The following is a 72089-nucleotide window of genomic DNA, read 5'->3' as shown; positions in this document are numbered from 1 at the left end:
TCTGATTTCGTATCCATCCAACCCAAAAATCTCCGGGTGAAGAGTGTGAGAATGAAAGTTAGGAAACCCACCAAACGTCACATAATACTTTTTCAGAATTTTCACAAAGAGTACAGGGAATGCATATTAAATTCGTTGTCTGTGATAAGGAAATTTACGAGCAGGTCATTGCTTCCTGCAGTGGGAGAGGAAGTGTGTGTTATGTTTCCAGCAACTATTTCGACCAATAACGGACGATTCTTTCTATTAATTTAGAGTGTTTTCTCGTTGGTATTTGGCCGTCATTAGATAGTGGTTGGTAGGTGTCGTCGACATCTGTTTACCATTGTTGGTCATATTTTTGTACTATGTCTGGAGAGTTTTCGTTTGTTTTGCTGTGGCCTTACTGTTAGATATTGTAAGTGAAGGTTTACGTAACGGGTTTTTACGATTTCAGTGTGTTTTTGTCATTATGGGCTTTTTTTCTGCCATAATGACCAAGTGAAATATGCGCTATCAGTTTTCAGAGATGTGTGTGGGTATCTGGTATCGAGGGTTTCGTTCGAGCAATACTGGTCAAGCGAAGTTACAATGCCACTGGTTTTTGTTTTGCGTATTTGGGTTGTGCTTACTGTGCAGAATTTCGTGTGCTAGATTTTTGGGTTAATATTGGTCTGGAAAGGTCATTATTCTTACAGTCTTTTGTCCCCACCGAGAATTTCTACTTCTCGTGGTTGGCCTGTTAATTTGAGCTTTTAGTAGTCATTATTGCGCATGTTACTCAGTTTGTTCGCGGATGCTATGAGTGGCACTCTGAGGGACATATTCTTTATGCTTGAAACCCAGATTGCCGGTATTTTCATATCATGAGTCAAAGCAGACAGGGGGGACCGCAACCTTTCGGTAATCCCGTGAACAGTGCTATGCATTTTGCCATCTACTGAACTCACTCTGTTGTAACTCGATGAATTGCATCCATTCTGATTCCGTTGTAATGAACAGTAGAACTATACTGGTACATGACAGAATGTGTGTATATCCTGTTACTTTAAGCACAAAGTTTGCAGTTGTAGTTCAGGGGTTATACGTTCTCGTGTTCTATAACTTGCAAGTAATACGTTGGAGTGAATGTAACGGTTACTGCTCTACTAGATTGAAGGTATGTTCTAGACGTTCAAGAAAACGGAGGAGGGATGGAAGCGACTGCCGATTTGCTTCGATACACAGCTCTCAAGGGACTTGTTTGGAGAGTTCATAATGAGTAGAAAGATAGTGCACATCAATTACTTTCCTTTCATTGGAACTTTGAAGGAAGGATCTGTCTTAGGAAAAACGTGAACCTAAAAGGGGAAAAATAAACACCTCACGGTACACCAAATAAAATTCTTAGAATCTTAGCAATATGCCAGAATGCCTCACATGAAGTGAAAGAATCCCAGTATTTTGTTCTGAAGTTGCAAGAGTCAAAAGGGTTTTTCGGAAACTGAGAAAATATGGTCATTCGGTACTATTTAGGTGCTAACTTATACGAAACGTTCCTAGTCTTCGAACCTGTAAAACTTTTGTCGCTTATTCTTCGTCGGCCTACATTAAGAAAAAAACTATCAACCCTAATTTAGTTTTCTGTTGCATAATCACATGATGGAGCTGCACCTACCAGTGATTTTCATGGACGTATTCAAGCTGTTTTAAGCAAAGAAATCCCACAAGCTACCTACACACACTATCATCCTTTAAAGGATGTGGTTGTTGCCTGTTACGACCTTTCAAACTAACTCATACCCATCTTTTCCCAGTCCTAATATCTCCCATTCTGCTTGTAGTTCACAATTGAATGAGGAATTCTGTGACCTGGAATTCCCTTGAGTTGTATGCTCCCAATCTTCACGATATTTTTTTTTTAACTTTTTCATTCATGCTGTGAATGTATCTGTTCTAATTCTTCGTTTTTAATCATATCTTCTTGTGCAGCCCTTGTCTTTCTTAGGAACCCCATCTCGTTTACCACAAAAAAGAAAAGAAAATTACAAATTTAGATTGTTTAGGATAACACCGGAACCGCCGTTACTTTATAGAATATCACGACTGTTTCTTTTTATGCTTTATAGGCCAGTATTCTGCTAGCGGCGCCACAGAGACCTTGAAATTTCTGTATTTTTTTTTTCAATATCAGTGTCCAAATCAAAACTTACAGCGCAGCCTAAATAAGAGTTGAGACACTTGTTCTAAAACTGAATTATCGGAAACAGTTTTTGACCTGACTGGTGATTTTCCTTAGAATGCCATTTTTGTTCTGTTACTAGTAATTCTGAAGATGTATTTCCTTTCAGCTGGTATATTGATCTTTGTTAGCTGATACACTGGTCTTTGGAGGTCAGTCTGAAATACATTCAGATATTGCTCATTCGTTTCGTCAATTCCTTTGTTTACTTTACATTTGCATTTGCGATAATGTCACTAGTGTTAAAAAGGATAGGTGGCAGTCCACATTCTTATCTAACGCCTTGGTTAATAATTATTTCTTCTAATCGATTCCTGTGTTTATTGCAATGTATGTGGTATTGTAAAGACTTTTCACTACCTCTGTTAGATGGTACGTATATCAATGTTTGGACATAATCTTCCATAGGCTATCACGGCTCACACGTCCAAAGGCCTTCTTAAGATCGATAACACGATATGGGTTTCTACATTAAATTTGTGTTTTTCCGATGTCTTATTACAACCACAATGACTGTGCATAAACGACCTATAACCATTATGTTCTTCAGAAATAATAGTTTCTGAAACATTCTGCATGCGGTTATTTATCTATCTGTTTAATTTGTAGCCAGTGTTTGGAAGACTTACGCCGCGATAGTTCCTACAATCACTGTGTTTCCCTTTCCTGGAAAGAGATCACTTCTGCTTTGTACCAATGGTCTGGGGATCTTGCATTTCGACCAACATTCCATTAATTGTTAAGTCTTATTTAGTGGTAACCCTCCATATTTAATTAGCTCTGCACGTATTCCATCTATGTTTTTTCCTGCATGTCATGCCTTTCAAAACGTGTTGCTCGTCCGTAGTAAATGCATCTACTGATTCATTGTACATACTTTCTCGAGTGTTATTTACAGCCTTCAGTGTACAACACAGATCTGTATAATAGACCCGTTGATTATTGAGTACAATGTTCAGTGAGGCAGCGTCTTTTTCTCCCTTATTGAGGGCTTTCACGACCTCGTATGCACATTGCTGTCTGCCATATTCATCGTGTTCTAAGACTTATGAATGGGTCCCGTGACGGTTGGTGTGCTTTGCACAGCAATTGTTGGGCAGCATTCTGCTTTATTTCGTACGTCTGCAAACTTTCTGACGTTTTAATCTGTAGAAACTTCAGACATGCAATGTGTTTCTTTAATCGCTTCTTTAATTTCTGTGTTCCAAATTGAGTAGTTTCCCCAACTGTTTTCTTCTTTCTACCAAGTGCTTCTTATGCTTCTTCAATGATCTGGTTTTGATAGTTCATTGTATATCGATGTGTTTATTGACTGGTAATAAAGCAAGCTTTCATTTTAGTCAGTACTGATTAAGTTTCCTAATACTGTATCCCGACAACTCGTGGTGTGGTTTCTTTAGGAGTTTGTCTCCTATTTTTGCAGTAGCCTTATCTTACTGAGTAGATGGAAGTGGTCACTACCTATGTCTCGTCCTCTATAAACATATGTATCTCTCATCAGATTCTTCATTGTATCATTAATCAGAGTGCAGTCAATCACAGACAATCTTCGTGCACTTCATGTAAACTTGTTACGGTGTCTGTAAAATGTCATAGTAATTTTTAAATTGTTGGAGACAACCGTGCGTAGTTCATTTCTATTATCATCAATCGTCTTTTCTCCAAATAAGCGTGATATTACTGGTGTAGGTACATTTCCAACGCTTGCATTAAAATCACCAGTGATGGTCTCTTGTTGATTTTTATTCACTTTGAGGATCATCTTTTCCTCCTCTGGGCTGTAGACAGCTTTTACTGTTAGGTGATCTCTTGGAATATGAAATCTGACTCATTTATGAGAAATTCACGAATCTTCCTTCTCCACTTATCGTTGACAAATTGCCACTCCAGCACTAGCTCGTTTTCTTTGTGGGACACCACTGTAAGATATCGTGTAGTCCGTCAGATCTTTTGTTTCTCTTAGTTTCTGTTGTTGCAGTGTATACCTCCTTCCTGCGTACTTGGTTTAACTCGTTTTCTGTGTTGGTCAGTCCTCTAACATTCCACATTGCGAAAGACACACCATCTGCGCACGTTAAGTCACGTGATGGGGCTTCCACCTCTTGCTTTATTTTCTGTCGGGGTTGTCTGGCTTGGGAAGCTGGGTGCACAGCGCCTCTAGAGCCCTCCCTGCCCTATGTATGAACCATAACAGTCTCGGTACGGTGAAATGTCGGCCACAGATATTTTGACACTGCAGTACTGTTTTTGCGAGTGATTCGGCAGCACATTTAATTTTTGATTCAAAAATGGGAATGAAGATTTCTGAAATAGAATTAAAAAAGCGACACTTAATATGTCTGTCAGTATGGTTCACGAATGGCTTTGAAGTAGACAATTTAACTCTGCTGAACATTCAGGCAGAAAATTCGGAACGAGCTGTAGAAGCATCAACGTTTAGTGCAGAAATTTTCATTTGTCTGTTCACAAGTTTCCTAGAAAAGTGTGCGTTACTACTAAATTCCCTTCAGCGACTCCACTGTTACATTGTTGCTATAATGTTATTTGGAGTAGTATATATTTTTAACCGAATGTGTGGATCAGACTCAGGTTTCACTTATGAATCGAAAGAAAATGGTGGGTAGATGTGGCAACAAAATAGGTGCTGATATTCCCACAGGTTCATGTTCTTTTGAATGGTTACGAAGTTGCCAAAACGTCTTGGGGAATATGTAGGTGAAATGGCGAATAAAAATGACCTTTCAAGATTTCTCCGTCAGTAGGGTGCGTGCATGGATACTAGACTGCACGGAAGGGATCACGAGGTGTGTCCACAGTAGCGAGCAGCACCGCCGGCGTCGAAGTGGACCCGGACAGCGCTCAGCAGCCCGGGATTGCCACTATGTTCTGTGTTGTAATTGCGTTTTCGAGCGAAAACTTAGTTCCTTGCGTCAATGTTAATTTTTATTAGTGACTGGTGACTGAATACAGAGTTACGGCGTAATTATCGGCGTGTTGAGGGATTTTTAGAGTTAGTTCTGAAGTGAAAAATAATGATTTGCTACGAGCCCTAGAAGCGGTGAGACAAAAAGGTAATAGACAAGTGCTTGAAACTTGTCGATTCGCTTCCAGTTCAAAATGCTCTTTGGGTTGCGATTACGGAAGAGATCCGAAAAGAACTGTTGACTACTCGTTCTAATTGCAGGTAGAGTGATGCTGTTCCAATTCTAAATCTATCCACTGCTGATTCAGGACGTAGTACTGATGCTAATGAGAGAAATATTCCGACACAAAAATGGAGCTACCACATGGAATTAGAAAATATTTTACAGGAAAACGGAAGTAAATTAACGACGAACGAAGAAATTGCTACTAGACAAAACGTTAACCACGAAAACCCACTGCTGTGTGACAATGCGTGCCTACGCTAGTAATTAGAAATTATGAAAATAGAAACAGGCTCTACGGACAAAAGAATACAGGATACAGCACTGAGTTACGGAAATTAAATCATGTTCAAAAAGTGATTCAGGGCTCTTTCTGTATAAACTGTTTATGGAAGCACAGCGTACTATCTGGTCACTTTAAGGTATTGCGTAGGATGCGGATTTACGTTGCCTATCTTATATAACGTTAGCTTTTCTCTGATCTTTCCCGGAATGTTTCACAAGGGCACGCATTTTCTACAGAATTAGAGCTATCAACAAGAAAAAATGCAATGATAGTAAGTGAACTGAGAGAAGACAAAACTGAAAAATAAAAGGTTGTTATAACCTTCCACAATAGCGATGAAGCTTAATACAGTTATGGTTTAAATGACAATATAGGGGTTTTCTCCGTACCACAGATTTGGGGTCTAAGGCTGTGTGAGCCTTTTTGAAATCTTTATTCATGAAAAAGATTAGTGGGTCCTGTCCGCGGGTTGTGCTCTTGCGGTAGCGTTCTCGCTTCCGCGCACAGCGTCCCGGGTTCGATTCCCAGCGGGGTCAGGGATGTTGTCTGCCTCGAAAAGACTGGGTGTTGTGTGTTTTTCATCATAATTTCATCCTCATTCACTCGCAAGTCGCCGTAGTGGCGTTAAGGAACTTGCGGCGGCCGAACCGCCCCGCGAGGGGTCTCCCGGCCACCAGTGCCGTACGCTCATAATTGGGTCCTAATTACATACAATGTACTGATTACCGAGCAGCATTTACTATTCTTTTATCTACTAAATATTAACTACAGGATGGAAAGCTAGCTACTCTCTGTTCAAGCCTACTGTTCAACCTACTATGCTAACTACTCTACCAAGCAACGTCCTGCAGCGTTAAAAATGTTCCAACAAAATACAAACCTCTCTCTTGGCCGTGTCCACTGAGCTAATCCCAGTGGGCGTGCCCTTTGCACTGGGCTGGCCTTAACTGGAAATCGCTGCAGGTCTTTCAAAATTATCCATAAAAACGATTTTCTACGAATGAATCCTAACTACTAGGCTCAAACAGTGTGCGGTGTCTAATTTGGCTAAGTTCACACCCACCCCCTAATCCAGGACGTGGCGGATTCCAAAGGTCACGGCGATCGTCCAGTCCGCGCCCCGGCGAAGTGGGATGGCTGTGGGATGTCGATTCATTGCTCGCCACTCACTCTCTCCCTCCCTTCGGTATTCATGCAGGACCTTGGTAGATACCTCGCTGCGAATGAGGACGAAGTGCCGGACGTGTGTGTCTTGTTACGTTGTATCAGGATAATCCCTGGGCAGCGTTTGGTATTCAAAGGACGTTTACATGGCCCATATTTCACGACAGTGTGTGCACAATTGTTGCAAGAGTTTCGTACCTAGTGTCATAATTTATCGTTGACCAGAGGTGTGCCAAACTTCTGTATGAATCGTCTGTAGCCAAGCCCCGATGGATGATCAGTAACCCAGTTGTAAACTTTTTTTTTTGGTAGGGTTTAAGGGTGCTCAACTGCTGAGGTCATTAGCGCCCAGTTACTGGTGTTAGAGAACGTGGAATCTGCTAAAACTCAAGGGGATGGGGGGACACCAGAAGGACCTGACAAAGATGCAGATTAAATAAGTAAAAAGGTTAAATGTCTTTGGTCAAGCCAGTTAAAGTTATAAAACGCAGAATACGAGCAGCTGCTCGAGCGTCATCAGCTAAAACATCCGGTAAGGTAGATGGCAGGGACAGGACAACACGAAATTGACTAAAACGGGGACACGACAATAAAACATGGCGCACCGTTAATGCCTGACCACAAGGGCACTGCGGGGCTGGGTCACCGGGGAGCAGGTAGCGGTGGCTAAACCGGCAGTGCCCAATCCGCAACCTGGTCAGAAGGACCTCCTCCCGCCGAGATGGTCGGGAGGAAGTTGTCCAAGCAGTTGGGAGCAGTTTTACTGCCCGGAGCTTGTTTCCTTGGAGGGATGACCAAGCATCCCACCACAACGACACAAGCCTCTTACATACATCCCCACGAACGTCAGATGACGGAACACAATGGGAGGCTGGCCGAGGCAGGAGAACTGCAGCCTTGGCTGCAGCATCCGCAGCCTCATTCCCAGGCACTCTTACATGTCCGGGAACCCACAGAAAGTTGGCAGAACCACCATTATCAGCGAAAGAATGGAGGGACTGCAGTACCCGTTGCATCAAGGGATGGACCGGATAAGGAGCCCCAAGGCTCTGATGCGCACTGAGTGAGTCAGAGCAGAGTACATACGATGAATGGCGGTGGCGGCGGGCATACTGAACGGCCTGATGGAGAGCAAAAAGCTCGGCCGTAAAGCTGGAACATTGGTCAAGGAGCCGGTATTTAAAGGTGGTGGCCCTGACTACAAAGGCACAGCCGACACCATCGTCAGTTTTGGAGCCATCGGTGTAAATAAAGGTGTGACCGGCAAGTCGAGCACGAAGTTCGACAAACCGTGAGCAATACACTGCAGCCGGAGTACCTCCTTCGGGAGTGAGCTGAGGTCGAGATAAATACGAACCGGAGCCTGGAGCCAAGGTGGTGTCGGGCTCTCACCCTCTCTGAAGGTGGTAGGGAGGGCAAAATCCAATTGTCGAAGCAGGCGACGGAAGCGGACTCCGGGGGGCAGCAGGGCAGACAGATGCAACCCGTACTGACGGTCGAGAGAATCGGCGAAGAAGGACTTGTAAGAGGGGTGGTCGGGCATAGGCAACAGCTGGCAGGCATACAGACACAGCAGTACGTCGCGCCGGTAGGTCAATGGTAACTCGGCAGCTTCAGCATAAAGACTCTCGACAGGACTAGCGTAGAAGGCTCCGGTCGCAAGACGTATCCCCCGATGGTGGATGGAGTTGAGCCGGCGTAAGAGGGATGGTCGAGCGGACGAATAGACGAAGCTCCCATAATCCAGCTTCGATCGGACTATGGACCGATACAAGCGAAGCAGGACAGTGCGATCCGCTCCCCAAGATGAACCACGAAGAACTCTGAGGACATTAAGGGAACGTGTACAACGGGCCGCCAAATAAGAGACATGTGGAGACCAACACAGTTTCCTATCCAACGTGAGCCCTAGAAACTTAGTTGTGTCTACGAATGGGAGAACAACGGGACCGAGATGTAAGGATGGCGGAAGGAACGCTTTATATCACCAAAAGTTGATATAAACCGTCTTCTCTTCAGAGAACCGGAAGCCATTTGCCACGCTCCATGAGTAGAGGCTGTCTAGACAACGCTGAAGGCAGCGCTCCTGGAGGCATGTTCGCTGGGCACTGCAGTAGATCGCGAAGCCATCAACAAAGAGAGAGCCTGAGACATTAGGTGGAATGCAATCCATAATTGGATTGATCGCGATGGCAAAAAGGGCTACACTCAAGACGGAGCCCTGAGGCACTCCGTTCTCCTGGAGGAAGACGTCGGACAATACGGAACCCATACGTACCCTAAACTTTCGATCCGTTAAAAAGGAATCAATAAAAAGGGGCCGACGACCGCGTAGGCCCCACCTCTCCAACAAGTATAAGCCTTCTCCAAGTCAAAGAACACGGCTTCCGTTTGGCGCCTTCGCAAGAAGTTCATGATGAATGTCGACAAGGTCACAAGGTGGTCAACAGCGGAGCAGCGGCGACGTAAGCCGCATTGGACATTAGTAAGAAGTAGTCGAGATTCAAGAATCCAAACTAACCGAGCATTAACCATGCGCTCCATCACCTTACAGACACAGCTTGTAAGAGAAACGGGGCGGTAACTAGAAGGAAGGTGTCTATCCTTCCCGGGCGTCACGCCAACGCATGGGGACTTGACCGTCGGTCCAGACGCGATTGTACGTACGAAGAAGGAAGCGTTTGCCCGCCGGAGAAAGGTGTGCCAGCATCTGAACGTGAATGGCATCTGGCCCTGGAGCAGAGGACCAGGACAGTGCAAGCGCACGTTCGAGTTCCCGCATAGTAAAGGGGGCATTATAAGTTTCCAGATTCAGCGAGTGGAAGGAAGGTCGCCGAGCCTCGTCTGCCTCTTTCCTGGGAAGGAAGGCAGGATGATAATGGGAGGAGCTTGAAACCTCCGCGAAAAAGCGGCCAAAGGCGTTGGAGACAGCCACAGGATCAACAAGGACCTCATTACCTGAGGTCAGGCCAGGTACCGAGGAGTGGGCCTTAATGCCCGACAGCCGGCGCAGCCTACCCCAAACGACGGAAGAGGGAGTAAAACTGTTAAAGGAGCTCGTGAAAGAGGCCCAACAAGCTTTTTTGCTGTCTTTGATGACTCTACGGCATTGCGCTCGGAGTCGTTTGTATTCAATACAATTCGCCAACGTAGGATGGCGGCGAAAGGTGCGTAAAGCACGTCGTCGAGCACGGATAGCGTCCCTACAAGCCTCGTTCCACCAGGGGACGGAAACGCGACGTGAAGGAGGAGTAGTACGAGGAATGGAACGTTCGGCAGCATTGATAATAACAGCCATGAGGTATTCGACCTGACTGTCACAACTGGGAAAATCGTGGTCCGGAAAGGTCGCCAGGGAGGAGTAAGGTCCCCAGTCAGCTTTCAGTATGTTCCAGCGCGAAGGACGTGGGGATGGGGTATGGTGCAGGAGATGAACGACACAGGGGAAGTGGTCGCTCGAATAGGTGTCAGAAAGGACATACCACTCGAACCGACGGGCAAGAGTGGTAGAACAGATCGAGAGGTCCAAGTGGGAGTAGGTATGAGTAGAGTCCGAGAGGAAAGTCGGGACGCCGGTATTGAGGCAGACAAGATTGAGATGGTTGAAGACATCCGCCAAGAGTGAGCCTCTTGGACAGGACGCAGGAGAGCCCCAAAGGGGATGATGGGCATTGAAGTCGCCGAACAATAAGAACGGCGGGGGAAGCTGAACGATCAGGTGCATCATGTCAGGCCGACTAACAGCAGATGACGGTGGAGTGTAGATGGTTCAAACTGAAAAAGTAAAAGCAGAAAGAGTAATGCGGATAGCTATTGCTTGGAGTGGGGTGGTCAATGAAATGGGATGGTAATAGACATCGTCCCGAACGAGCAACATGACCCCACCATGAGCTGGGACACCGTCCACAGGGGTGAGGTCATACCGCTCCGAGGTATAGTGGGTAAAGGCAATACGGTCAGTCGGGCGCAACTTGGTTTCCTGGAGACCAAGGACGAGCGGACAGTGCAGGCGGAGGAGTAGTTGTAATTCCTCCCGAATAGATCGAATACCTCTTATGTTCCAATGAAACAACGCCATCGCTAGTCAAAAGGTTGGGGGAACGAGACGGGGGAAGAGCTGGTCACCTCGACGGCCGCGGAGGGCCAGTTTGCGAGGGAACAACGCTACAACCGACAGGAGGCGGATCCAGTTCCATCGACTCGTCGCCAGCTGCGGCCGCTGTCCCTGATTGTGTAGGAGGGACCGCATCATTTGCCGACGAAAGGCCGGCGGAGCGCCTGGCAGCAGAGCATCCCGGCGAAACTGAGGACGGCCGGGAGCAGCGACTCACGGATGATGCGTTTCTTCACGCGCCGGGGTGGAGAGGGGGATAGAGACTTCTTCTTGGAGGCCTTCTTGGAAGGCCGAGGAGGCACAGGGATGGTGGGCTGGACACGAAGAAGGTCCTCACGCGCGGGTCCATTTTGGAACGCCGGACCTCGGAAGCTGGGGTCCGGAACGTTTCCCCGATGGACGCCTGCGAAGAGGATCGCTTCTCAGGTGGCGTGGGGGGGGGAGGAGGAGGAGGAGGAGGAGGAGGAGGAGGAGGAAGGGTGGCCCCTGGGGCAGAGGGGGTGGGGGCGATGGGGGAGGAGGATTTGGAAGGGAGGGATTTGGGAGGAGGAGGCAGAGCCCCCTGATGGGCGGAGGAGGCGGGGGGGGGGACAGGAGAGGGGTGAGGATACCGCGGAAGGAGTGGACACAACTGAGGCAAACGAAGTGGTCAGTGACACGGGATGAAGGCGGTCATACTTCATCCTGGCCTCAGAATAAGAGAGCCGATCCAAAGTTTTGATTTCTTGTATCATGATCTCCTTTTGATAGGCGGGGCAGTCTGAGGATCTAGGCGAGTGGACGCCAGGGCAATTAATGCACCGAGGTGGTGGGGTGCATGTATGTTCCTCACGAAGAGGACGTCCACAATCGCCACAAAGGGGCTCAGCCTCACACCGGGACGACATGTGCCCAAAGCGCAAACACCTAAAACAGCGCATAGGAGGCGGGACGTAAGGTCGCACGTCGCACCGGTAGCACATCACCTTTACCTTCTTCGGGAGAACGTCCCCCTCGAAGGCGAGGATAAAGGCCCCGGTGTCGATGCGACGGTCTTTGGGGCCGCGCTGGACTCGCCGGACGAAATGCACGCCGTGGCGCTCCAGGTTGGCCCTGAGCTCCTCATCAGATTGTAGCAGGAGGTCACGATGAAAGATAACCCCCTGCATCCTATTTAGTGCCAGATGTGGGACAATGGATACTGGGATGTCCCCTAGGCGGTCGCACGCCTGGAGTGCCGCCGACTGTGTGGCAGAGGTGGTCTTGATAAGAACGGACCCTGATTGCATCTTGCTGAGAGCCACGATTTCCCCGAAGACGTCCTCAATGTGCTGAACAAAGAACATGGGCTTGGAGGTGGCGAACGTCCCCCCATCGGTTCGAGAACAGACCAAATAGCGGGGGAAGTACTTCGCCCCAAGCCGGCGGGCCTGTCCCTCCTCCCATGGAGTGGCCAAGGGGGAAAGGGCAGGAGAACCAGAACTAGAAACGGTAACATTTCTTTTGAAAGACTCGGTCGCAGAGCGACCTGATATGTGTTGACGTTTCATCTGCGAAACGTCCGCCCCGATAGCACCCACTCCGACCAGGGGCTCTCCCCACGGGCGCCACCCAGCCGCAGCAAGGGCCACCTGGCAGGATGACCATTGCCGGGAGTCCTGATGCCCCAAGGAGATGGGCATCTACTCCTTGGCCAACGTGGGGAGGGTGCAGCTCAGGTATCGGCAGTACGATCCCTGTGTTGTCAGGGGGCTACAACCTAGAGGGTACATGACGACCCCACCACAACGGGCTGGCTACCGTGCTGGATTTCTGGTGCCATGGAAAGTCCATCATGATCGCTGGTGCAGATGGAGATGCACTATGGGCGTAACTTGGACAACCCATCAGGCGTTTAGGCCCAATTTGAGGAATAGTGGGTACGGTTACAACGCCGGTGCAATGCTGACTGCCAAGGTCTTAGTGCACTTAGGACCAGTGGTACACCATGTAAGGTGTCCTTCCCCAAAATGCTCGTACTTCTGTAGAATTTTGAAAAATGTAGGTCGAACCCCAAGGGGAACCATCACATAGAAGGCCCCCAGTTGTAAACTGGTACAGTCATGTCTTAGTACTGGTACTGGTACTGCCTGTCCTCGTACCAGCTGCTTTTACGACATATTCAAGTCTCTTAATTTGAAACTGCTTTTCTGTTCCTGAAGTACAATATTCGTGTTCCACAGTCTTTAATGTAAAAGGTGCCCTCTGTGACTTTTCCGAAAAATACAGTCTTCATTTAAAGGAATGTTTATCAGCCATCAGTGGGTGCGTTTGACAACTGGATAGAGATTGATAAGTGGGACTCAGCTGGTCGCTCTTTGGTTTCCAGACACGCTGTGGTCAGGCTACTCTCGCATTGTGTGCCACCCTTATACCTGCATTACACCATAAATTAGCCCAAGATCTTTTGTAAGGGTCATGTACGAAGCTGACACATGAAACCCTTTAAAGTCCAATAAAATTCCTTAACGTTGGATTTGGCATTTGGCGGGAGCTATCCATCGTTCAGGAATGACCAGTAGAGCAATAGAAGTGTTAGGGCTGTGAAAGTACATTGCACCATGATAGCACATTGGCTGATCCTTGAATGTCCCTGCAGCAAGTGTACGAATACAGCAGAAAGTATAAGAGGCGTAACTACTTTTTTTTAATTTCTTGGCTTTCGGAACGTGCACATACAGCCAACCAAACACAGGAAATGTTATTACAGTTGGTTTCGACAGTTCATGGAAGGCGTTATTTGAATTCGTGCCCTGGTACGATGTAACACAAGATTGGCAAGTATCGGATTCGACATGAAACAAGATTTACGATCAGTACACGAAAACGAGTGAACAGGACGAAAATCGAACACAACATACACAGTGCTAGTATGCTATAAAAATTCTTCAGCTAACAGAAGAAATAACACGCCATTGGTACAAATTTGGGATATTGCCAGTCAGTCCACAATAATGACTAACAATGAAATGTTTTTTGTATATTCTGACAATTGTTTCAAAAGCTTCGGAAAGACAATTGAATGTGTACAAGTCTGGAAGTTCTGTCTACACAGAACAGAACAGCAGAACAGTTAACAAGAACTAAAGTGTTATTACAGCCACACGCATTGATACACAAGTACACAGGCAAGTACACACAGAACGTACACAGTGACATGAATTTTGAGACTGAGCTTTCCATATCCTGCAGAGTAGCAGATACAGTCAATTGAGCTTAGGCCTTCTGGCATTCTAAGTACATTAAGCATTAATTAGCTCCTGGGAGCTATATTCTGATGCTGGCACTGTTATCTAATTCGTACGGCAGGTTGTATGTTGCTACAGCGTTCGATGTTAACGGACTTCGGAGGCTGGCTGGGAACACATGACAAACAGCCCGAAGATTACGTCTAAGGAGGTTAATGTGATACGTGCCCAGAGGACATCGTAGAAGTCAGTGGTTGGATGACACTTCTCGAGTCGATGCAAGTGTGTGTTTAACTTCCAATGTTTAATTTTCAGCCATACTGTAGTTGTGATACCCTGGAACACACTGAACTGTTGGATGAACTAACGTGTAGTGATCGCTATTTATTTTCGATGTCTGTGACCATTACTCTTACCAGTCCAAAGACAATCGATTCGTGAGCATGGGTATCATATCTTTAAGAGGGAGCTAATCATATATATAGTAGCTCCATTAGCTGCATGCCTCGGTACTTGCTTTGCACGGCCGTCTACTTATTTAATTCCAGGTATGGAAGAGTGGCATTTCATCTACACCCTCACGATGTTGCTTCCAAAATGCTGGTAAGGAAGCTCCGGTGGGTTCTGTAAGTTTTTCGCCTACGGTAGAAAATCAAGGCACTACCTACAGCTACCCAGTAACTATGTCTACATATGGTGAATGATGGTAAAGAAGCTTTCTGCAGTTTCTTCCATACGTTTTTCGACTAGCGTAGAAAATCAAGGTGGTATGTACAGCAACGTATGAATTACTGGGGCTGTAGTAAGTGACTGATGACCTTTTGCTAAGCTCTTTCATCCTATATGTACCTTGGTGCAGGGATTGGATGTGCTAACCTTGGATGAGTTGCCACACATTATTGGAGTACTTTGGTTGTTTGTGTAGTCTACAACTTACTGGAGTCCGGCAGTAATATCTCGTCGTTGCACTACATAATGAATATTCTTCCTCCTGAGACATTACTTTTATTTATAGACATAACCGATACCATGTATAATCTCAAATTTCTCATAGGCTAAAACTGTATCAGCTGTCTCATTACAAGAACTAATTTTATTTTGTATATGTTGTATGTCAGGGTAACATGTATAAAAAAGATTGTGTCACGATTGGTAGTAACAGTTAAAATGGCATTTTTTGGAAATTACTTGAAATTACAAAATTTGTTGCATACTTAAAATTCGCATTTATTGCACAATCTAATACTAATTATTGATGTCTGGATTAATTAATGAAATGATATATTAGTGGTGATTCTTCTTTTGTTTTGCCAACTCTTACTTTATGAAGTCTTTGGGATATTGTGGGTACCGCAGAGTATGTAAGGAGTGGTCGGCATGTCTGATGGAAACATGTATTTTGTTGACCTTGTAAGCGACAATGTATTTATTGGTTTAACATGGGAGTGTGTGTGATTTAGAAGAATGGTATCAAATAAAAGGATGTTCATAGCAAAAGGAAACTGTTCAGTTATTTTCTTTTAACGAACCTAAGAAATCGAAATTTTCAGCTGCAAGAAAGTTTTAGACAGGACAGCTATCTAAAACAACGAGATAATCAAGGTAAGTAAAAAATTGCTCTTCTGTAATCTCACTGTTTTCCAAAATTGTACAAAGAATGGAAGCTAATGGTGATGTGTGGGAGGGTGAGATTGCAACTACCGGTCGTATCGTAATCTTTCACGCACGTGTTCTGCTTGGAGCTCACTTTACAAGGACATCGTGCTGTCAACGGACAGGTGATATCCCTGATGGGTTACTGTAAAGTGATTTGTCTGTACAAGATTTTTCGTTGCTAGTTCAAGTATTAGTAACTAGATATCTTTCAGCCAGTTTGTTATTGGCTGCGTTTGGATCCAGCGAGCGGGCTTAGTTATAGATGAAGCTGATAAAGCATTTTTCTTTAGGTTTTGTACTGACAAACTCAGATCATGTTCATGTCAAGTTGTGACTGGATTTAAGAATGTAGATGTGGGGAGGTTCGGCGTGAGCCATTTATCCAGAGGGGAGTGAGTGCCTGTTTGAAGTTCTCACTCAGTTCCCCGACTTCTTGGTCAATAAATCGTCCGTCACCAATGGCATCCTTTACAAGAAACGACTGACCAATTATGTTCCAGTTAGGCAATCCCCGTATCTGCTTTCACTGTGCAAGGCAGGCCTTACGACACATAGTGGACGAAGTGTTTGAGGAATGAGTAATTAGGCCATCTGCATCTCTTCCTGCCTCGTCCTCGTCAATGTTTCTAGTCCTGAAAGAGTTGTCTGGGTACTGCCTGCTCGTTTATATGAAATTGAATGTGAAGGTTATTTTGCAACCTGTTCCGTTACCGACTTACCCCATTGTATCACCAGGTTTACGAAGACAAAGATTTTTACGGTCTTCAGTCTGAACCAGGCATTTTATCAGATTTTTCCCACTGTAAAGGTTTAACAGAGTTCTATTGGGACTGCACACAGGTGGAGCCGTCGTTTCCCGATTATTGGATAATATCTCGCGAGATCTGAAATTAAGTCTCTTTACGATTATCTGGACGATGGTGTCTACAGCGCTCTCTTCGAACACCAACATCTGGAGTAGGTTGGTCTTCGTTTACGTGCTGGTGGCCTCATAATTAAGCTGTCTAAAGTAAGTCTACCACATAAGGCAGCTGAAAGGTTCAAATTCGATCAAGGACAGTCTAGATATTTGTGTGTGTTTTCTCCATCTCAGAACAAGAAGATAATTGCTCGGTTTTATAGGCATGCTCAATTTTTCTTAAGGAAGTTCGTGCCCCATTTTGCTCAATTAGCCATTCCCTTGAATGACCTACGTAAGACAGGTGCGGAGTATCGCAACTGTCTGCCTATGATGCTGTGAAGACGGCTTTGGCTAACCCCATTTCTTACAGTGTGCTTTCCAGAAATCTTTCATTGTGCAGACCAACGCATCTTATTCAGGTGTGACTGCTGTGCTTCTACGAGAGGTGTTTGGATTGAGCGTAAATCTAAGAAAGACGAAGGTAATCACAAGTAATAGAAATGAGAACAGGGAGAAACTTAATATGAGGATCGATGGTCACGAAGTAGCTGAAGTTAAGGAATTATGCTACGTAGGCAGCACAGTAACGACTGACGGACTGAGCAAGGACATCAAAAGCAGACTAGCACTGGCAAAAAGGGCATTCATGGCCAAGATAAATCTACTAATATCAAATATCGGCGTTAATTTGAAGAAGAAATTTCTGAGAATGTACGTCTCGAGTACAGCATTGCATGGTAGTGAAACATGGACTGGGGGAAACCGGAACAGAAGACAATCGAAGCATTTGAGATGAACTACAGACGAATGATGAAAATTAGGTTGACTGACAAGGTAAGGAATGAGGTTCTGTGCAGAGTCGGAGAGGAAAGGAATATGTGGAAAACATTGGTAAGGAGAAGGGACAAGATGACAGGACATCTAGTAAGAGGGAATGACTTCCATGGTACTAGTGGTATTATAGAAAGCTGTAAAGGTCGGAAACTGTAGAGGAAGACAGAATGGAATACATCCAGCAAATAATAGAGGACGTGGGTTGCAAGTGCTACTCTAGATGAAATCGTGGCGGGCTGCGGCAAACCAGTCAGGACACTGATCAAACACCACAGCGAAAAAAACAAAAAAGCGACATCTGCTTGCCGTTTTCGCGGAGTAGCGAGGTGTGTCTCCGAGCTGTGGACAGGTAGGAACGGACAGCGGTTAGCAGCAGATGTGTCTTTCCTACTATACTACGAAGTCTGGACTGTCTTCGACCCAAGTTGGCACTGTGTAACGAGGGCCGGAGTGGTGTTCCTGCAGGGCCGTGTATCGCCGCAGCTGAGCTCTGGACGTGCAGTGCGGCCTGGCCGCGCCTTCCCTGGGCAGCGGCTACTGCGTTCTGCCGGACGGCGTTTTGTCACCTCGACGGTTGCTGAAGGCCTGTTCTTTCGCGAAGCGGTCGTTGACGTGTGCGACATGTTTCTGATACATTGTCCCACGTTTTAATCTCTGAGTTTCGCTTCTCTAGTGTGAACTCGTCCCACACCTGGCTCGGTCTGATTTTGAAGATCATCCAACTTAATTTCTTTTTGCGTTTATTTTACTTTGAGAAAATTTTCCTGTTCTCATCCAGCAAGTGCCAAAAGCATACAAACTGACTACTGTAAAACATGAGATCATTGATCTACTGAGAGTAACTGACATTCCATATTTAAAATAATTGTGCCTAGTCAGACACCTACAGTCACGCAAAATAATGTTAAATCTTTTATACCACATAACAATTAGGCCTAATTGTCCCTAGGACGAATAGAAATTGGAAGAAATTTGGCTTACATATTTTCAAAATGTGTCCATAAGCTATAGGACAAAAGTGACCTGACGAATGACTGGGTTTGAAAATCTTTAACCCTAAAATGCGCAGAGTAATCGCTTTCCAGCTACGTCACTGTACTTTCAAAGACCCCGTAACAGACCACGAATATCAAAGTTACACATCACAATGCCCAACAACTTTGTGCAGTAACCACATCCCTCCGAGCTCCATACAGCAGCTAGAATGGGACACCAGCACAGAAGCTCGATATTCAGTTAATCAGAAGCTGCGAGATGTGCAGGCAGAACTGAAGTTAACGACCAACCCTGAACTGGACTTCAAACCGATTACCAGTAATTTTGATGGAATGCTCACTACATTGCAGCAGCCTAATCGGCTGCTAAGAATGATACACCTTTATTATTTACTGAAAATGGTAACAGTTTCTTGCACTAAGGAAATTTCAGTTTGATCAATATTACAAACTTTGCACAAAAGCTCATTTATCATTTCCCTCGGGTAGCCTTCCACATATTTTAGGGATGATACACATCAGGGAAAGCAGAATTTGAAGGTTTGTACAGAATGATTTGAAAGCTAAATATGGACAATCACTGAAAGTAAGGAAATACTGGAAATCGCAAAACATCTGAGATGGGGTGCTCAGATGACGAACCCACAGCAGGAAGTGTAAGACCATTATTTGACGTGTGTTGATTACACACGATGGCACTGTGGTCCCAGTGACAGATACACCCCATTGTAGGAAGTGGCTTTACAACCTCCTCTAGCTACGAGAGGTTGCTGCTTAGCTACGTCAACAACATTTGTGCCCAACTACACAGCTGGAGTTTTTTTACTAGTGGTAAATGGGAGGATTATTTTAATCCAACTACTGACAGACTTTCCATTCAATATAAATATTACTACAGTCCGATGACCTGGTCGATTTTGCATTAAGAATCTAGCTGCTTCCAGGAGAAACAAATTTGAGTTGCATTACTTCACGTAATTGACTTAATATATACAATGCTATCATGATCTGCACATTACGATGCATAATATCATGTTAGAAGTTTAACAACAAAACTAAGTTTTACGGTTACAAACTGTTTGACAGGCAGCGTAACTGACAGCACGGAAGTATCTTGACAACTCATCGAGTATGTGAGGATGGGAACACCCAGTGATTTTCTCGCTTATGAACATGAAGTTCGTTTGGAAAGTTTATGAAAGGTTTGAAACTAAATTTGACATACAATTATTATAACAGTAACTAATTTATAAAGTAATCAGACGACTGAAGCTGTTTTGTACATGAGAGGTCGAGTCTTTAAGGCTCAGAGGTTTACTGGTACATTTAGAACCCTTCCACGTTCAGGCACAGCATTTTCTCAAATAAATTAGAGATATATGGAAACATAACGTCGATATTTCTAATAGTCATGTTACGGCATTGGTAACAACGCATGCATAATATTAATTTACAATTAACTTATTTGTTGTGAACAGAATTTTATGGAAATCACGTAACATCAGTGACTCAACTTTCAGTACAGACAGGAAAAAATCCTTATTTTCTACTATCCGCCCAATGTGTTTCGGAGCTACAGCTCCATCTCAACGACTATGGATACAACGGGCGTTTCATCTGCTTGGGTTTTTTAGACTACCGACACATTTATAGGTAAACAACACCCTCTAACAGGATACTTACAGTACACCACTTCTCTCCTCTTTCGACCATTCTAACTTATTACCTACGTCTTACGACAACTTTCGTCTTCTACAATGGTGAGATACATTTGCACTTATGAATTGAATCTATTTGACGTGTTAATGACAGAACTATATTAGTCACATTTTCACATTTAGCCATATTACAGTCATGTGATGTAATGACTTCACTGATTTTCATTTACATAATTAACAAACTTAAGGAAATAATCTATTACTAGGAGATCCGACACGTAATTTCAGTTTACATATATATTCAACACGAAAATTTAATTGCTATCTTATGTAACTGATTTAGGTACAGAAGCAGTAAACAACAGTATGAAGTACGTAAGATAGGGGAGGGGAGTGATTTGGGGGAGGGGGGGGATGTCCCTAACTTCGGAGCCACTGGCCTTTAAACTATCACTGTCCCTTCACAGCCAACTCTGGAATGTCTCGCTGAAAGGCTCGTAAGTCGTCGGGAACGGATTTCCACTTCTGAGGTGCTGGCCAACAACTTGCATCTTCCACTGTATATCTTATGAACTGGGTGCTTTCAGGTCAGGCAGTAGCGATAGTGAAGTGGCTGGAAGGACTGCATTCAGCGGACGCCACCATCATCATCGTCAAGTGAACGACAGCATGGGGAAGTTCTGGCTTTACCTCTTCTCTTATTCTTGCTCACTGATCTGCGGAACGATCTTCTTCAATGACAAATGAACACAACTCTTCCAGTTATAGCCACCAACATACAAATGATGAGAATCAGTGCAGACGTCCGTGAGGTCAGACACGGAACTTTGAATATGGTGCCATTTGGCGAGCTGTGTGCTGCAGACACTGTTTTGGGAGGAAGTACACCAGTATCTGATACAGCTATGCTCTACCACAGCGTTCTATCCCCGTCTTCACATTGTCTTCTCTTCGCAACTGGCAACCACAAAATTACTTTGCTTGTCAGCGGTCTACGGCATGGTACATAATATCACTGGAGTTTTTGAAACATCTGTCTTCTCTGTCTCACTTTCATTTGTTCACTAGCCATCAAGGTCACTTCAGCGCTGTGGACCTATCCAGGATTGTCCCTGTAGTAACTCCAGGAACTTTTGATTGTGTGATTCCAATATGCTCCAATATTTCTACTGGTGATCACACCTCCAAGATCAGCAACAGTTAACATTTGACATGGTTTACATCCTGAGAAGCAACCTTCTTTATGTTTAATGCTTCCTTTTCGATCCCATTTACTTCACTACTGATGCAGAGTAACTTCTCCATCTGCGATTCACATTTTATTCACGAACTAGGGATATTGTGAGTGATCATGCTGACACTACTGTTCTGTTTACACATCTAGTATGGCTTGTTCTGTCTCTTGCTTAGTATTCACATCCAAAAATTATTTTCAGGCGTTGGACTATGAAGACTTACATGGATCGTTTACCAACTTTATCGCATAACACCCAGCTTGGAGGGCCAGGCTTTCTCTGATGGGATCGCTCCCAGGAACGTTGGCTTCCTCTCTAACCATGTCCTGAGGCCGCCGCCGCCCCCCTCCCCTTCCCCAATTGAAGGCAATAGTGAAAATGAAAGACACCCTCTGGCCTCGCAACCTAATACCATTGGGGTCGAAAAGAACAAGAGTTGACCAAGAGAGGCCGACAGAAAAGGAAACAGAAGATCGTGAAGTAAGTGGAAGTAAAGTCAGACTTCGTGAACAGTGACTAGCAAGACCATTTGCATGAAAGGAACGTTGATGTCCTAAGGTTGTCAATTATTTTAAAGTAATATTTCTAGTCTGACTGCGCTTCTGTAATACTGCTTACAAAGTAATGGTGATTAACAGAAGGTAACTTGAAAGATGCATCTGCACACTGTATATTGTAGAAGTTACTTATTCAGTAATGCTGCTGATCTATTTGACATTGAAAGTTTGTGATCGTTACACAACGAGAGCTAAATTGAGTTTACACCTTACCCAAAAATAATTTCTTGAGTTACAATTCTCTTAATCTCAGTTATAGTTGAAATGGCTATGCAAGTTGTTTGATCTGGTCATACAAAGTAAAATATTCGTAACAGTTCAACTGTAAACCAGCTTCTGTATCTACCATTTACCATTTCTAGTAAGTGGAGGATTTTTGTAACAGGCTTTATTACAGTGCTTGTGAGAAATAACACTAATTTAAAAATCTCAGCAACTTTTCACGTAATATTACAGTTTACTTTCAGAGACAGGAATTTCAATTAACTACTTGTAATACAAATTTCAGTTACGATGAACTCTTTGATTGCAAATATTTCAGAGAGTTCTCTGCACTGATAATATGAACACACAAAAATTCATAAAAAGACAATGATAACATAACAGGTATCATTAACTACAATTAAGAAAACCATGGATTCTGTAACTAGCAGTTCGTTCCTCAAGTAGAAGAGGTAGGCTGGGAAAGGTTAAAAGGAAGAGGAAGTGAGAGACTGCAATGAGTAGGACCCTCATGTGGTATTGGTCAGGTTACATAAAGATCGAAGGTTAGAAGAAATTACTTTTACAGTTATCTCTAAGCAGTAACGTGTTTTATCTTCAAACACCGACATTTGCATATACTGGCGATCAGTACAAAATCAAGTATTGGCTTCGAAAAGTCCGTTACAATGCTGTCTTCTAATCACTTATTACTAGTTTTATTCACTGATCACACTCACAGTAGTATACAAACACCATAAGAGAAAGAAACCCAATATAACAGTAGAAGGAATTGAAGATCCAATGGGATTACGTTGTCATCTTCACATACTTATCAAAAAATATTTATCACATCAGATATCCTACATTTCTACATATACGAAGAAAAACTGTTACAATAAAAATTTATATAAAAGTGATCATAAGTTTGCAGTTCTGAAGTTATACATTGTCAGGACAAATGGAGAGTATACATGTGCATAGCAATATGGAACTATTTCTGCCAAGTATTATGACTTAAGATTGTATTAATGTATAAAATTAAATTGATTACGTTCAATAAAGGGATTATGAAATTAATCTTCACTCCACTCCCAAAGTGAACTGTATGTTCGAAGTGCACATTCTTCATGAACATAGGAGCCATGCACAAACCCAGAGGTAAGTGAAGGGCACAAAAATAAAATGTAATGCGCTTGATCATTAAATTGAACATACTAAAACACAGTACAATGAAGTCATGTTAAAGAATATAGTAATATTTTATGTATCCAATATTTCTGATGTATCTACTATTGCCAAGACATTTCATTTCAGTAAATGAGTATAAAAAACTTAAGAATCTTAAGCATATGTATGCCAACTAATTGCAAGACAACATGAGAGCTTCCAGATGTAGTCTCATACCTATGAGAGTAGTACTGCACTTTAGACAATAGGGGGGGGGGCAGGGGAGGTCAATAGCAGTAGTCAACCAGCACGCATAGTAATGCTGAGATTGCTTGTGATTATTCCTTATGCACAATGACTAAACGAACCTATCCGCAACTGAACCTAAACAGAACGAAATACACTGAAGGCCAAAGAAACTGGTACACTTTCCAACTATCGAATAGGGCCCCTGCGAGCACGACAGAGTGCCGCAACAGGACGTGGCGTGGACTCCACTAATGCCTAAAGTCGTGCTGGAGGAAAGTGACACCATGAATCCTGCAGGGCTGTCCATAAATCCGTGGTAGTACGAAAGGGCGGGGATCTCTTCTGAAAAGCACGTTGCAAGGCATCCCAGATATGCTCAATAAGGTTGATGTCTGGGAAGTCTTTTAGTCAGCGGCAGTATGAACTCTGAAGACCGTCCCTGGAGCCACTGTTACCATTCTGGACGTGTTGGTTGTTGTATTATCCTGGTAGAATTGCTGAAGTCCGTCAGAATGCAGAAAGGACATGAATGGATGCAGGCGATTTATCAGGAAGGCTACAAATGTGCCACTTTTCAATCGCATGTAGACGTATCAGAGGTCCCATGTCACTATAGCTGCACATGCCCCATACCATCACAGAACCTCCACCAGCTGTAACAGTCCCCTGCTGTTGTGCAGGGTCCATGGATTCATGAGGTTGTCTCCACACGTCCATTCGCTCGATGCAATTTGAAACGAGACTCATCCAACCAGACAACGTGTTTCTCGTCAACCGTCCAGTGTCCCTTGTTGCGTTGAATTGTTCACACGCTGACACTATGGCCCAGCATTGGTATCTGCAGCAGTTTGCTGAAGGGTTGCATTTCTGTCACGTTGAACCATTTTCTTGCCATTGGCACCGTTCTTGTAAGATCTGTTTCCGGCCGCATGATGTCAAAGATTTGATGTTTTACCGGACTGCTGATATTCTAGGTACACTCTTGAAATGGTCATACGTGAAAATCCGGACTTCATCGCTACCTTAGAGATGCTGTGTCCCATCGCTCGTGCGGCGACTGTAACACCAAGTTCAAACTCAAATCTTGATAACCGGCCATTGTAGCAGCACTGACCGATCCAACAGCCGCGCCAGGAACTTTTTGTTATACAAGCGTTGCCGACCGGAGCGCCGTATTCTGCCTGTTTACATCTCTGTATTTGAATAGGTACCACTTTCTTTAGCGCTTCAGCGTATACAAAGCCAATAAATTTCTGATTAAAATTCTGGAACAGAGTGAGAAATGGGGGAGTTCAAATGCACATGACTAGTAACATGCTAATTTATCTACATATACAGTTCAGATTACACCCAGAACACAATTATTATTATTAATAGCAAACTGCTCATACTCTAATGCACTTAACTAAAAACAATTACCTACTTTGACAGTCCTGAGATGAGAGGATTGCTTAAAAACGCAAGATTTATACAGTACATAATAAAATCGACAGATAATGAAAGGGCATAAAAAAGTATGATTATAGTAAATTTGTTGAATTTGCCCTTATAAATTTTTCTATCCGTATGGTATCACTGGAAGGTCAGCTATATCGTAGCAAGGAGTGCTGCCAATATCAATTTTATTGAGTCTGCACATTGCTGTATTGCTCACTGAAAATGTCACTGACTGAATGCAATGAGGCGTTCGTCATCAGACTTGTTTTAATTAAATCAATTACTCACGACATAAACATGAGTTACAGAACCAATATCGGCATACTATGAAAGCATTGCAAAGCTGAAGAGGACATGTGCCAGGAAACTGCATGCAACTAGTAGACATAGTTACAAGCACAACTGGACGTAATATTTACATGTTTTAATGGTAACGGACATAAAATTGCTGATCATTAGGTGAGGATACAAATGTTGCGCATGCAGAACCATAGTATGAAATCACGTACGACTTACAAAAAAGCATTAAACCAAGGGAAATACAACGCAATGTGCAAGTACAGTAATGTTTTTACAAATAAAATGTTAAAAATCAGCAAAACATAGCATTATTATTAATATTGCTGTTTGACGCCAGATGACGTTCACATGCAAGTATGACGCTACATAGCGACATTTTTAATTGGTGGTTTGTACTAATGTAGCATGTAGAAAGCTGACAGTCACAACTAAAATAAGCTTGGTTCTGAACTTTAAGCGCAGAACTTAATTCGAGCAGTACATTTCCTTGCTGTTCGAAATTACACACTTTGTGCCGACGTAAGTACAATGAAACAGTCTAGCAGTTCTAGACTACGAACTGCGTATTTAGCGTTGTAATAGCTACATGCATTGTGCAGTATAAGTGGTTACAATGAATTAAATTTTTAGTTCTGACTTATTAGCATTAAAGGAAACGGTATAGTACATTGCCTGTTTAAAATGGAAAGTGGTAAATAACATACTATTTGCGCCAAGCAGTGCATGAAGCTATTGCAGCACTGAACGAATGAATATGAACAGACGACGTATTGGTACAACTCACCAAACAGCACAGTTCTCTGCCTGTTAGAAGTGAAGCAGGGTACATAAGCGCTAAAGCAGCTAGATACACTGAATGGCGTAAGTAGTTACAAAAAGTACATATTTAGTAGCGCTGTCACATTAGCACAAAGAAACTAAATACAAACCTGTTTACGACTATCACTATAACCGTAATGAGCAAGTTTCGTTGCTCTATCCGGGATAGAGATGTGCACAATTACCGTATAGCGTTTTGTTTCACTTAAATTAATGTAGTTCTCATGGGAGAAGAAGTCTTACATCGAGCATATGTTGATAATATTATATGAGACCAAATATAGAACATGAAAAACCTCAGTCATCAGAAGCATTGATAGCAATTAGAAATCTAATAGTAAACCTCTGATTCCTTATGCAATCAAACTCCCATGTTTTGAACTCACTTGTAAAGCAATCTGAAGTTTAAGCTGTTCCAGTGCGTTAAATATCTGACATTAGGGGTGTAAGCAAAAAAATTGTAAAGCGTTTTCTTAATCAAGCTAAGCCCAACTAACATTGAATATCCTCACTACGTAACATTGAGTAAGTCTGACTAATTTGCGCGTCGTGAGCTATGCTTCCTGGAGAAACGTACATAGGTCGCAGGTTTCATACAGTGAAACAAGTATTGTAGACCAAATACTAAGATCCTCTTAATGACCAGATTATGAGTCATTTGGTTTCCAAAATAATTATGTTTTTAAAATTGAGTCTTTACAATTTTGTTGCTCCTAGAAGACATACAGGCAAAATGCACCTGGCGCTGGGTGTCATGAACCGAGTTAGTCTAGTAATATCTATGTACTTTCTGTGCTATATCCTTCAACATCTTTGATTTATGCCTATCTACCAGCAGTAGTGAATGGGGGCAGAGTGCAAATTTGCCTTTTCTGACAGATGTTCTGTTTTAATACTGGTGTCACCCGTCTACAGTCAGTAATAGCATTTTATAGAAAGTTATTAATTGGTATGCTGGTACCTCCCTTCCTGCGCGCCTAAGCAACTAATTTAACGCAATTTAGATCACGTCACAGAGCCAAAGAAATTCTCAGTGACAATAACGAGCACAATATTCCTGGGCTTTCACAGACTGAAAACTACACAGGGAACGTCCCAGTCTGAAAACAGATTTGGTTCAGCACCTCTCGTATTAGATATGAAACAGTCACAAACGCTGACTTTTTGGCTTCTGGGTACTCACCGTCACACGGAATTATCCTCTGAGGGAGTTTCTCTCTTGCTCATTGCTTATTAGAATGATTGGGGTCATATGTAGATGCAGTCGAAGAATGTCCCGTTTCAAATTGAGAAAGCTGAGAATATTTAACGGCGGTTCTGTTAACCTTTTTTCTCTCATCTGTCGTCACGGTCACCATACCCTTTGGACGCGACTACTTCCGTGTGAGAAAAATATGACTTTTTTAACGTAATCGGTCCCTGCTGTAGAGAGACGTTAAGTATGCTGCTGTAGAATTTTACTAACTTCTTCCCATTAGCGTGTAAAATGCATGAATATTAAATCTGTTCAAATCAAATGCGCACCAGTTTCTCTTAAATGACTCATTCCATTCTTTTGAGCAACATTCGAGTAGACAGCTTACTGAAGGTAACCGTCAATTGTTAAACTGTTGAGCTATATCTTTCTTTAAGTATTTCAGGGATCGATGTACCTTCACACCCGTAGGTGACAACCTATACTTGCCCTACAGATGCTTGGGTGCTGCTAAGAAAGCAACGGAACTGACTGCTAGAGAATCTTTTCAGATACATGAGAAGTAACCAACTTTGATTCCATAAGGAATCACTGTGCACAGCGACTGTAGATTAAGGGTAAGGACTCAGCACATCAGAAGCTCTTTTCCAGGGTCAACCATCTGCAAAAGCGGGATCATATTAAAATATGTCAACTGAACATTGAGAGCATTACCAGAACCAAATGCCAAAGCTTACAGGAGGTGCTGTTTAAGCCCACCTTCTACATTCTAGTCCTAAATACTGGGATACGATGTTGTCAGAGCAACGTTTCACAATGTCTACGGAGCAGTCACGTGTTCTGAGTAACACCGTGAATGCTCACTTGCTATCCGATTCCATGAACTATATTCGTCAAATCTGATTAGGAATTGGAGAAGTGACCATACGTAATATCTGCAAACCGCCACGATCTCCCTTGCTAATCCCTGTTCTTGAAACCTACTGACGTCCTGCACAAGATGCAATCGACACACACACTGACGTAAAAGAAACCTAACACCAAAAACTACAGTAATGAAATTTCAGGAATACATTTGTCTAGGTGACGAATTTAAGTGACTAACATTGCGAATCACAGGTTAACGTTAGCGTGAAATAAGCCATTGCAAACGATAATGCTGTTACATTGAAAACCCGTGTAACTGCCAGGATGTTGAATCTAAGCATGCAAACGTGCATGCAGTGTGCTTCACACGTGACTAAAGCCAGTGTGTACGACAGAGTACTACAAGTTGCACTTAGTTAATACAGGCAATGTTAACGCTGGTTGTGGATGACTCTCTGCCTTCGGATTTTTGTTTGTTTTGGTTTTAGGGCGCGAAACTGCTGTGGTAATTAGCGCCCGGTCCGTGACTTGGGAAACAATAGAAACCGAAAATGGAAAACAGCAGAAATGGGAACGAAACTCAAAAAATTGGAGAAACTAAAAGCAGAAAGAAGGCTTAAAAATCCACTACAGAAAGGGGTTGGTGGTCCCCAAAAAAAGCTTCAAATGACTGACGTCATTTCACTGTCACTAATAAACTAGAGAACGCGATCGGCCGAGCGCGTGTCATCTGCTAAAATTGACGATATATCAGGCGACAGCTGGAGACGGGTGCGTAACGGAGTAAAATAGGGGCACTCAAAAGGTGTCTTACCGTCCACAGCTGAGAGCAGTGGGGACAGAGTGGGGGAGGATCGCCGCTTAAAAGATGACGATGGCTAAAAAGACAGTGCCCTATCCGGAGTCTAGTTAAAATTACCTCCTCCCGACGACGCGTTCGGGAGGAAGAGGTCCAAGCACAAGGAAGAGCTTTCACGTACCGCAATTTATTATGGGGAAGTGTCTACCAATAAAAGAACAACTCGACGACATAAAACGCTCCGTAGATCGGTGAAGGGACTCGACTGAATAGCTGGCCGAAGAAGAGAGACTGCAGCCTTGGCCGCTATATCATTCCCACTGATACCAGCGTGTCCCGGGAGCCAGAGGAACGCCACCGAAACGGCCCCCAGGTGGAGCAAGCGCAGACAGTCCTGAATCCGGTGGACCAGAGGGTGCACAGGGTAAAAAGCTTGGAGACTGAGGAGAGAGCTGAGAGAATCAGCAGGTAACGTACTGTATCCGCTGATGGCGGCGGATGTAGTGGACAGCCTGGAGAACAGCGTAAAGCTCCGCAGTATACACCGAACACTGGTCGGGAAGCCGAAAGTGATTTGGAGTGTGGCCAACAATATAGGCACTCCCTACACCTAACGATGTTTTCGAGCCGTCGGTGTAAATAAATGTGGCGTCCGTCATTTGTGCACATAGAGCAGCAAATGCCCGACGATAAACAAGTGAAGGGGTACCATCCTTGGGAAATCGACAAAGGTCACGGAGCAGGCAGATCCGGGGACGGAGCCAAAGCGGTGCTGTACCCCAAGCTGTCAAGAAGGTTTTAGGAAAGCGGAAGGAAAGAGAATGGAGCAGTTGACGGAAGCGGACTCCCGGGGGTAGTAGGGAGGAGGAGCGGCCTGCATACCCTACATCAAAGGAGGCATCGAAAAAAGGTCATGGGCTGGATTAGCAGGCACAGATGGCTAGCATAACGACTCAGAAGGACTGCTCGCCGATTGGACAGCGGTGGTTCAGCAGTCTCAGCATGAAGGCTTTCCACAGGGCTAGTGTAAAAAGCTCCAGACACTAAACGTGATCCACGGTGGTGGATAGAGTCGAGACGCCGAAGAATAGACGGCCGAGCAGAGGAGTAGACTATGCTTCCATAATCCAATTTCGAGCGCACTAACGCGCGATAGAGGCGGAGAAGGACCACTCGGTCCGCTCCCCAGGAGGTACCATTCAGGACACGGAGGGTGTTAAGGGATCGCAGACAGCGTGCCAAAAGATAGGAAACGTGGGAGGACCAGCACAGCTTTCTGTCAAACATAAGAGCCAAGAATTTAGCGACGTTTGAAAACGGAAGGTTGACAGGACCTAGATGTAAGGAGGGCGGAAGAAACTCCTTACGTCGCCAAAAATTAACACAAATAGTCTTACTGGGAGAAAAACGGAAGCCGGTTTCGATGCTCCAAGAATGGAGGCGATCGAGAGAGCCTTGAAGACGTCGTTCAAGAAGGCTAGTCCGTTGAGAGCTGTAGTAGATCGCAAAATCGTCCACAAAGAGGGAGCCCGAGACATCAGGAAGGAGACAATCCATAATTGGATTGATGGCAATGGCAAACAGTACAATACTCACCACGGAGCCCTTGGGTACCCCGTTTTCTTGGGAGAAAGTACGGGAGAGAGTAGTGTTCACCCGCACCCTAAATGTGCGCTCTGCCATAAATTCGCGAAGAAAAAGGGGTAGCCGACCTCGAAAGCCCCAAGAGAACAGTGTGCGGAGGATGCTTGTCCTCTAACAGGTATCGTATGCTCTCTCCAGATCAAAAAATATTGCTACTGTTTGGCGTTTCCGGAGAAAATTTTTCATGATATAAGTGGAGAGAGCAACAAGATGGTCAACTGCAGAACGATGCTTTCGGAATCCGCGTTGGGCTGGTGTTAAAAGACTGCGGGATTCCAGCCACCACGCTAAACGGTAATTCACCATACGCTCCAAAACCTTACAAACACTACTCGCGAGAGAAATGGGGCGATAGCTAGAGGGGAGATGTTTGTCCTTTCCAGGTTTCGTAACAGGAACGACGATAGCTTCCCGCCATTGTCTGGGAAAAGTACTGTCTGTCCAAATTAGATTATAAAGGCGAAGGAGGTAACGCAGACTATGGGTTGATAAATGCAGCAACATTTGGACGTGGATACCAACCGGTCCAGGGGCGGAGGAGCGAGAAGAAGAAAGTGCACGTTGGAGTTCCCGCATGGAGAAAACAGTATTGTAGCTTTCGCGATTTTGAGAGGAGAAAGCAATAGGTCGCACTTCCGCTGCACGTTTCTTCGGGAGAAACGCTGGCGGGTAATTTGAACCGCTCGAAATCTCAGCAAAGTGCTGACCCAACGAGTTAGAAATTGCGACAGGGTCAATTATGTGTCATGCGCGACAGTGAGCCCAGAGACCAGGGAGAAACTAGGCGCGCCTGAGAACCGTCGAAGCCGACTCCAAACTTCCGAGGAGGGAGTGAAGGTCTTAAATCAGCTAATAAAGAATTTCCAGCTTGCCTTCTTGCTATCGCGGATGACACGATGGCATCGCGCTCGGAACTGCTTATAGCGGATACAGTTGGCCAAAGTAGGATGGTGGCGGAAAACGCGGAGTGCACGTCGCCGCTCACGTATTGCATCACGGCATGCCTCGTTCCACCAAGGAACTGGGGGGGCGCCGCGGCAATTCGAGGTGCGTGGTATTGAACGTTCCGCAGCTCTAAGAATAACGTCGGTAATGTGTGTGACCTCATCGTCGACGCTGGGAAAGTGACGGTCATCGAATGTTGCTAGAGACGAAAAAAGTGTCCAATCAGTTTGGGCAAACTTCCACTGTCGCGGGCGCATATATGGCAGTTGAGGCTGCAGTTTAAGGACACATGGAAAGTTGTCACTGGAGTGTGTATCATCAAGGGCGAACCATTCGAAGCGCCGAGCTAGCGGAACAGTACCGACCGCAAGGTCCAAATGAGATAAATTTGTCGCGGAGGCAGACAAAAATGTAGGGATCGCAGTGTTGAGGCAAACTAGATCCGCTTGGTGGAAGACGTCTAGCAATAGTGAGCCACGTGAACAAGGATGTGGAGATCCCCAAAGCGGGTGGTGGGCATTGAAGTCCCCAACCAGCAAATAGGGGGGTGGAAGCTGATCAAGAAGATGAAGGAGATCAGCTCGTGCCATTGGTGTAGACGATGGAATGTATACCGTACAAAGAGAGAACGTGTATCCAGAAAGGGAAAGACGGACGGCGACAGCTTGGAAGGAAGTGTTTAAGGGGATTGGGTGATAATGGAGAGTATCATGGAGCAGAATCATGAGTCCTCCATGGGCTGGAGTGCCTTCAACAGAGGGTAGGTCATATCGGAGGGACTGAAAATGAGGGAGAACAAAGCGGTCATGGGGACGCAGCTTTGTTTCCTGAAGACAAAAGATGACCGGCGAGTAGGATCGTAACAGGATCGACAATGCATCCCGATTGGCGCGAATGGCGCGGATATTCCAGTGGATAATGGACATAGGGTGAACAGAAAATGGAGAAACGTGACGAAGGGTGCTGTCAACTCAACGACTGCTCAGAGCTTGCGACCGACAGCATGGAATGGCATTTAGTCGAAGGCAGAAGATCCTGATCCATAGGTCGGTCAGGAGCAGCTCCTGCCACCAGCGATCGGCCAGTTGACCAGCCACCAGCAGTGCGCCTCGGCGACACGAAGACGGCCGAGGGCGACTTCCGCTAGGTAGTGCTGTAGATGGGACACGCCTTGGCGGAGAAGGAGAGGAACTGGGTTTCTTTGTAGCCTTCTTGGAAGTATGATGTTTAGATGAAGGAGGAACCGATGGTTGGGAAGTTGCCGTACGTAAAAACTCATCACGAGTATGCTCTTTTTTCGAAGTCTTGGTGTCTGACTTTTGGGCTCGAGATTTAGCAGAACCCAACGAAGGGTGAGCCAGAGAGTGGGCAGGCGAAAGTGGTGAGGTTGAACGGGCGATCTTTGCGCTGGCCGATCTGACGACCGTGGTACTAAAGGTGAGGTCGCAAGTCTGCGTGGCCGCCTCCTTTGTTGGCCGAGGAGAAGCAAGGACAGTGCTGTATTTTCCTCTCTGAGGCACTGTGGGCTGTCGACTGGCGAATTATTTTCGAGCAGCAAAGGTCGACACCTTTTACTTCACTCTAGTTTCCTGGATGAGCTTTTCGTCCCTAAAAACGGGGCAATCTCGAGAGGAAGCAGCGTGGTCACCTAAACTGTTGATGCAGCGAGGGGATGGAGGTGGACAAGCACCCTCATGGGCATCCTTGCCACATGTAACACATTTGGCCGGATTGGAACAGGACTGGCTGGTGTGATTGAACCGCTGACACCGGTAGCAACGCGTAGTGTTTGGGACGTAAGGGGGAACGGAAATTATCGCATAGCCTGCTTTGATTTTCGATGGGAGTTGAACTTTGTCAAATGTCAAGAAGACAGTGCGGGTTGGAATGATGTTCGTGTCAACCCTTTTCATAACCCGATGAACAGCCGTTACGCCCTGGTCAGACAGGTAGTGCTGAATTTCTTCGTCAGACTATCCATCGAGGGAGCGTGTATAAACGACTCCACGCGAGGAATTTAAAGTACGGTGCGGTTCCACCCGGACAGGGAAGGTATGTAGTAGTGAGGTACACAGCAATTTTTGTACCTGGAGGGCACTGACTGTTTCTAACAACAGGGTGCCATTCCGTAATCTGGAACAAGACTTTACAGGACCTGCAATTGCGTCGACACCTTTCTGAATAATGAAAGGGTTGACCATGGAGAAGTCGTGACCTTCATCAAACCGAGGGACAGTAAGGAACTGTGGCAACGATAGAAGAACTGTCTGTGGCTGAGACTCAGTGAACTTACGTTTGTGAGCAGACATAGTGGAAGGTGAGGAAACCATTGCGGAAGAATCCCCCATGATTACCGGCGTCTCCGATGGTGCGCTCCTCCCTTGTGGGGGAGCTCTCTGACGGCACTCCCGCCTTAGGTGATTGTTCACACCTCAGGTCACACCTCCCGACAAACGGACGGAGGGACCAATCGGCACTTTCGGAAGGTATCAGCTCGGGTAATCACCCCTCCCTGGGCCTGGCCGTTACCAGGGGGTACGTACGTGTCCTACCAGTCTACCCAGGGCGGGGAATTACGCGTTACCCCGTCACCGGCTACACATGGAAGTGCGTGGGTCGGCCTTCAGACACGCACAGGGAGGAAGAAAGAGAAAGGGAAAAACAAAGAAGGAGAAAGGAAAGAGGAGAGGTCTCAAACGCCGCATCGGAGAAAAGGGTAGGGAATAGAGAAGGACAAAGGAAGGATGAAGACATACAAGCAGAGGAGGCGAAGAATGCGGTAGATTTACGAGCGTCTGTCTCCGGACGTAGGCACAAACCATACTCCCAGAGGGGGAGAAAGGGAAGGAAAGAGCCAGAGGTGAGGGGAGGAAGGGCGAAGATGGGGCAGAGGGAAGGATGCGGAAAAGGAAGGTATGCAGCACGGAAAGGAAGGAGGGCCACATTAGCTCGGGGTCCCGTGCTCGCTACACACATATCCACAAAAGAGTTGTGGACCCCCTGGGGGGCTCTGTCTTCGGATGATTTCCAGTATTTAATCAATAGAAGATAGATCTGGTGATCGCCCAGGGCAAGGCAATGTATCCATACTATGTAGATTATGTTGGGTTACAACAGCGGCATGTTGCCGAGCATTGTTCTGTTTGTAATCTCCCTCTATAGTGCTGTTCGGGAATGGTAGTCAACAGGTAGAATCTTCAGACTGATGTACAAATCTGATGTCAGGCTACGTGGGGCAGTCGTACTGGTATCATACTAAGTTTAACCCTAAATGAAAACGTCAGGTTTTGGTCCAGTATGTCTAGCACGCAGACAGGCTCGTCGCCGGCCGTCAACTGACCTCTCATCCACCATGGCACCAGGGTAGGAATATTTCTTCAGGGAACTTAACTACTGCCCACCCCAACCCCCTCCCCCCCCCCCCCATGAGCTCTCCCTTGACACCACTGAAGTTGCAGATGGCGATGGTTTGGTATGAGTGGAACACACGCTAAAGCTCTAAGTAATCAATTTGGGCCAGATCCTCGTGTCGCTGGTGCCAACAGCTGCTCCAACTCCTGCTGCTCATGCACTACCATGCAGCAAAGCTGTACATCTTCTCGGTAGCGCTACATGGTGGTGCGAAGCGTGGTCTTGTGACTATAGATGCCCATGACCACCTCTACCAGCAATAATGGACAGTGGTCGCATTCCTTTTAAGTTTTTCTGCAAATCACAAAAGGAATATCAGTTTTCTTGTAACCTTACTACATGCGTTCCCTCAAACTCAGTTCGTCTTCATCGCCTGAAAGGCATTCTCTACTAACGTCAGTGTATCACATCCAATCTCGAAAGTAAAGTTAACGACCGTTACAGCGTCTATTTGAAGCAAACCTGATTTGTATCCTTACAGTGGAGCCACTAGTGGCTGTTACGCGAATGGAGCGATATCTGAAGAGATATCTTTCAGATGTTGTAATGCTATGGGCGAGTTGTGGCGCCCTGAAAATATTCACAGTTCAGAGTTGGCATGGTCGCACGGCCCACTCGGCAAGCAGGGGCTCGTCAGCAGCTGCGTGGTGCCCAACACTAGCCACGGGAACAGGGGTAGCCACACTGCGTGGTCCAGGCCGACCGCGTGGGAATTCCATGTTGACGCAGTGTCAAGGAATGGACTTTGGCACTCCCAGCATACAAATCTCCTTAGACACAAAGATGGTGCACTTTGTGAAACCATAATAACAGCCATTTCACAGTTCATGTAGAAATTAATAGCCAGATGGATCAGGATACCTTAAAAAGAAGCATGTACATTACCATTATTAGCACGACGATTCTGAAGGTGTAATCAGATTCTCAATATCTTTATTACATTAAGGTTTAGTATCTGACTGCAAATTATACAACAGCCAGCAACGAATTTCTAAAATCTAAACCGTTCGTCCGATTTTTTTCGATCGATGTGTGTTCAGAAAGCTATTTGTGTAAACCTAAATTGGTATGAATTACAGGCATGTAACGAATTATTGATGTCAAAATGGCCGATCACTATTAATCGCGTTACACGATGATTGGTTTGTGCGACGCGCAACTGCGCAGTTATCAGCGCCCATACAAATTCCCAACCTTTGCTCAGTCCCATCTAGCCACTTTCATGAATGATGAAATGATGAGGACAACAAAAACACTCAGTCATCTCGAGGCAGGTGAAAATCCCTGACCCTGCCGGGAATCTAAACTAGGACCCTGTGCTCGAGAAATGAGGACGAGACCGCAAGGCCTTGAGCTGCGGACACGGTTACACGAAAAAATGTATTTATCCATCTAGGCCTTTGTTTATATCCGATATATACCATTCACGAAGAAATTGATCAAATATTTACAGAGTTTTAGAAAGCAGAGACATTAGGCTACTGGCCTACTTTTGTTTCCATTCGTTTCATGTGTGTGTGATTTGTTCATGTATTTAATAATGTGTGTTACAGTATGTTTATGGTCGAGCCACACGAATATTTATTTTTAAGTCATTTAAATGTAAATCCAGTATTTTGTAAGTGTTTCAATGTGTGTGTGTGTTCGTTGGCTTTGAGACATTGCGGAAGCGCTCTAGTCAATCACAGCGCTCGTTTCTACGGTAGGCGACTACCGAGGTCAGTGGAGAGACTGTATGGAGGTGGGGCAGCAGCATCGCGTCGCACACGACACGGAGTGCTGGACAGGGACGTGCCGGAAATACTTAGAGTGCTTAGCATTTTGCGAATGGTCGCGGAAGATAATATTTCGTAGTGCCAACTTGTGAGATTTCCGTGGCTTCTGCAGTGAAGACGTAGTATGCGTTTAATAGTAAATATCTTGCGAGCTATGTTCATAACTGATTACGTGAAGCAGGAATCAGTTGTTTCCCTGTTATTCAACTAAAATTTTAATTAATTGCTGGACCATCGACACAAAAAGTCGTTTTGCATGTATAAATTGCATTCTTCAAGGAACTTCTGCTATCATACTCATTTAAAGTCTTGAAAATAGTACCTGCAGATTTTAATTGCCACCTTTCACTTTCTATGTTACATTCAAAATTCGCAATTGCCGAGTAATAGGAACCTTCGGCCATTCGATTCATGTGTATTCATATTGTATACGGTAGACTCAGCAGTATTTGGCCTGTAATGCGGCAACTAGGTATTACAGCTCCTACACAACAAAACAAGCCAAAACTTAGCTACGTACCGTCAGACTCAGAGTTGCAATATTAAGGTCGAATTTTGTTTATTTTGAAAGACCACAATGTGGATACACGACTATAAGCTTTTGTTTATCTCGAACATCTCTTTCTTGTTGCTGTTGCATTTTTCCTTTAGTGTAGAATAACTCTTCAATAGGAGGAAATAGAAACAACATCCATTTTACTTTCAATTCTGAATATTCCGATTCCTTCAGTTCAGTACCTTGGAAAAATTGTTTCTAGTCAGACTTGCGTTATATCACTGCTGATGGAAAGCATAGCTTTGTCGCTGCAACTGAAAATATTTCAGATTTTCCATTTAATACTACCTCGCTTTAGAACAAATCAGCATAAGTATTTCATTTATTAGGTTGCTGTTTAAGTTTGTAGCATTTTTGTGTAACTTTAACGAACACAACACACAATTTAGACATTCGTAATACATTATCCTTGGCTATTTAAATCTGTTTGCCAACGCTGGATGTAACTTTTCGATTCCGCAGCTGTACGAATAACGTGGTTTTGAGGCAATTAAGTCTCACGAAATGAAATTTCTTGGACGCAGTTTGATAGAGCGTAAAATCTGAACGATCTGCGATCAAGCAAATAGTGTTCAATGACTTGGCAGCGCAATTCCTGTATAGCGTTTTTTGTCAGTCTAACCATGTGGGCGGGCGTTATCATGGAGTATTATCACTTCAGGCAGTCTATGTTATCGTCGTCGTTGGATTGCGTCTGCACCACGTCTCAGTTTTTGCGAAATATCATGGTTGGTGAGACATCGTCGAAGCAATTCGTAGCACACCACATCGTCCCTGTTCTACCAGATGAATAAATTATCTTTTATGGAAGCGCGCATGCCCTTGTAAGCGGAGTGCTTCCTTGTATGAACTCAACCATTCATCTTTTTCTCATGTTAGCATGAAGAGACCATTTCCCGTGACCACTGACGATACAGAGTAGGAATCTTCGGTGTCGTTCACGAGCAAAATTTATCATGAGCATACAGATGCACATATGACAACCGCCTGATTTTGGCTTAGAGCATGCAGTACCTATACAACCCACATTTAATCCTTCTCATTGCATGCTAATGTCTCACGATGGCGGAATGATCACAGTTCACCACGTTTACGATCCCTCCAGTACACTGACGTGAATCATGTGTGGATTAATGCGTGAAAGATTTTTAATCCCCCTAAGGTCTTCCTGTACCTGGAGACTGTCACTAATGACGGAACGGTTCTCCTTTTAACTATGAAACCGTTTGTCGTGTTTTGTCCAGTGGCATCATCTCCACACACAGCGCTCTAGTTTCTGGCTGCCTCCGCTGCTGTCACTCCACTACATAACTCAAACAGGACGACATGACGAAATTGCAGGTTGTCCATATGGCACTGCATTTTCTAGCTCCACAGCTCCAATCCCTCCAATGACAAAATACCATTATGGAAACCCAAGTGAACTACAAATAAAAGTAATCCATCAATCCTTAGCAACCGAAATACCAACATGATAAACAGGAACGCCATTAGCTTGTGCACCAACCTAATAAACAGTAATTCCTCAGTCCAGACAACCAAAAATGCTGATTGGAACGTCTTCCTCGATAAGTACCTCGACTGGATTCTACCGTCTGCTGGTATCTGCAAGACTTTAGTACAAGCAGTTACCACATCGACGAATGAGCCCATGTCCTGAGAATATCGGGAAAGATATTCTAGGCTGGCACAAGAAATGTGAGGATCACCACAATGGTTTTCGAAGTGGCGGTTACGATTATCTGATTAACTGAAGCACAGGGTGGATACTGCAAGAAGGGATAAATTTATAATCTGAGTAGTCTCCAACCACTTCTAAGTATCCAGAAGTTCTAAGTATCCTGCTTCAAAAATTAGGAGCTGGAGCCAGCCATATGACTTGGCAACATTTTCTAACACTTCACAAAATTGCTTTGCACGTTGCCAAACCCCTGAAGAAGCGTATCACCGAGAGACTGTAACACTTATTAAACAGGAGCTCCAAGACAAAAGCAGCAGCCATATACGACACTGAATATTTTTGTGACATCACCTATGAAGAGAGTGCAGCGTCAATAATGGAGACAAACTTAGTCAAGCTTCTGGCTGTTGAGCTACTCCCAGAGTCATCTAGTCCGGGAAATGTATTCAGACATGGTTAGAAAATTTAGTGACCTCGTTACTGGAGACTAGAAACGTGCCCCGAAGAACTTAAACGAGCGAAGGTGGCTGCTCACCCAAATCCAACTGAAGCTTCACATCTTGCACAAACCTTTCGTCACATTTCGCTGCTTATTGTGATGCAGCGACCTCTGGAACGGATACTGTTTAGCAGGACTGGTCGAACAAGCCAGCATTCGCCCCGAACGAAGCTGTGTTGTTTAAACCCTGGCCCTCGCAGTACGGATTGGAGTGGGCTTTCAGAATATGGAAACATCTTTGGCTTGCTCTGATTTACTTCCAGCCCACGATGTCTGGTGACAGGGCCTTCTCTATAGACTGATGAATGTAATCTGAGCCCAAAAGTTATAGCTTCAAAACTTGACTAAATATAGGGTACCATGTCATTACGGGACAATATCAGCAGCTAGACATTTCTCCAGAATTGCTTCCGTCTAAAATCGATATTAGTCCCACTGCCCATTATCCTTACACTGGATGCCCCAGCAACAGTTTTTAAGAAATTTGGATTACCTTGGGCCATACGATAAACTCGCTTTTCGAAACTATGTAGGAGGTCCTGCTACGTGATTTGTCTTATGTTTTAGGGCGCAAAAACTAAGGTATTATGCTTCCTTGTCATAATCGTGGAACACTAACACGAAAAACAGCAAAAGTGACTATACGTTCAGGTGTGTTTGTGAGTACGTTTTGTTGTATAAATCATTTTTGATCACATGTTCAAGGAAAGTGTACGTATTTATCTTGAAACAATGGACATGTACCTCGAACTCCAGGAATGGTTGGACAGCAGGCAAGAACATAACAGAGGTACGACGGATCCATGTAGAACGACTGCGTGTTGGTGAGAACCTGTGTTGTTAATTAATAGTGCATTCGTCTAGCTCTGAGCTTTAACGCAGAGTGCGCGCCATTTACGATCTTGGTGGCAGATTAAAAGATGTTGAAGTTTCTTAAATTCGTACCAGCCGAGGTGTCGGATGCAGCAAGTAGATACTTAGATGTTATTCTGAAAAGGGCTAAGGCAGGCATGGCTACTGATTTTATTAAACAGTGTAGAGTGCTCAACCTCTCAAAGTTTTGTTGATGGTTTCATAGGTAAATCCTGCCTTAAAATGCCAGTCTTTAGAAAGAAGCTGCGTTACCAAATATTTAATGCTAAAATCTCCGCTTTATATGCCAAGAAGGATTTTGAATGAAAGAGCATATATGTTGTATTTAGAAAGTTCGAAGTTTGATTCTGTTCGCTTTAACTTTCAAATAAATGCTTTTTGGTTTAGGGCAAATGAGTGGTTCGCTCTACAAATAAAAGAGTTTGCCAACAGACATGACAAAGTTGCTAACAGTTACGAACGTGGTAACAAAATTACACTAATTTTACAGCTGAACCTAGAAAATTCTTGGACAGAAATTCAATTTTGTGTCTAAGAGGAGTCTCTCCTCTCCAAAGCATTAAAATTTAATTTCGAGCCTAGCACAGCAAATCCGAAAGTTCGAGAAGACAATAGTTGACTTGAAAATCTGTCTAGATTATGCCAAAATGCTTAACGAGAAACGAACACTATTGGCTTATGAGGCCTACGAAGTTATGAGTAAGGCCGCACACAGTGCATATAAAGAGGATAACAAGGTTTTAAGGAGTATTAACCGCAAACTAATACAAAAGGATACTGTTGTCACTGAAGCCGATAAGGGAAACTTCGTAGTTACATCCACAAAGCAAGAATGTGTAGACAAGAGCGAAGGTTTTTTCAATGACAACGGGATAGTTATGCTTAACAAAGATCCACTATTACTCTCCAAAATGAAATTAGAACTGGGATCCAAAATACAAAAAATTTGACAGAGTTCCGAAAAAAGTGGTTGATAAACATGAATCAAGCCCCTAAATTGAGAAGCCAGTTTAAAGTTCATAAGATAAATCAACCACTTCGCCATATCGTTCACAGTACGGGAGTGCCTATCATAAGCTGGCGAAATACTTGCATACTAGGATTAAAGAAAATTTCTTTGTTAAAAAGTATTCCGTTAAAAATTCCATTCATTTAGCTACCAGCTCACGCGGGGTATCTTGTTCTGAAGATTCTAAGCTAATACCATATGACGTAATAAGTTTATATACTAATGTACCGGTCGACCAAACACTACAAATACTAGAGTGCAATTTACGTCACCATAAACTTTTGGATAAAGAGGTCAATGAGTTGATGCTGCTACGGATCGTTTTAAAACAACTACTTTACATTTAATGGGAGACTTTACTTACAACCAGCAGATTTGTCTATGGGAAGCACCCTAGCTGGGATTTTATCAGAAATTTTTATGAACTACTTAGAGTTATTGTTTGCCAGTGATAGATTCTTAGGAGAATAAAATTTTACAAAAGATACGTTGACGACATTCTGTTAGTCACTGACGGTTCTCAAAATAATGTAGACCATACTATTTCGATTTTCAATGAGTTTCACCATAATATCAGTTTTACAATTGAGTGAGAATCCGATACTAGGCCCTTAAATTTTTTGGACCTCTAACAGTAGTTGACAACCGCACTGAATTTAATATTTTTCGGAAAAACGCGTTTTCCGATAATATACGTGCAGACTCGGCCCATCCGTACGCCCATAAGATCGCCTTTTTCATTCTAATATCCATCGAGTTACAGTTATCCCTCTTACACCAGATGCGGTAGAAACAGAACTGGCCACACTTGAGAACACTGCTATAAATAATGCCTATAGGCCTCAGTTGATAAGAGATGTATAACAAGAAAACAACAACAACAACAACAACAAGCCTTCCAACCTAGGGGATGCGATAGATGACAAACAGGTGGCAACGATATCTATCCCTTACATAGGCAATATAAGTTACAAATTGAGGCGTTTACTGAGAGCCCATAATTTCAGAGTCGCCTATTCTACTAATAATAGTTTACATAGGAATTTAATTCACTCCTTGCATAGTAAGAGCGATAAACTTTCGCAATCAGGAGTATATAAAATAACGTGCGTGGATTATCCAGAATGTTACATCGGGTAAACGGGGCGAGCTCTTGGTCTCAGGTATAAGGAGCATACTCCTACTGGAAGTTGTGACGGTACTAAGGGCTCTACTTATGCCGAACACCTTGTGAAAACGATTCATGTGCCGAACGGCCCTGTTAATATCGAGTTACTTCATGCTGAAGTTAAGGGCTTAAAACTGGATGTTTTGGAAGACATACAGATCTTTAAGCATCTGCAACATGTTAAGGACAATATCCTCAATTACCAACTCCTACTAAGAAATAGAAAATTTTTGAAGGTTTCGCGGCTTTACTTTGTTCCTCATAGATGTAAATCTGATGATCTGGGGATTATAACACGCGCGCGCCGATTGGCGAGCGCGGTTGGTCAAGCTGTTCATCTTTCCTTTTATCCTCATTTTTCTTTTACGATGGTGATTTTTGCCCGTTGAACACCTCACGCCCCCCCCCCCCCCCCCCACGCTAACTACTGGCTTTAGGTAGAGTTTTTAAGAGTTCCTCCTGTTGTCATAGGTAGCTTCATATCTAAGTTTCTTTACTAGCATAAGAAACCGTGTGCTGTTATTTTTAGGTTTCATCTCCTATTTAGCTCGTCTCTTTTTCTATGCATTTCATTTTTTGATATACGTTGATCCGCGGTTGGGAATATATGGGCTATTTAGCCCCGACCCATGTATAAACTTTCTCGTATTCGTATGCGCATGCGCAGTTAAGTAACTTCCCTTGTCTTACGCATGTGCATACATAGCATGTCAGGCTTGTGAGCAACCGTTTGTAGCTGCAGTTTATGGCGGGTCATGGCCCATCAAACAAAGGCCGGTGTGAGGTGGAGCGCACATCATTAAGTAGTTGGTTGGTTTTGGGGTCTGATGGAGGCTAAACATCGAGGTCATCAGTCCCCTGTTTGAAACAGACATACTTGTAAAAGGCCTATATAGTAAAAGCGTAACCTCTGCACCCAGAGGGGGAGAACACCAAGGGATACAGAGCTAAAATGAACACCGCAATAACACAAAACAGAGGACACTGAAAAGGAGCAGAGCAAATAGTTGACTAGAGTAAAACAGACTAAGTGGTTGATGCATCAGGTAAAAGGTCAACCACTCAACTACAAACGAACATCCAGCTGGAAAGCGTTGATAGAAGTACTAACACAACTTGTTGCCATAAAAGGCACTATTTTGGTATCCATGTAACAATAAGAAGTCGCTGGAGTGGGTGTAGCCTGAGAAACCAAGTTAGAGCGCCCACACTAGAGCGAGTGATAAAACCCAGCTGCACAGATAAAACGTAACACTGAGTCAGCTATAGTGGCATCGTCACCTAGAATTAAAGTGCAGCTGGTAAATTAAAGGACTGCAGCAAGGGGGCTAAATGGGGCAATCCATCAGAAGATGGAGCACTGTCAGCCCTGCATCACAGCGACACTTGGGCGGGTTCACACGGCGAAGGGGAGACCTGTGGGTCAACCGCATATGTCCAATTCAGAGACGACAGAACTGAGTCCCTACGCGTTCCCCTCAAGGATGAGTTCCATACGGCCGTGGACGACTTGACCGTGGGGAGCTTATTTGGCGTGTTCAAGACAGACCATCCAGAGCTCCAGACATCGCGGACCTTGCGATGTAGGGCTGACCGGAGGTCTCTTTCCACCAGACCAAGCTCCAGGGGTGGCGAAGTGGTGGCCTGCTTGGCCAACCGATCGACACATTCGTTTCCTGGAACGCCGATGTGGCCCGGGGACCACACAAACTCGGCGAGAGCAAAAACACCATCTTGAATACCGCGCAGGAAAGGGTCCCGAGAAAAACGCTAGTTGAGTGCTTGCAAAGCACTCTGAGTCACTGCATATGACAAATAACTCCCCACGGCAGGAGGAAAGGTGAGCGAGTGCACGATAAAGAGCAACCAGCTCCACAGTGAAAACACTGCTCCCACAAGGCAGGAAATGCTGCTCAACGTACACGCCATGCATGAAAGCCAACTCAGTGCGTCCATCGACCACAGAACCATCGGTGAAGACTACATCTACATCGCGAAACGAGGCAAGAAGAGCCAGGAATTGTTGAAGACTGGCAGGTGGAACGGAGGACTGAGTGGCACGACAAATCCAAGCAAAGCTGCAAGCGAGGTAGGGACCAAGGAGGGGTAGAATAAAATGGCCGGTAGGATGGAAGAAGAGGAAAGGACTCGAGTGACGAGAGAAGGGAACGAACGCGGACCGCGATCGGGAGATCCGACCTAGGCCGCCGTCGTGGGGAGGGGAGTGCAAAAGAAGGAAAAAGGAGCCTGCAGTTTGGGTGGTCGGGTGAGGCATGGATCCGGGCGACGTATGACGCAAGCAACTGTTGTCAGCGGAATCGTAGTGGAGGGATTCCAGCTTCTAGAAGAAGGCTAGTGACCGGACTAATGCGGAAGGCACCTGTCGCCAGTCTGACGCCACAATGGAGAATTGGGTGGAGGACCTGCATAGTTGAAGGTGCTGCTTACACTACAGTTCCGTAGTCGAGACGGGACTGGACTGCAGCAAGGCCATATAGAGCTGTAGGAGGGTTGCTCGTGGGGCCCCAAACTACTTGGCTTAGTCAGCAAATGATGTTGAGGTGCCGCCAGCACCGTTGTTTAAGCTCGCGAAGATAAGGTGTCCAAGTGAGCTGAGCATCAAACAGCATGCCAAAGAAGTGATGCCTCTCCTCAATACGAAGGAGTTCATTGGCAAGGTCGAGCTCTGGATTGAGGTGGACCATCCGACTTAGGTCTTAGAGGCTGAGAACTGAAAACCATGGTTGGATGCCCAAAAATATTCCTTACAGATAGCTCCCTGCAGCCGCCGTTCAGCGACACTGATGCTTGGAGAACTGTAATAAAGACAGAAGTCATTGGCATATAGAGAGGAACAGACCGATGAGCCCACTGCAGCCGCAACACCATTAATTGCCCTCAAAAAAGAGAGGAACACTGAGAACTGAGCCCTGCGGGACACCATTCTCCTGAATATGTGCAGAGCTAAAATAAGTACCAACTAACTCGAAAGGAGCGATTGGAGAGAAAATTCCGTAGAAAAGTCTGTAGTCGACTAAGCCAAATTTGTGCAGCGTGCCAAGGATATGAAGGCGCCAGGTGGTATCGTACGCCTTCCGAAGATCAAAGAAAACAGCAACTAGATGTTCTCGCCGAGTAAAAGCTGTACGAATAGCCGACTCTAGCGAGACTAAATTGTCGATCGCTGAGCAGCCCTGACGGAAGCCCCCTTGTTGCTGGGTTAGGAGGCCCTAATCTTCGAGTATCCAGATGACATGCCGACTCACCATCCGTTCCAGGAGTTCGCACATAACGTTGGTAAGGCTGCTAGGGCGATAGCTGTCTACCACCAGCGGGTCTGCAGCAGGATTCAGCACTGGGATGGTAACGCTATCCTGCCTAAGAGTTGGGAAAACGTCCTCCATCCAGAAGCGGTTAAACAGGGCTAGTAATTCACCCTGACAGTGCGCCGAGAGATGGAGAAGAAACTGGTTGTTAATTCGGTCTGGACCTCGAGAGGTATTGGGGAAGCTGTAAGGACACTTTGGAACTCCCGTTCATTAAACTGGGCGTTGTATCGTTTCCAACGGTGCGTGTGAAGTGACAACTGCGTACACTCAGCCTGCTCTATAATGGCTCGGAATTCTGTGCTGTAGCCTGCTGTCGTGGAACTTCGAGCGAAGTACTCTGCCAGATGTTCGGCGATGGCGATTGGGTCAGTACAAAGTGCACCCCGATGAGAGAGGCCAGGGACAGACGCATGAGGGCGAGAGCCAACAATCTGCTATACCCGCGACCACACCTGAGATGGGTAGGTGTGAGAACCTATGGTGGCAACATATCGTTCCCAGTAGGCCTGCTTGTTCCGCCAGATTAACCGCCGAGCCTGGGCCAGCAGCCGTTTAAAGGCAACCAGATTCTTTAGGGAAGGATGACGCCGGTGTTGTTGCAGGGCTCGCCGGCGGTCCCGGATAGCTCCTGCAATCTCTGGTGTCCACCAAGGGACTGACTTACGCCGGATGGTACTTTAAGAGCAGGGGACAGTTGCCTCAGCAGCAGAAACAATGGCCATAGTGACCTTGTCCACTGCCAACCCAATGTCACCAGCAATCAGAGTAATGACAATAGCAGCTGAGTTGCAGGCTGCCCAATCACCTCCATGAAGGGACCATCGTAGCAGCTCATCAGCGGGTTGGGATTGAAGAAGAGGATAGGAAAGTATTCGCTACCACAGAGGTCATCGTGGACCATCCAACTGTGGTATGGAAGAAGACCTGGGCTACTAAGAGGTCAATGGCCAAGCATGTGCCATGAGTCAAGCTAAAATGTGGGAGCACCAGTGTTAAGGAGGCAAATATCTGCTGTGCCAAGATAGCCTCAACGATCCTACCCTGGCCCGAGATATGGGTCCCATCCCATAAAGGGTGGTGGGCATTAAAGTCCCGCAAGAGGAGGAGTGGCAGGGGGAGCGTGGCAAACAAGTCAGCTAGGGAGCCTTTACTCCTCCCTGGTGACGTCCAATGAACATAATTTCCCCAGTTGTGCTGACCAGGTAGAATACCTTACAAACGTTATCCTTACTGCCACAGAACATTCAATTCCATTCCTCACACGTCACCTTTACTGTGCCATGTCCTGGTCCCTTCATGGACTGAGATAGTACAATGCAATTCGTATCCAGAAATGTGCTCTCCACATTTTTAACTGTCATCCTACTATGGCGAACTCTATTTGCTGTAAATAGTTTTTTTTTTTTTTTGTGGTTTTCGGGCGCACAACGTCAATGGTCATTAGCGCCCTGACTACTCTAAGAATGCACCGCAAGGCACAAGTTGACAACAACTAAAAGGGAAAACACAATAAAAGACAGACTGACAGGCGTAAGATTAAAACATCATCAAATGTCCTTAGCGAGGTTCGTCAAATTGATAAAACAAAGAACACGAGCAGCTGCTCGTGGGTCATCCGCTAAAATGGCATCTAAACTATTAGGCAGGTTAAGATCGAGGCGCAGTGTGGTAAGATCTGGACAGGACATTAAAATATGTCTAACCATCAGCAAGTGCCCACATGGGCAGAACGGCGCCGGCGCAGCCGTCAGCAGATGGCGATGGCTGAACCGGCAGTGTCCAATTCTTAACCTTGCTAAAACGACCTCCTCCCGCCGAGAAGGGCGTGAGGAGGACGTCCAAGCCACGGGAAGAGGTTTTAAGGCCCGAAGCTTGTTGTCGGTAAGTGCAGCCCAGTCGGCATGCCACAACGACACAACGCGCCGACAAATGACCCTGCTAAAATCGGACGAAGGGACACAACAAGAAGCTGTCCGAGGCCGGAAGACCGCAGCCTTGGCCGCGGCATCTGCAGCTTCGTTCCCAGGGATACCGACATGGCCAGGAACCCACATAAAGCTAACCGGCGTACCGACGTCCACCAGCTGCTGAAGAGAGCGTTGGATCCGGTGTACGAAAGGGTGAACCGGGTACGGATCACTGAGGCTCTGGATGGCGCTCACGGAATCTGAGCAGATGACATAAGCAGAATGTCGGTGGCGGCAAATGTAAAGAACAGCCTGGTAGAGGGCAAAGAGCTCAGCTGTGAAGACCGAACAATGGCCATGGAGCCGGTATTGGAAACTTTGTGCCCCGACAATAAAGGAACACCCGACCCCGTCATTGGTCTTAGAGCCATCTGTATAAATGAAAGTCATGTTGTTGAACTTCGAACGAAGTTCCAAAAAACGGGAGTGGTAGACCGAACCGGGGGTGACCTCTTTTGGGAGCGAGCTGAGGTCGAGGTGAACGCGGACCTGAGCCTGGAGCCAAGGAGGCGTGCGGCTTTCGCCCACTCGAAAGGATGCAGGGAGTGAAATATTAAGGTGTTGAAGGAGGCGACGAAAGCGAACTCCAGGGGGTAGCAAGGCAGAGACATACAACCCGTATTGAAGGTCAAGAGAGTCGTCAAAAAAGGAACGATAAGATGGATGGTCGGGCATTGACAGTAGCCGACAGGCATACCGGCAAAGCAGTATATCGCGCCGGTAGGTGAGTGGCAATTCGCCAGCGTCAGCATGAAGACACTCTACGGGACTGGTATAAAATGCTCCGATCGCAAGTCGTAAACCCCGATGTTGTATGGAGTTGAGGCGGCGTAAGATGGATGGCCGTGCAGAGGAGTATACGAAGCTCCCATAATCCAGCTTGGAGCGGACGATCGACCGATATAGACGAAGTAGGACGGTTCGATCCGCTCCCCACGACATACCACTGAGAACACGGAGGACATTTAAAGAACGGGTACAACGGGCGGCCAAATATGACAGATGTGGAGACCAGCTAAGTTTCCTGTCAAATGTAAGGCCTAAAAATTTGGTTGTCTCCACGATTGGGAGAGCAACGGGACCGAGTCTTAAGGACGGTGGGAGAAACTCCTTGTATCGCCAGAAGTTAATACAGACCGTCTTCTCGGCAGAAAAACGGAAGCCATTGGCGACACTCCAGGAGTAAAGACGGTCAAGAGAACGCTGAAGACAGCGCTCCAGGACACGTGTACACTGCGCGCTGCAATAGATGGTAAAATCGTCCACGAAAAGGGAGCCTGATACATCAGCTGGGAGGCAATCCATTATAGGATTGATCGCGATGGCGAAGAGAGCGACGCTCAAAACTGAGCCCTGTGGCACCCCATTCTCCTGGCGAAAGGTGTCGGACAGGACAGAACCCACACGTACCCTGAACTGTCGATCCATTAAAAAGCAACGAATAAAAAGAGGGAGGCGACCGCGAAGGCCCCATGTATGCATGGTGCGGAGGATGCCCGCCTTCCAACAGGTGTCGTAAGCCTTCTCCAAATCAAAGAACACAGCCGCGGTCGGGCGCTTCCGCAAGAAGTTATTCATAATGAAGGTCGACAAGGTAACCAAATGGTCAACAGCAGAGCGGCGCCTACGAAATCCACATTGTACATTGGTAAGTAGGCGTCGAGACTCGAGCAGCCAAACCAATCGAGAGTTAACCATTCGCTCCATCACTTTACAGACACAGCTGGTAAGCGAGATAGGTCGATAACTGGAAGGCAAGTGCTTGTCCTTCCCCGGCTTGGGAATCGGGACAACAATAGACTCGCGCCAGCATGCGGGAACATGTCCCTCAATCCAGATGCGATTGTATGTACGAAGAAGAAAACCTTTACCCGCAGGAGAAAGGTTCTTCAGCATCTGAATATGAATAGAATCTGGCCCTGGAGCAGAGGACCGTGATCGGCCAAGTGCGTTTTCGAGTTCCCGCATGGTGAATGGGGCATTATAACTTTCACAATTCGAGGAGCGGAAGGTAAGTGGCCTAGCCTCCTCTGCCTGTTTGCGGGGGAGGAAGGCAGGGTGGTAATGAGCGGAGCTCGAAACCTCTGCGAAAAAGCGGCCGAAGGCATTGGAGACAGCCTCAGGGGCCACAAGGACGTCATTCGCGACCCTCAAGCCAGAAACTGGTGAGTGGACCTTAGTGCCAGATAGCCGGCGCAGGCTACCCCAGACAACAGAAGGAGTAAAACTGTTGAAGGTGCTTGTGAAAGCAGCCCAGCTGGCTTTCTTGCTTTCTTTGATAATACGACGACACTGAGCACGTAATCGTTTATAATTGATACAATTCGCCACTGAAGGGTGGCGTTTAAAAGTGCGTAAAGCACGTCGACGAGCACGTAAAGCGTCTCTACATGCTGCGGTCCACCAGGGGACCGGTACGCGACGTGGAGAAGGAGGGTGAGGGATGGAATATTCAGCAGCAGCGAGAATGACTTCCGTGAGGTGTGCGACCTGACGATCGCAGCTTGTAAAGGTTTGATCCTGAAAGGTCGCCCTGGAAGAGAAGAGCCCCCAGTCTGCCTTGGAGATGGTCCAGTTAGAGAAGCACGGAGAGGGGGTATGCTGCAGGAGATGGATAACACACGGGAAGTGGTCGCTCGAATATGTATCAGAAAGTGCATACCACTCAAACCGGCGTGCAAGTTGGGGAGTACATATAGAGAGGTCTAAATGGGAATAGGTGTGAGATGTGTCCAAAAGAAAAGTAGGGGCGCCAGTATTGAGGCAGACAAGATCGAGCTGGTTGAAGAGGTCTGCTAACAAGGAGCCCCTCGGGCAGGATGCTGGAGAGCCCCAAAGGGGATGGTGGGCATTGAAGTCTCCAGTTAACAAAAATGGTGCAGGTAGCTGAGCAATAAGTTGCATCACGTCTGCCCTGGTAACGGCAGATGACGATGGAGTGTAAACGGTACAAAAGCAAAACGTAAAAGTGGGGAGAGTAATGCGGATGGCAACTGCCTGCAGGCCGGTGTGCAACGTGATGGGATCGTAGTAAATATCATCCCGGACCAGCAACATAACCCCTCCATGAGCTGGGATACCTACCACAGGGGGTAGGTCAAAACGCACAGAGGTGTAGTGTGCCAAGGCAATTTGATCGCATGGGCGTAGCTTCGTTTCCTGGAGGGCTACGACAAGCGGACGGTGCAAGCGGAGCAGCAACTTCAAGTCCTCTCGGTTGGAGCGAATGCTGCGAATATTCCAGTAAATAAGTGCCATCGTAAGAAAAGAAAGATGAGAGAAGTGGTCACCTCGAAGGCCGCTTAGGGCCTGGCTTCGAGCGAGCACTGCCGCCGCTATCAGTAGGCGGACAGTCATCGTCCATTGGGTCTATAGGGTTATCGGCCATCTCGGGAGGATGGCCGGGAGGGGGAGCTTCCTCCGCCAGTGAACGGCCAGATGTACGGCGACCAGCGGTGCGGCCAGGCGAAACGGATGACGGCCTGGGGCGGCAGCCGCTGGGTGGCGCAAGAGAAGAAATGCGCCGTGGCGGGGAAGGAGAACTGTGCTTCCTATGCGCCTTTTTGGAAGGACGTGTAGTGGAAGTACCGGTCGAAGGCTGTGAGGTCGAGGTACGGAGGAAGTCTGCACGGGATGGTTCCTTCTTGAAGGCCCGTGCATCTGACTTCGGTGTCTTCGTCTTAGCAGAAGCTGAAGAAGGTGCTCGTGTCTGTGGGGTGATGGGAGGAAGAGGAGACGTCGACCGCGCGATCTTAGCACTGGCCGAATGGACGACCGTGGTGCTGAAGGTCAGATCGCATGTCTGGGTTGCTACCTCCCGGGTAGTCCGAGGAGAGGCGAGGACAGTACTGTATTTCCCCGCTGGGAGCAGCGTGGGCTTCCTACTAGCCAATAGCTTGCGAGCAGCCGAGGTGGACACTTTCTCTTTGACCCGAATTTCCTGGATACAGCGTTCTTCCTTATAGACAGGACAGTCGCGGGAGGATGCTGCATGGTCACCCTGACAGTTCACACAACGAGGAGACGGAGGTGGACAGTCACCCTCATGGGCATCCCTGCCACAGGTGACATTTAGCCGCATTGGAACAAGACTGTCGAGTGTTATTGAAACGCTGACACTGGTAGCAGCGCGTAGGTGTCGGGATATAGGGGCGAACAGAAATAACCTCGTAGCCCGCCTTGATGCGCGATGGCAGCTTAACACTATCGAAGGTCAAGAAAATTGTCCGGGTCGGTACAAGGTCATTGTTGACCTTTTTCATGACCCTATGGACAGCTGTCACGCCCTGCTCAGCGAGGAATGATTGAAGCTCCTCGTCAGTCAATCCGTCGAGGGAGCCAGTATAGACCACACCACGAGACGAATTCAAAGTTCGGTGGGCCTCCACCCGGACAGGGAACGTGTACAGGAGGGTGGCCCGAAGCAGTTTTTGTGCCTGAAAGGCGCTCTCAGTTTCTAGTAATAAGGTGCCGTTACGCAACCTGGTACAGGATTTGACAGATCCGGCTATGGCATCTACACCCTTCTGAATAACGAAAGGGTTGACAGAGGAAAAATCCTTTCCGTCCTCAGTTCGAGAAACTACGAGGAACTGTGGGGCAGGCGGTAGTACTTTTGTCACTGTTGGCTGGTCACGTTTCCGTTTTTGGGTCGAAGTCGAAAGAGATGGAGTAGAATCCATTGCGGAGGAATCCCCCATGATTGCCAGCGTCTCCGATGGCGCGCTCCTTCCTTGTGGGGACCCTCTCAGAGGGCACTCCCGCCTTAGGTGAATGTTTACACCTCAGGTCACACCTCCCGAGAAACAGACGGAGGGACCAATCGGCATGGTCAGAAGGTATCAGCTCAGGCAATCACCCCTCCCCGGGCCTGGCCTTTACCAGGGGGTACGCGCGTGCCTTACATGTCTACCCAGGGCGGGGACTTACGCGTTACCCCGTCACCGGCTACGCGTGCGAACGCGTGGGTCGGCCTTCAGGCACGCACAGGGAGGAAGGAAGAAGAGGAAAAAGAAGAGAGAGAGGGAGAAAGAGGACAGACTGCCTCAAACGCCGAGGCGGAGACCAGAGAAGGCAAGGAGAAGAAGGCAATGAGAAAGCAAGGGGAAGAAGGCAATGGGAAGGCAAGGAGAAGAAGGCAAGGAGAAGAAGGCAAGGAGAAAAAGGCAATGAGAAGGCAAGGAGAAAAAGGCAATGAGAAGGCAAGGAGAAAAAGGCAATGAGAAGGCAAGGAGAAAAAGGCAATGAGAAGGCAAGGAGAAAAAGGCAATGAGAAGGCAAGGAGAAAAAGGCAATGAGAAGGCAAGGAGAAGGCAAGGGAAAGAGTAAGGAAGACAGTGAGGTGGAGAAGAGCAAAGAAAGGAACCAACAAAAGGAAGGAAGAAACGAGAAGTGAAAAAACCAAAAGGACCACGATGATAGGTCGTGGAACCGTCCGTCTCCGGACGCAGGCGCGAACTACCCCCGTGAGGGGGATGGACTCCTTTTAGTCGCCTCTTACGACAGGCAGGAATACCGCGGGCCTATTCTAATCCCCGGACCCGCAGGGGGGGCTGTAAATAGTTGTGACTGCAGTGCCATCACATTTTTAGAGATAGCAAAGAAGCTAGCTGGATTTTATATATTATGTCCTTCAACAGTTCCACTCCCTCTTCCATCGTGTGGGCAAACCTCAGATAGCTCTCTGGGACCTAGGTCCTCTCCTATTTCCAGCCAGACCATAGTAGATCATTGTGGACTCTCGCTGTCTCCAGTACCTGGGGCCGCTATTTTGCGGAGATCCCAAGCTACTCCCACTATCACCCTCCCTTCTTCTGTCAGAAAAAAGTGGAGTAGGCTCTGGTGAATCCCTTCTCTCAGAATCGTGACTGCTATAATGCTGCTTTTATGTAGGGAAAGGTAGATTATGCTCTCATCTCATCCTCGTTTTTCACATTGGGCCGGATTAAGTTCACATTCAGATGTTGCAGAACCTTTCTTTTGTGGTCAAGACTTTCTCCATCATATGTACAATCACATCTGGACAGATGGGACATTTACCAGACACTGGCGTGAAGCCACTGTCATACCCATATATAAGCCTGATAAGCTATCTCCGTTTCTCTCTCACTAGCTGTGTTCACAAGGTGATGGAAAGTTTGTACAGTGGTTAGTAGATTGTGAGACTAAAGCCACCACAGCAGAAAGGCATAAATCTAAGTGGATTTAAAGCATGCTGGTCTGCAGTTGACCATCTTGTGACTTCAGTCCATTATGTAAACGATTTTTGTGGAAATGAAAGACTATGGTGAGATTGGAGAAAACCAATGACACTTTCTGGGGGCTGGTATCCTCTGTACTCACTACACGTCGAGCCGCCGAGGCCGATTGCCCCGTTTCCTTCAAGAATTTCTTAAATACAGAGTTTTGAAGTATGTGTGGGTTCTTCCCTGTCAGTCAGCTTAATCCAGGAAAACAGTGTGCCTCTGAGTTCCGTCCTGAGCGTCATCATCTTTGTTATCGCCGTTAACCCTACTATGGTTTGTCTCATGCTTTCCATCTCCAGCTCTTTTTGTACATGATTCTGCAACCTATTTCAGTTCACACACTTTTCTCCTTGATCAGCATCTTCAGCATTGTCTCAACTGTCTTCACTCATGGAGCATTGACATTGGCTTTTGCTTTTCCACTGATAAAACTATGAATTTCTGGCAGCTCATTGGGTCTCCTCCACAAACAGTCTTCACCTCTTTGGCCTGCTGCTCTTCAGTTTGGGGAAACTACGAAATTACTGGGGCTCATGTTTGACAATACTTTCTTAATCTTCCCATGTGTCTTACCAGGCCACATGCAGTACCAGGTCACAATGCCCTGTGTGTGCTCTGCGATACTTTGTAAGGAGTGGATCACACCCACAGTGTAGTTTCAAACAGAGAAGGGATTGATACAAACAGACGAGAGTGGTGTTTCATTTATTCCTCTGCATGTCTCCATTTTATGCCACCTAAATACACTCCACCATCGTAGTACCTATTTCAACACTTGTGCATTTTACACTAGTCCAGTCTGTGTACAGAAGCGGTCAAACTACCCCCGTCATACTGATGTGATGCTCTCCTCAACAGATGGACATGCCATTTGTCTGCAATGCCTGGACCCCATTCTGTGCCGCCTCCTTTGATGACTCCCTCGATTGCCAGTATGGGATGTGTCATTCATCTGTTCCTTCCTGGAGTTCACTTTACAGTTTCAGTGTGTCACTACCTGCCACATTCCTAATGGGTGTGAACCCTTAACCACCTTGGCTTCGTGCAAGCAGCCCATGTTCACCTTTGACTTAATTCACTTCCTAAGGATACTACTTCAGATTCTATCTATCGCTGTAAATTTCTCGATCTTCACACCGAACTTAGCGACAGTAACTTTCTGTACACCGGTGTCTCTCAGACTGGTGCCAATGACGAAAGAATACCTAACACCATCATCAATGATTTTTGGTATTTTACACTGCGTAGTATTTACAGCACTGCTCTGACCTGTATCAGGCCTTGCAGTACATCTAGTGTGACAGGCTTTTTAATTGACTCATCGAATCGGTGCCTTTCCAAGCCTCCCTGTGCAACACACCATCCATCCTTTAGTGAAATGTGTCAGAAAGCTCCTCTTCCTCACTCTCGATTGAGCCACTATGACGCTTGTGTGTCCCTCATCACATTGGTCTGGTCTGAAACAATACTGTTGCCATTGTTGCAATCCTACCACAGCCCACTGTCTCCCATTGCTTCCAATCTATGTGTTGCCATCTGTCAGCAGATTGCATCCCTTTGGCAGCACCACTGATCTTCCTTTCATGGGAATTAAACCTCTCAGCTGTTTGGCCAACCTCCTCTCGACACTTTCACCCTAGGTCGCATATTGGCCACTGTAATTTTAGCCATATCATTTGATAAGTGGTAGTCCCTTACCATTTTGTGTTCATTGTCATCACCATTTCCTGACCAAACGCCCATTTTTAACCACCTAGTCCAATTTATGTTCGCTAAAATGGCCAGTAACTCACAGCAAACGACGTGCAGATCGTCAACTGCGTTTCTCTTATCCATCGTAGCAATATGGTGGAATCTTCAGTTCAGGACCTCCGTCCTCTCTGTGGAGTATTTTATGGACGTTTCTAAGTGGGGAAGTCAGTTTTAGCCGTCTGTTTCTGTCAATTTGGCTTAATGTGTGGTCATTTTTAACTCCTCCTCCGTCTTTCTATTCTTAGGTTCTTACATGGGCATATATGACGTTATTAGATTTTGTGCCACAGAACAAAACAATTAGTATTAAGAATATCTTTTGGGGATTTGTCAAAAACAATTCAAATTGGGTTTGAAGAACCTTACAGATGTACAGCTCTTCACGACTTTTACTGGACTGCCTTTATGGGTACTGACAAGAAATGGACTATTGGCAGGGATTCGCCATATATAAGGAACCATTGAGCTATAAGTGTCTGACGTAACATGAAAAATATTAAAATTGTGTGTGTAATCCAATATAGCAGAATCCTTTAATCATCTAAATTAAATTTTTTTCCATTTAAAATCAAATGATGTAATTTAGTCACCACCTTTTAGTATGTATTTTTAGGACCTTGTCCGTTTGTGGCCATAATTTGTTGCTAAAAATCCCCTATTTATTGTAACCCATTTTTAGGGGCGAATAAAGGAAAAATACATGACAAAATGTCTTATATGACATTTTATTTTAGAAAGCAATTGACAATTCCTATGAAGTATTGGTTGCATTGCATCGTGGAGTTAAAATTTGGTAAACTAGAATACATTTTGCAATAAATATTCATCATACCTTCCCCTTTTGACAACAGACTATATTGCTGAACCGACTATTTTCACAGCAATTCCTCTTGACACATGCACTAACAAAAATGTCATTACCCCCATGCGGGTCTGGGGGTTAGGTCTGAGGTATTCGTGCCTGTCGTACAAGGCGACTAAAAGGAGTTTCACACATTTTGGCCTTTATGTCATGGTCCCCTGTAAGGTTTGACCTCCATTCTTCAAAATTTTATCGAAGAGCAAGCCAAATGGGGAAGGGCACTTTACAAGGTGCATCGTGTCCATCGTGCATTGATATCTTTAGCCCACTTCCTCGTCGTTGCACTGCAGTCCTGCTCTTGGGCAAGGACACCTTCCTAGGCGCATTTTCCACCAGGAACTATTCAGTGTATTATTGCGCTGACTATGACTGAACTACTTTGCACCTGATACAGAGAGTGGTAGCCAACCCGTTTTGGTGGGGCCATGTACCCTGATGGTAGTAGCCCCCTGACCACACAGGAATTGCTCTGCTGATTCCTGCACCGTTTACTACCCATGTATTCCAACGGTTAAATGCCCATCCCGCTGGAGCATCGGTACTCCCAGCAATGGCTATCCTGCCAGGTGGCCTTTGCTGCAGCTGGGTAGCGCCTGAAGGGAGGGCCCCTGGTCAGGGTGGGCGGCAACAGGGCCGATGACATGTGATGAAGCGTAGTCATGACGATGAATCCTCTTTTTTTAGCATTTAGAGGACAAGTTCAGGGAAGTGGAGGGCTTGTCCAAAATGAGATCTCCGTCAATCTTAATCAAAACAGCATTCTCTGCCCAGTCATAGGAGTTACTCGTTTCTGACAACCTGGGGCATCTTTCTGTAACACGCCCCATAAGAGCTTAAATATGGTCCAGGGTATCATTTCAGAGCTCTTCTTTTCCAGTCCGACGTGAGCTGCACGCCAATTTAGAGCGGCGAGTATATTTCATCCAGAGTGTCCACTGGGGACTGAGGGATAATCTGGTTGCCACTGGTGCCTTCATCTTTGCTTTTGAGCGTGATAAATTGCCCTAGAATGACAATTTGATGGTTTGCCGGTGTAATGAAAAGCCCTATATCCCTCCCCTGATAGTGCTTTAAGTGGCTGAAATCAGCCGTATGTTTTCCTGCTGTACTTCCAGCGTCACATATCGAAATTGTGGACGGCCATCATCACACCCCAATACTCCACGTGCCCCACCTCCCATCTGTGTCAACTACACAGAGCACCATTCGCCTTGCTTGCTTGCTTGACTGTAGGATTCTCCAGAAAGAAAGGAAAATTATGGAGTGAAAAACTCTGGGCAGACTGACCTACACTGAGACTAAGAAAATTTGAACGCCTACACCCTGTACGTATGACATCGCCTTACGCCGCCTCTACAGTTCTGGCACCATCAGCTCCGCCAACCCATGTCACCTTTCCGAGCCAGAAGACGACACATGCCCCTATGATGGTGGGGGCTTCTAAGCCAGAAAAGCGTAGGTCATCCTCAGCTTCTCTCGCTAGGAAGGGGTCCCTTGGTCACTCCCTTCCCAGGTTTCTTCTAGTGGGAAATATGGAACTCGCCAGTGGCTGAAGAGCCCAAAAGCAGCTGGTCGTAGGGCTTCACTTTCATCCTTGGAGACTGGACCAAGGAAGCTTCCCAGCCAGGGAAACCCAATGGGAAGCGAGATAAAGCCAGAAAGAAAACCCTAAGACCAAGGAAATTGCGGTGGCACCCACAACACCGCTACCTTGAAGCTCCCTGGCTGAGGATGTACCGACGCGACCACTTTGCCCGAGCCTCTGCGTCGGTGAACCCCCCACCCCCCACCCCTCCCAGGCTTTTGCACACTCACAGTGGCTGGAAGGGAACGTCCTCTCATTCACTACACGTTGCAGTGAATCCTACAACGCCCCATTTACAGAGTGGGAGCTCCTTAGTGCTCTAGCATGTTGCCCTGACACAGCTCCTCTGTCTGATCACATCCACAGCCAGATGATTAAACATCTTTCATCTGACAAGCGACATCTTCCCGTCATCTTCAACCAGATCTGGTGCGATGGCGTCTTTCCATTGCAATGGCGGTAGCACACCATTATTCTGGTGTTCAAACCCGGTAAAAACCCGCTCGATGTGGATAGCTATCGGCCCATCAGCCTCACCAACATTCTTTGTAAGCTGCTGGAACGTATGGTATGTCGGTGGTTGGGTTGGGTTCAGGAGTCTCGTGGCTTGCTGGCTCCATGTCAGGGCGGCTTCCGCCAGGGTCTCTACGATGGATAATCTTGTGTGCATCGAGTCTTCCATCCGAAAAGCTTTTTCCAGATGGCATCACTTGATTGCCATCTTTTTTGACTTGTGTATAGCATACGACACGACTAGGCAACATCATACCCTTGCCACATTGTATGAGTGTGGTCTCCAGGGACCACTACCGATTTTTATCCGAAACTTCCTGTCGCTCCGTACTTTTTGTGTCCAAGTTGATGTCTCCCATAGTTCCACCCATATCCAGGAGAACGTAGTCCTGCAGGGCTCTGTATCGAGTGTGTTTTTAACTGTCAAACGGTCTAGCAGCAAGTATCAGGCCCTCTGTCTCACCTCTGCATGCAGACCGCTTCTGCATTTCGTACTGCTGCTCCAGTACTGTTGCTGAGCGGCGCCTCCAGGGAGCTACAGCTTCCAGTTTTCAGCTGCAAAGTCTTGTGTCATGCACTTCTGTCGGCGTCATACCATTCATCAGGAATCCACACTACCTTAAGTCTCCACAACAGTGAGTGGATCATCATTAACTCTTAGAACTGATTTTCGACGCTCGATTGACTTTGCTTCCTGCTCTTAGTCAGCTTCAGCAAAAGTGCTGGCAGCACCTCAAAGCCCTCCATTGCCTGAGCAACACCAATTGGGGTGCAGATAGCCCAACGCTGCTGCAGCTCTACAGAGCCCTTGTCCAATTCCGAACTGACTATGGGAGTGTGGTTTATGGTTCAGCAGCGCCTTCAGCATTGCATTTACTCGTCACTTTGCTCCACTGTGGTGTTTCATTAGTGACGGGGCCATTTCGGACGAGTCCAGTTACCAGCGTACTGGTGGAGGCTGGTGTCTCTACTGCAGATCGGACGTGCACAACTGCTCGCCAGTTACACAGCACACATTCATAGATCCCCTGAACATCCGAATTACCGTCTCCTTTTCCAGCCTGCGGGAGTCCGTCTCCCACATCAGTGGCACAGATCGGGGCTAACGATTGCGGTTCGCGTGTGGTCCCTTCTCTCCAAACTGTCGTCCTTCCCACCTTTACTTTTGGTTCGTTCACATACCCCTCCATGGTGTACGCCCTGGCCGCAGCTTTGTCTGGACCTTATGCATGGCTCAAAGAACTCCGTTAACTCCACCGCTCTCCGCTGTCACTTCCTCTCGATTCTTGACGTGTTCCAGGGCTCTCAAGTGGTTTACACCGACGGCTCAATGGCTGATGGTCATGTAGGCTTCGCATATGTTCATGGAGGACATATTGAGCAGCACTCCTTGCCAGTTGGCAGCACTGTTTTCACTGCTGAGCTGGTAGCCATATCTCGTGCTCTTGAGTACATCCGCTCATGCCGTGGCAAGTCACTTATCCTGTGTACTGACTCATTAGGTAGCCTACAAGCTATCGACCAGTGTAACCTCACCACCCACTGGTAGCGTCCATTCCGGAGTCCATTTATCTCCTGGAACATTCCCGCCATCCCGTGTTTGTGTGGACTCTAGGACACGAACTTGCCGACAGGCTGGCCAAAGAGGCGAAGTGGAAACTGCTTCAGGAGACAGGCGTCTCCGAAGGTGAGCTGTGTTCTTACACCATATTGTTTTCCTGCTTTGGGAGACGGAATGGCATAACAGTATGCACAACGAACTGCAATGAGACAATGTGTGAAGACTTCTATATAGGCCTCCCGCAGGTAATCAGTTGTCCTCTGCTGACTCCACATTGGCTATACATGGCTAACACATGGTTACCTACTCCGTTGTGAGGACCCACCTCAGTGTCACTGTGGGTCCCAAATGACAGTCTTCCACCTCTTGCTGGACTTCCCACTTTTAGTCACTCTACGGCAGCCTTTTAACTTTCCTAGCACCCTGCCTGCGGTGTTGGGCGACAATGCCTCAACAGCAGATTTACTTTTACGTTTTATCTGTGGGTGTGGTCTTATACTTCTATCTAGGTTTTAGCGCATGTCCGTTGTCTTTCTCTTTCCTCCAGCATAGTGCTTTTAAGGTGGAGATTTTAATGAATTACGAATTGGTTGGCTTTCCCCTTTTTATTCTTGTGGTTAGCCAGCCACTTTAATCTGCTTTCATGGTTTACACTCTTCTGTTTCTAGCGTCCGTTTTCTTGTCGCCTTTTGTTCCTTTTAGTGTTCGTTGCCTTCCCTTCATTCTTGTGGATTTTGCTTTCTTTGCGTTTTGTGTTGTATGTTTCATCCAATTTATTCTGACACTTGTGGCATTGTTTTATTAGGGCCAAGGGACCAATGACGTCTTAGTTTGATCACTTCTCCTGCCTCCAAAACAGCCAACCAACGAAAGGTCATTTTATCAACATAGTACTGTGATTGTTGAATGGCATTGGATTGTTTGCCGTCTGCCTCCTAGCCACACCTACAAATTTATAGCGAAACCAGGCAGATTCATGCTTACAGTCCCTCACCACTTTTATCAATGCAATCTATTTTAATGTAATATTGTATTTTTAGTGAACCATGTAAGATTATTTTATTTGGTGCCACGGACCATTAATACTTGCTGCACAAGTGCTTTCAGTATGTGTAGTATGTTAAGCTTGGAAATATTCATTCAGTGGTGTAATTTTTAGGAAACTAGGTCTCAAAAAATTGAAATTATTTTCCAAAAAAATATTGAGTGGGGAGAGGAGTGGGGACAGGTAATTCCCTGGCTGTGTCATATATGGAGATTTGCATTGGATATATTGGTGTGAAGTTCTACACCAATCCAATGTTCTGACTGAAGAGGAGAACATTCGTAATTTGAGTTGCTGTACACTGAAAGAGAGCAAGTGCCATCATATAAAATCAGTATGATTGACAGGGTTTAGGTATTGTTTCATGTCAGATTGCTCATTCTGTAGTTTCTTCCTTTACTACTTCAATTGGCCTTATGTCTGTTTCCTGCCTTCTTTTCAGATAGCTTTGTACTGCCTGTCTTAGTTCATCACAGGCATTGACTGTACTTTTAAAGATGGCGCTAGTATTTTATTTAAATATAGTGATTCAGCCTAGTTGGAGAGTGCAGTGCTGTGCTGATCCATTACTGACCTCTGAAGTGGGACGGAGTGCTTCTTTGAAGAGACTGTTCTCACTATGGTTAGTGTGTGAGGATGAACACTATGAACTGAAACACATCTTCCAGCAACAGGTAAAACTTGCTCTTTCCTGCAAGTCATATTGGTGTTTAAGCTAACAGACTATGTGATAAATTGTCATGTGAAATGCGTATAGTTGAATTTTGTCATGCTTAAGAATGAAGTCACCTGGTGCTCCAGTGTAACCTTTGAGGATGACTGTTTCAAGCTCTGCATTTAGGAAGACATAACACGGCAGGATGTAAGAGCTCCCGTTAAAGAACTGGGTAAGTAGTTCAATATGGCTTTCGATATTTGAATACCGTGTTGCAGATACACCTAAAATTATGTAGCACGCCCACAAGTTGTACTCACGAAGTGTGCATACTGGTTACGTTCTACTGCATTTTAATTACTTCCTTGAAACGCCATACTTACATTTTAATGCGGAATATTGGAAGAACATAGGACAACACAGACATTTGTTTTGGGAAGTACCACTACATATATAATGAATCAGTGAGCATGTATTATTCATACATGATGTTTAGCTTTTTGCCAAATAGTACCACGTCTAAAACTCTTGAATCTTCTGGTACTAATTACTTGCTGTGTGCTATGTTTCTTCAATGACAACTTCTGTAGTTCAAGTCATGCCTGTCAAACACAAATTAGACTCAAATTCTGAGTTTTACAGCTAAATGATCTTGACAGGTGCAGACTAGTGTTTAAAATCACATTCATTCAGGTTTAGACTTTAGAGTGGAGGTACTTCCTATGTTAGTATTAATTAACTGATTGCCTTCCTGTTGCCAATGAACATTCATTGTCCATTTGGTGAAAGACATATTGATGCCATTCGTCAGAGTTGCTATTTGTTCCACTTGTGTGTCCTCTCACAGCACCAAATAGAATCTAACTCTCAAACACACAGTTAACTGCTTTAGTATAAACATTTCTATCAGTTTCTCCCTGTTTTCCTAAGTTAATTCTGTTTGTGATCCCCTATAATTTCTGACAGACTGTGCAGTTGCACATGTTCCAATTAATTCATATTCAAAAATGAAATATTTGTTTTACAGCTTAATACAATAGAAACTTAATAAAATCAAAGTTTGGTTCAGAATACTAAAGCGTGTGCTAAAATAAAGATTGAGGAGCTACAGTGAGTGTTTAAAGTAATGGTTGTCAGCCACAAATAGTGTGGGAGAGGTCATTGTATCATTTTGTAGTGCTTCTGACTAGTGGTAATAGTAGTTGTAACCCAGTCTAAGTGAATATTAATGAGCACTTCATTACAGATATTTATTTGCTCGTATTTCCAGTTACAACAGTTATCACGCTTGGGTGCATTGTGCTTCGTGTGTGGGAAAACAGCTGCATCAAATACATCACCACAGTCATCACGAAGAGAAACAAGAAAAATAAAACTTTATAAGCGTCTCCTACTTCTTACAGAGGACATATTAGAGATAAATCACGATGGAGTAGTCTGCAATGACTGCTCCTGCATACTGAACGTCATTGACAACCATGAAAGCGAAATGAAGTACACGGAAAAAATACTGCGGAAACTGCTCCATCGTGATGCAGTCTTTCGTCCCCATGTGGATGATGGCACACACTCTGCAGGTGAGTAACATTATCTGATTTTGAGTGTATAGGATCATTTTTTTATGTTACTTGCCAACATGAAGTCTTGAAACTAATTTTCTGAGAGCTCAGGGCAACACGGGGAATGGGGGGAGGATATGGTGTGATCATTCTAGTGGAAAGCTGTTTATGAGTATTGTAATGAACTTTCCATGTTATAGTTGGAGAGGGAAACTTCTAATGCTCTCTTTCCTGTACCTTATTTTATTTTGTTACGACAGGGGTTCCAAAACTGCTTCTCTGTTAGAGCACTGATAATTTCGCTACTTTGATGGAACACTTTGCTTAGTTTAAAGGTTAATAAATGTAAAGGAATGAGAACCTTATTTTATTCAGTGATTAGTTTTAAATTGGAAGTAGTAACACTGAAACAAGAACAATGCAACAAACCCTTGTGTGATTTTCCAAAGGTTATTATTATTTTGAGACCCTGTTTGGAGACTAGAAGAAAATTATGTAGCCTTACCAGTAAAATGTTTATAACTAAATTTCTGGATCTTAGGAAGATGGCAGTAAATATTATAAATATCGGAGGTAAGGAATACTGTTTTAAAGAGAACCCTATTCACGAGAGACAGCATGCAGCATGACATCCAAAATGCTCATTTTTCATAATGTGCAACTGGACATATTAATCATTGGTGCAATTCTTTGAAATCTTCACCAGAAATGGCATTATGAGGACTCGCATCTGTGACACGTTGCAACAGATTTCCCTGTTAAACAATAGTCAGTTTTCTAGCAAATAAGTTGCTTTGAGTGTGTGCTTCCTGACAGGAAACAATAATACAAAGCAGTATATGTACATAGTACACTTGCTGTGTTCATCCACTTGGCATGATGTTGATTTCTGTTTCTTGTAATGGCTTCTGACAGAGGCTCAGTACAGCGCGCGCGCGCGCGCGCGCGCGCGCGCGCCCACACACACACACACACACACACACACACACACAACATGTAGGAAGAGCTGAACCACAGCAGCTTACCACAGAAGAGGCTCAAAGCAGTACTGTGCTGGGTTTGGAGTGAAAACACCTTTCTACCTCATCCCAACATTCCATTCAGGATGAGAACATGGGGCAGGAAAGCTCACTTCAGGAGTACCATCGTCCATAAACCATCACCTCACAATGTTGTGTGATGACAGGTGGCATTGTTCAGCTGATTGCGTGAATCATTGCCCCTGAATTATTGTTCTGCTGAATATAGTACACAGTACTGTCAAATGCGTACTTATTACGCTTTAGGAAATGTCAAATGCATAAGAATAAGGGGAGAACGAATTAATGAAGAGAAATTGCAAGCTGTAACAGTGCCTTCTGTGCACTTCATTGTTGACACCAGAAATTATAGCATGTAATGTTCACATGGGATTCATTAAACCCAAATTCTTCCATTGTACTGATTTTTTTTTTTTTGTGGTTTTAGGGCGCAAAACTTCTATGGTCATTAGCGCCCGGCCCGTGACGTAGAAAACAGGAAAAAAACGAAATTTAAAATCAGCAGCAATGGGAACAAGGTCATAAAATTTGAAAAACTAAAGGCAGAAGGAATGCTTAAAAATCCACTATAGAAAGGGGTTGGTTGTCCCCCAAAAAAAACTTCAAATGACTGACGTCATTTCACTGTCACTAATAAACTGTAGAACGCGGTCAGCTGAGCGCGTGTCATCTGCTAAAATCGACGATAGATCAGGCGATAGCTGTAGACGGGAGCGTAACGGATTAAAATAGGGGCATTCAATTAAAAGGTGTCTGACCGTCCACAGCTGAGAGCAGTGGGGACAGAGTGGGGGAGGATCACCGCTTAAAAGATGTCGATGACTAATAAGACAGTGCCCTATCCGGAGTCTAGCTAAAATTACCTCCTCCCGACGACGCGTTCGGGAGGAAGAGGTCCAAGCGCAAGGAAGGGCTTTCACTTCCCGCAATTTATTATGGGGAAGTGTTGACCAATGCGCATGCCATAAATGAGCAACTTGGCGACATAAACCGCTCCGTAGATCGGTAAACGGAAGAGACTGAATAGCTGCCCGAGGAACAGAGACTGCAGCCTTGGCCGCTATATCGGCCGCCTCATTTCCACAGATACCAGCGTGTCCAGGGAGCCAGAGGAACGCCACTGAGACGCCCCCCAGGTGGAGCAAGCGGAGACAGTCCTGAATCCGGTGGACCAGAGGGTGCACAGGGTAAAGAGCTTGGAGACTTAGGAGAGAGCTGAGAGAATCGGAGCAGATTACGTACTATATCCGCTGATGGCGGCGGATGTAGTGGACAGCATGGAGAATAGCGTAAAGCTCCGCAGTATAAACCGAACACTGGTCGGGAAGCCGAAAGTGATTTGGGGTGACGCCAACAATATAGGCACTCCCTACACCTAACGATGTTTTCGAGCCATCGGTGTAAATAAATGTGGCTTCCGTCATTTGTGCACATAGAGCAGCAAATGCCCGACGATAAACAAGTGTAGGGGCACCATCCTTGGGAAATTGACATAGGTCTCTGAGCAAGTCGATCCGGGGACGGAGCCAAGGCGGTGCTGTACCCCAAGTTGTCAAGAAGGTTTTAGGAAAGCGGAAGGAAAGAGAACGGAGCAGTTGACGGAAGCGGACTCCCGGGGGTAGTAGGGAGGAGGAGCGGCTTGCATACCCGACATCAAAGGAGGCGTCGAAAAAAAGGTCATGGGCTGGATTAGCAGGCATGGAAGACAGATGGCTAGCATAACGACTCAGAAGGACAGGTCGCCGATTGGACAGCGGAGGCTCAGCAGTCTCAGCATAAAGGCTTTCCACAGGGCTGGTGTAAAAAGCTCCAGACACTAAACGTAATCCACGGTGGTGGATAGAGTCGAGACGCCGAAGAATAGACGGCCGAGCAGAGGAGTAGACTGCTTCCATAATCCAATTTCGAGCGCACTAAGGCGCGATAGAGGCGGAGAAGGACCACTCGGTCCGCTCCCCAAGAGGTACCATTCAGGACACGGAGGGTGTTAAGGGAACGCAGACAGCGAGCCGAAAGATAGGAAACGTGGGAGGACCAGCACAGTTTTCTGTCAAACATAAGACCCAAGAATTTAGCGACGTCGGAAAACGGAAGGTTGACAGGACCTAGATGTAAGGAGGGCGGAAGAAACTCCTTACGTCGCCAAAAATTAACACAAACGGTCTTTCTGGGTGAGAAACGGAAGCCGGTTTCGATGCTCCACGAGTGGAGGCGATCGAGACATCCTTGAAGACGTCTTTCAAGAAGGCTGGTCCGTTGAGAGCTGTAGTAGATCGCAAAATCGTCCACAAAGAGGGAGCCCGAGACATCAGGAAGGAGACAATCCATAATTGGATTAATGGCGATGGCAAACAGTACAACACTCAGCACGGAGCCCTGGGGTACCCCGTTTTCTTGGGAGAAAGTACGGGAGAGAGTAGTGTTCACCCGCACCCTAAATGTGCGCTCTGCCATAAATTCGCGAAGAAAAAGGGGCAGCCGGCCTCGAAAGCCCCAAGAGAACAGTGTGCGGAGGATGCCTGTCCTCCAACAGGTATCGTATGCTCTCTCCAGATCAAAAAATATTGCTACCGTTTGGCGTTTCCGGAGGAAATTGGTTGGTTGTTTGAGGTTAAAGGGACCAAACAGCAAGGTCATCAGTCCCTTGTTTCAAATAGACTCCATTCTGCTAACGGGACATCTCAGTATAGTCAGAAAAATGAAATGGATAAAGGGGAAACGTAAAAGGGCAGTCACGTTGTCATTAGTAAAAACAAATGAGGGAAGTTGGCAAGAGAACGAACCCAACACTATGCTGAAACAGCATAGGCAAGACCACCTGTGACTTAAAAGGTACAACTGCTATAATGCAGAAAGTATGTATGGGAATAGAAAAACTAACCAAGCCTTAAAAAGAAGGGGTAAAAACAGAGTAAAAGGGAAAGAAAAGAGGATTCCGGTCAGGGAGGTGAATCGGGAATCTCTGAACACTGCCTACAGTGGGAGACACCCAAACACTCACCGCCCTGCCCCAACACCAGAGGGAGATTAAAAACTTTAAAACTGAGAATAAAAACCACTCTCCCGGAGGAAATCTAGAACCAGAGACCATCCGGGAATCGTCAGCCAACATCAAAGGTAAAGTGTGGGGGAGTCTGTACTTAGCACGCAGAGCCAAAAGAAGGGGGCATTCAACCAAAATGTGGGCCACTGACTGGAAGGCTCCACAACCACATAACGGGGTGGCTCATCACGCAAAAGGAAACTATGGGTCAGCCTGGTATGGCCAATGCGGAGACGACACAGCGTGGTCGAGTCCTTGCGGGAGAGGCTAAAGGAAGAACGCCATGGGCCTGTATTCACCTTAATGGCACGAAGTTTATTAGACAGTGGAGTAGCCTCCCAAGAATTGGCCCTTGACTGTGCAAAGTGGGATTTAATGTGAAGCCGTAAATCCGCTGCAGGAGGGGTTACAGAAAACGGGGGGTAAGTAACTGCTCCCCCAGCCAAACTATCAGCGAGCTCATTACCCGGGATACCCACATGGCCCGGGACCCATAGGAAGTCAATGGAACAAGCAGCACGGTGAAGATCAGCGAGATGGTCATGGATGGCAGAGACCAAGGGATGGCGCGAAAAACACTGGTCAATAGCAAGAAGGCCACTCATCGAGTCCGTACATAACAAAACGCGGTAGTGTTGGGATTGTTTAATAAAGGTAAGGGCCCAGGAAATTGCCATCAATTCCGCAGTAAACACCCCACATGAGGGTGGCAGTAGATGATTTTCCGTTCCAACGAAGGACGCGAAGGCATACCCAACATGATCAGCAGATTTAGAGCCATCAGTGTAAAAAACAACAGCATCCCGAAACTCCCATAAAATTTGGCGGAAAAAGGAACGGAACACCACCGGGGAGATGGAATCTTTCGGACTGCGGCGGAGATCCATCCGAATTCGAGGCCGAGGAACTAACCAAGGAGGGGTGGAGGGGAGGGAGCGAGGAAGACAGGACAAAGAAGGAAGCCGAAAATCACGGGTAAGAGACGCAAGGCACAGCCCAACCGGTAAACCCGCCCGAGGGCGGGAGTCAGGCGGGCGACGTCCATGGTCTGGGAATAGGATAGAATAGGAAGGATGAGCGGGAGAAGAACGGATAGTAAGGGCATAAGACACCAGAAGCTGGGACCGCCGAACAGAAAGGGGGGGGGATCCCAGCTTCAACCAGGAGACTATCAACAGGGCTAGTAGGGAAGGCACCGGTGGCCAAACGGACACCACGATGGTGGACTGGATCCAGCACGTGCAGCGTGGAAGGAGCAGCTGAACCATAAACTTGACAACCATAGTCCAAACGTGACAGAACTAGAGCACGATAAAGACGGAGGAGGAGGGAACGGTCCGCACCCCAGGAGGAGTGGGCAAGGAAGCGAAGGACATTGAGTTTACGGAAACATCCTACCTTCAGGAGTCTGATATGGGGCAGCCAAGTGAGCTTGTTGTCGAAAAGAAGACCTAGGAAACGATACTGTGGAACCACAGGCAATCTTTGTGCAGCGAGATAGAGCTCTGGATCAGGGTGGACCATAGTACGGTGACAGAAGTGGACCACCCGCGATTTTAAAGGAGAGAATTGAAACCCGTTGGAGAGGGTCCATGCAGAGGCACGCCGTATAGCCACCTGGAGCTGCCGTTCTGCAGATGGCATCGAGGAGGAACTAACCCAAATGCAGAAATCATCCACATACAGGGCAGGGGCGACCAAGGGACCGACAGAGGCCACAAGTCCATCGATAGCAATGAGGAAAAGAAGGACACTCAAGACAGAACCCTGTGGGATGCCCGTCTCCTGGGTCTGTGGAGAACTAAAAGCAGTACCAACTCGAACTCTGAATGACCGATGGATCAGGAACTGGCGGATAAAAATCGGGAGGGGGCCCCGAAGACCCCACTGATGAAGGGTTAGTAAGATGTGATGGCGCCAGGCCGTGTCATAGGCCTTGCGAAGGTCAAAAACACTGCAACCAAATGGCGGCGCTGGGAAAAAGCCTGCCGAACTGCGGATTCCAAGCGAAGCAAATGATCGATTGGAGATCGTCCCTCTCGAAAGCCACACTGGTAAGGGGACAATAGATCCCGAGATTCGAGGACCCAAGTGAGCCGACGGGCTACCAGCCGTTCAAGTAACTTACAACCAACATTGGTCAAACTAATTGGCCGATAGCTGTCAACAGATAGGGGGTTCTGACCAGGCTTAAGGACAGGAACCACAATGCTATCTCTCCACTGAGAAGGGAAGTCACCCTGGAGCCAGATACGGTTAAACACCCGAAGAAGATGGTGCCGTTGTGGAGCACTGAGATGTTGAAGCAGCTGGTTATGAATGGAATCTGGGCCAGAAGCCGTATCATGAGAAGCAGATAGAGCAGAAAGAAATTCCCATTCAGTGAAAGGTTCGTTGTAAGATTCTGACTCACAAGTGGTGAAACATAAGGTGACAGCTTCAGCCTGCTGTTTTTGATGAAGGAAAGCAGCTGGATAGGAGGCCGACGCTGATGCCACTGCAAAATGGGTCGCACGATGTTCTGCGAGAACTAATGGGTCCGTACAAATGCCATCTGGGAGGTGAAGGCCTGGGAGGGGGGACTGCCGATGGCAACCTTGGAGAGAGCGAAGTGTAGCCCATACCCGTGACAGAGGGACAGTGGAACCAAGGGAAGAAACGAATCGTTCCCAACATATCCGCTTGCTCTGTTTGATTAAATAACGGGCTTTAGCGCGAAGGCGCTTAAAGGTAGAAAGGCTGTCTACAGATGGGTGCCTCTTAAAGTGTTGCAAAGCTCGACGGCGATCACGGATGGCAATGGCAATGGCCGTACTCCACCACGGGACTTGCCGACGACGAAATTGTCCAGATGAGCGCGGGACAGCAAGGTTAGCAGCGCGAACAATCGCGTCAGACACGTCACGTAGGACGTCATCAATACAACCCGACAAAGAGGGAGAAAACTCGACCTGTGCAGTACATAGAGGCCAATCGGCATGGTGGAAAGACCAACGAGGTAACCTCTCCATCGGGGAGCGGGAAGGGAGCGTGATAATCAACGGGAAATGTCACTATCACAAAGGTCGTCGTGTGGCGACCAGTGTAATGAAGGGAGGAGAGAGGGAGAAGAAAGAAAAAGATCAATGGCAGAAAAGGTACCATGACCAGCACTGAAATGAGTAGGGGAGCCATCATTAAGAAGGCACAGGTCGTGGTCTGCAGTAAATTGGTCGATAAGAAGACCTCGTCTAGATGGAAAGGCACTGCCCCACAAAGGATGATGAGCATTAAAATCCCCAAGGAGGAGGAAGGGAGGAGGAAGTTGCTGAAGAAGGGTGGTTAAGGCAGCAGGTGTAAGAGTCCTGCCAGGAGGGAGATAAAGATTGCATACTGTGACTGCAGAGTCTAAGTGGACCCTAACAGCAACTGCTTCCAATGTAGTTTGGAGAGGAATCCACGTGCTAGCAATGTCTGTACGGACCAACGTACAAACGCCACCAGAAGCCCGCAAGGGTCCGACCCGATTTCGACAGAAAACACGGAACCCACGGAGGGTCGATGAGTGAGCATCAGTAAAATGAGATTCCTGGAGAACCACACAAGCTGCTGAGTAGGACGAAAGAAGGGATTTCAATTCCGGAAGGTGACGATAGTAGCCATTACAATTCCATTGGAGAACCACAGAACGATTGTTTAAATGAGGGCTGAACACGCTAAATCCAGTCATACCGCCGGGTCCCCACCCGTCACCGACAAGGAGGGGGCGACATCCATAAACGACAGGTCAGAATCCGGTTGTGAAGCCGGGGAAGGGACCTCCGGTGACACCAGAGGCTCTTTGTCCCGGGACTTATGTTTCTTCTTCTTTTCAGGCCGAGATCGAGGAGGGCTGTGTGGCATAAAGAAGCCAACTGCAGCAATATCAGGAACAGAATGAGACCGGGCGACCTGGGGGCCGATAGACCGCGGCTCTCGCGGTCGCCGCGCTGCAGCAGACCTTTGACCTGGAAGGTGCCGGGAAGGGGCATCCCGGGAGAGGCGCCCTTGACCAGCAGACGCCGAAGGAGTGGGACACTTCTCCGGCTGGGGAGGGGGAGCGGCGCCCAGAGGAGAAGGTGTGGGAGCCGCAGGGGAGGGGGGAAGGAGAGGGGTCCGGGATGGGGGTAAGGAAGGGGGAGGAAGGGATGAAGATGTAACCAAGGCGTAACTAGATGTCATGGACACAGGGTGCAATCGTGCATATTTCTTACGGGCCTCTGTGTAGCTTAAACGATCAAGAGACTTATACTCCTGTATCTTTTTTTCTTTCTTATAGACTGGGCAATCTGCTGAACGTGGAGAATGACTACCATGACAATTTACACATACAGGAGGGGGAACACAGGGACTCCCCTCATGGAG

The sequence above is a fragment of the Schistocerca piceifrons genome, chromosome 1 (assembly GCF_021461385.2).
Source record: "Schistocerca piceifrons isolate TAMUIC-IGC-003096 chromosome 1, iqSchPice1.1, whole genome shotgun sequence".
Classification (NCBI taxonomy): domain Eukaryota; kingdom Metazoa; phylum Arthropoda; class Insecta; order Orthoptera; family Acrididae; genus Schistocerca; species Schistocerca piceifrons.
The sequence above is the reverse complement of the archived record's forward strand: the minus strand, read 5'-3'. Positions refer to the sequence as shown.